Source organism: Dermacentor silvarum, chromosome 10 (genome assembly GCF_013339745.2).
Source record: "Dermacentor silvarum isolate Dsil-2018 chromosome 10, BIME_Dsil_1.4, whole genome shotgun sequence".
NCBI lineage: Eukaryota > Metazoa > Arthropoda > Arachnida > Ixodida > Ixodidae > Dermacentor > Dermacentor silvarum.
In genome coordinates this window covers 15,826,176-15,898,264 of record NC_051163.1, presented here as the reverse complement: position 1 = coordinate 15,898,264, position 72,089 = coordinate 15,826,176, and the positions used below count along the sequence as shown (strand labels likewise).

General features: G+C 45.7%; 2 protein-coding genes across 2 annotated transcripts; both read left to right on the top strand.

Moving 5' to 3' along the window:
* Positions 1 to 24,777: 24,777 nt before the first annotated feature.
* On the top strand, positions 24,778 to 47,246 carry LOC119466617 (neural Wiskott-Aldrich syndrome protein-like). The gene is made up of 12 exons (XM_037727136.2): positions 24,778 to 25,078; positions 30,233 to 30,376; positions 31,290 to 31,376; positions 32,085 to 32,184; positions 32,423 to 32,503; positions 34,353 to 34,470; positions 34,710 to 34,752; positions 35,662 to 35,830; positions 36,880 to 37,277; positions 42,217 to 42,318; positions 43,166 to 43,265; positions 46,099 to 47,246. Exons 1-12 carry the CDS (start codon positions 24,941 to 24,943, stop codon positions 46,155 to 46,157), a joined length of 1,539 nt encoding a protein of 512 aa, XP_037583064.1. The 5' UTR covers positions 24,778 to 24,940; the 3' UTR covers positions 46,158 to 47,246.
* Positions 47,247 to 59,344: 12,098 nt separating this feature from the next.
* Positions 59,345 to 70,621, top strand: LOC119431230 (uncharacterized). Its single transcript, XM_037698708.2, has 3 exons — positions 59,345 to 60,102; positions 69,439 to 69,580; positions 69,861 to 70,621. The coding sequence occupies exons 1-3, from the start codon at positions 59,992 to 59,994 to the stop codon at positions 70,241 to 70,243; spliced, it is 636 nt and encodes a 211-aa protein (XP_037554636.1). The 5' UTR covers positions 59,345 to 59,991; the 3' UTR covers positions 70,244 to 70,621.
* Positions 70,622 to 72,089: the final 1,468 nt, after the last annotated feature.

Sequence of the window (72,089 nt, the reverse complement as noted above, 5' to 3'; positions counted from 1 at the left end):
ATATAGCATAAGGCATACGCTTTCACGGTGCAGCGTTAACCAGCGGAGACAAGCTCTACGCTGCTTCGCATGTTGCTTGTGTGAAAAAAGTGGACGGCGTGGACGTTCACGCGAAGTGCCGTTCGCAACAGGGAAAGCAAGTATACGACGTCATCCGTCACATGAGTAAAGCTTACTGTTATACTAAAATTGAAGTCACTAAACTGGCACCCTGAAAACGTTGTAGTTGACCGATTTTTAATCGACGCCTCACTGTTGGCAATGCATGCCTCATTTCGCTCCGGCGCGTTGTACGCCGCGGCCTATCATTTGATGCCCCTGTCACACTGTTACTTTAGATTGTCATACAGATTGATCTGGAGCGCGTGCAGCTACACGCTCACTCGTAGGCTGTCGTCAGCACAGTCATGTCGAGTGAGCTAAATGATTCGGATTGTTGGATCGTGTGGCAGTGACCATGCTATCCTCGTTGACTCGTTTGGGACCCAGTCGGAGCCACCTGCTGCGCTGATAAACGAGATTTATTAACTAGGCGATCTTAATTTACATGACGCGAATGTTCGTTTTTCATCATGTACAATGATCGAGGCTCATTAGGCCCCTTTCACAAGATACGATTTCGCTTGCGAATTCCTTTCCTTGCATACGCGCTTTGCTTTTACAATGATACACCGCAAATGTATATCACAAGAAAATCGCACCATGTGAAACCGTGCCTCTCAAGCGCCAGCGGCCGAAACGAGGATCGTCGAATTCGTGCTCGCCAGCACAAAATAGGCTTCCTTGGCATAAAATATTGCTCATCGCACATGCCAGTGCTATGCTGATCATAGCGAATGCTAAGACAACGGCAAGCAGTCGTCAAATCAGCAAAGTCGTGACAAAGTTCTTTTAAATGTTCAGCAGCTGGCCATGGCCGCTCGCTTCGCACAACGAGCTGTGAAACGCGCATGTGTAGCACGCTTTACAGAACAAAAACTTCTCACAAATATCAAAAAAAGCTGACTTACTTTACTCTCATCTAAGCTGTGATCCATTTCTTTCGCCGTTCGATCTCATAAGACTTGCCAGGAAACCTGTACAACTTTATCCCGGGCTGGCCTTCGTGGTTGTGACAGCCCTTTACGCAGCAGTATCGCCGGTTCCACTTGCCTTTTTTTTTTTTTTCACCTCCGACGCTTGCCGATGAAGCGCATGCCATTGCACTGTCGCAAGACGTATAAAAAAAAATAAGGAGGCTGGTGAACAAAGCAAAACGGCTTCAACCGCGGCCGAGACGAAATGTAGCGCGCGGGAAAGAATACTCATCGAGCCGGCCGAGCTGCGGCGCCCACTTCCCAACACTGTTGCGTCGCTGCGCCAGATGGCGCCAGAGCAGCCGCAAACTCGACTGTACGGAGCCTATAGCATAAGGCGCGCGGCGACGATTCCATCGCCCTTGGACTTTATACGGAACATCACGGCGACGGCAGAAATGCGCCTGGAGTGTCCATATAATTGCTATCGCAATAAAACAGGTAGTATATGAAAATGAAGCCAGAAAGTTCAGCTGGCGCACTAACATTATTCACACCTGAAGAGATGCTACGGAAATTTGAAAGAGTTGCATGCGCGTCTATGCGGTACGCGAGCAAAGACGTGCATGGAAGCCAGACAAGTCGAAATGCCAGAAGCCGCCATGCAAGAAACTGCTGCGACGCACTGGCGAAGCCCGAGCAAGGAATACGCTGCTGATTTCCATGTGTCAAGGCTGCGCTGTGCATATGCGGCTCTGTCCGTGGCGGTTGACACGTGTGAATGTCAAGGGTGTATATAATGCGCCACGTGCGAGGCTTGTGTTACTCGCATCCACAGTTCGTGCAGAATATATTTGAGTAAAAATTCAAGCATTTATAATTCAACGACTACGAGGTAGAATAAGGGAGATTTTGTGAGGTGAAATAGTATTTGTTTTACACACGCCTGGCAATAACGAATAGCCAAGATACCTCTTACGTTTTGGGCTCCTGTTCTTTTATCACAGCTGTTATCTCTGCCATGCGTCTTTGGCATTTCGTCGGAAGCTTCGTCGAGGTAGTCGTGTCGGTTTCACCATTGGTTATCTGATTATTGCGTCTCAACGTCGCATAGCAACACAATGGCTATGATCGAGGGACGCGGCAGTGGAGGATTTCGGGAATCGAACCCTCCACTACGGAGATTACTGGGCTGTCCGTGTTTGCCGCTACCGTCCGCGAGGTTTACCGGGACGGCGTGTGCGAAACTGGGCAACACGAGGAGAAAATCTGGCGTACCCTTAAGCCAAGACGAGACAAATCATAGACAAATCAACGCTAAATAATGTGGCGCCACCCGGTGGATAGAACTCGGAACACTTCTGCAGCTTGGTGGCATTTTTCTTAGCCTATAACAGCATAAAAAAAACAGCTGATCTCCATTATAACGACATAACATTGCTGATACTTTGTACTCAGCGCAGATGACACTAAGCGATGTCTGATGTTACCAATTACCATACAGTTTTGTTGAATCAAAAAGCTTTAAACGTCCCTGATTTTTTTTCTTTATTTTTTTTTTCTCCCTTTTCAAGAAAAGGCATTTTCGAGGCTTTCGAGAAAGCCTATACGCATACACCCTGCACATCAGTACTTGGCGGTTGCGAACGCGAAAAACTCGATGTAAACGCGAGAAATCGAAGGCACGAAGCTGAAAAATCTTGGCATAACAGATTTCAATCGAAGACGACGAATCAACCAACTCATCGCCGAGACGTAACCAATAAACGTCACGACGCACAAAGATGTACATACCTAGAAAGATGTCATCTCCAGCATATCATTAAAGCTTGTATCTCTTTCTAGAAAGATGCAACAACCAAGGCGTCGCACGCAAAAATGAAAAACACTCAATTCCACCCGGAAGAAAGCTATATTCTCGCACTTAATACATTGATCTTCAATAAAATACAAGTACACATGCTTATACAGCGCGTTTCAACGATGGGGTTGGGGCAGATCAATGGAGACCAATTTTATTTTACAATGCGCTACTCTCGGCAGCGGACCTCGGTCCGAATCGTGTGCATGGCAATCACGAATAAGATAATTACCTAAAACTAGGTGCCGTACGTGCATGCCGCGCAACTACTTAAGTCAGTCGGAGACATGCCCATTAAACAAAAGTAAAGCGCCTAGCTCCAGAGCATCGCGTAATTTTCCTATATAGATGTACACCAGAGTTTCATGCATTATTTTCTTCAACATAATTCGCTGATTGAATAGACATACACACTTTTCTCCCTTTGGTCCCTTGCCTTCGTTCTTGCAAACACATTTCCGTGTTGTAAAAACACACATGATTTCATTTCGATGCTCTTTCGTCGCTTTCTGAGAACTGTTAGCTCGCAGCGCTGTATTTATTGGGACCATTATCATAACCATTTCATGCGTTGAAGAACTTAACGACTACGGAAAGTGGTGAGCTTCACCCGTGGCTCTTTGACTGCTTGGGCACATACAATCAGTGCCCGAATACATTCTGATTTTGTTTCCTGTTGCAATATTTGTCTTGTGAACATCAAGCGGACTTCAATAACACCTCACAGGAAATCAGGAGCTCTGGTGATCACATTTCAACGCTAAGCTATACAGTTGGCGCGCTTCTAAAGAGACACGAAAGAGTTAGCCAAATTATATTGACAGATTAGACGCCTGCATCGCCAACGTAAGCCAGTCTTACCGCCACCAAAGGCTATATTATATAATCCATAACGCTGACAGTTTGGTGTTCGTTTTCAGCGATAATCGATCTTTCTTTCTTTCTTTCTTTCTTTCTTTCTTTCTTTCTTTCTTTCTTTCTTTCTTTCTTTCTTTCTTTTTTTCTTTCTTTTATTTCGATAATGAAATATAAATATAATTTCTAAAAATAATTCCCAAGTCTCACACGATGAAGTCTCCCTCCTAAGTGTCTTTTCTAGAATGACACTGTCACACTAACATCGGTAGTGACCATTATAGTTGCTCAGCGATCAGTGCGGACTTCCTAGACACTTATTGTCTGCCGCGGAATTCTCATCTGCGCCACACTATACATGTATATAGCAACGTGCAAGCTAAAGCGAGGACGACCCGGCTGAAAAAAAAAAAAAAAAAAAAAAAAAATGTGGGAGTCATCGTCCCGTTTACCTCTGATGGGGAATGGCTTGGTGCCGTTGCTGTACTTGCGGGCCGCCGAGATGCTGTTGTTCCGTGGTTTCAGCATAGCAGCAGTGTCGTGCAGGAAAGACAAGGGTAGTGGGCGGGTCTGGTCTCAGCAGCAGGATAAGGCAGTTCTCAGGGAAGGTGCCGTGGTTGGCATGCGGTCCCCCTCTCTCGTTTTCCCCACAACACAGGCGGTTAGTCTGCACAGATACAGGCACGACACGTAAGGGCAGGGTCGTTAGAAGATGGTTGTAAGTACAAGGGAAGTTGGGGCACTTTCAACACAACACAATGCGCTTACTCGTCGCACACCGTGAGCATCACGTAAGTCAGTTTCCTCATAGAGGGCAATTTTTTTTTTGTTTTACTTGCGAGAGCAAGTTATGCTCAGAGTTCGCATTGGCTCGTGAAACCTCGTGTCTGAAGCCTCTTGCACGATCATATGTGCCTCCGAGATATGTGGTCTCGCAAAATCTTAATTTAGATAGAAATTTTTAAACATGAGTCCGCAATCTGCTTCTTCTTTCTGGGGTTTTACGTGCCAAAACCAGTTCTGATTATGAGGCACGCCGTAGTGGAGGGCTCCGGGTTAATTTTGACCACTGGGGTTCTTTAACGTGCACTACAACGCAAGCACACGGGCGTTTTTGCATTTCGCCTCCATCGAAATGCGGCCGTCGCGGCCGGGATATGAGTCCGCAATGATTCGTGTCATACATTGCCCGAAGGCTCCCGCGTGTTACGTGTCCAGTCGAGCAAGAAACAAAAAGAGCGAGAAAACACGTACGCAAGGGTGCGCGCACCAAGACATCGGTGCTAACAAGCGACATTCGCCGACCGCGTGCTACTACGGCCACATTACCGAACCACAACAAACTCGGAGGCATGCACATTTAAATTAAATTCTGGTGCCTTACGTGCCAAAACCCCGACCTCATTATGAGGCACGGAATGAATGTGGGAATTCCGGATCAATTTTTGACCATCTTGGGTTCTTCAGCGTGCATCCAATTCAGGATACCCGAAGGTTTTTTACATTCCGCCCTATCGGAATGCGGCTGCAGGTATCGAACTAGCGACCTCTTGCTCAGCAGCGCAACGCCTGAGTCACTGATCTACCGCGGAGCGTACTAAGACGTGTACTATCTGAGCGGCACAGGGCGCAAAAGACAGCGCAGTTCCTGATGGCAAATAAACAGTCGATGTGCTAAGCTATAGAGAACGTACGTTTACTGGCGGCACAGGGTGCAAAAGACAGCGCAGTTCCTCGTGGCAAATAAACAGTCGCCGTGTTAGTCGCCCAAAGTAAAACAAAGTTAGTGCGAAATGAAAGACACGGATGTGGTATAGGGATACGCACAGAAAGTGTCGCATGCTGCGGGTTACATTGGAACAGGTAAGGCCCCGATCACGCACAATCTTGGGAGCGTTATAGACGGTTGATCACGACGTAAACATCCGGCGCGAACAAGACAAGGACCCGAAGATTGTCGATGAGAGCACCTGCTGGTTCCGCTTTTCTGCGTTATTATTCGCTCCCTTCTCTTGTTTGAGCTCGATGCTTAGTACACTCGTTGTACAACGTCTGACTGCATTCTTGGTCCATCATCTGACATTCACTGTAAAATACTTTACACCCTTTTTCACATTTAAGGGTATAAATTATTTTATGGATGTAAGGGTTTGAGCTATAGACACATTTACACCCTTTTTCACTTTTAAAGGTGTAAATTATTTTACAGTGTTCTCTAGCACTCGCGGTCGGCATCAAGCAGCTTAAAGTTTGCTGGCGTTTCCTTTCCTACAGGAGGAGGGCCCAAGAGCTAAAGGTCAGAAAGTCATATTAAAAAAAAATTTTGCACGTATTTTGGAGCGCCGCACACCGTCTGCCCTCATATACAGACAATAAAATATACTAGTTCAGAGTACGCCCAATAAAACAGACGCAACTACAATACACTAACACATTACACAGCATCAAATGCGCAAAACGTTGGTCGTAACGCACTATGTGCCCTCGACAGCGCTGGGAAGCCCGAAAGAGATCACTGCACCCGAGCTCAAGCGCTGCATTGTTTCTCGTCAGCCTCTGAGGCGAGTACAACGCCGCGCTGGCTCATCGGCCGCAAATTACAGAGGGACGAGAAGCCCCGACAAGTCGAGCCCCACTTGACAGAAAGATGAGGAGGCGACGCGAGGCACCAACCACTCTTTCCAGCTCCCTGCAGATTATGTACCGAATCTTCCGGTCTACAACTTACAGTATACAACATAATTTGTTTTCACGTTTTTTTCTTTTTTTTTTTTTTTTTTTTTTTTTTTTGCCAGATGCAATACGCCTGTGGAACGTTCTTCCCGATAGCACAGCCTCGTTCCGGCAACAAGTGCCCAGCAGCATCGCTTAAAACAACTCATTCGCTGTCATCAGGTAATCGCCAACAACGCCTGGTGTTAGCATACGTCATTGATTCTTTTTACCCTCAATTTTTCTTTTTCAGGACAGCATTTTTGTTATTACTTCACTGCTTCTTTGTTTCAGTACTTATCGAAATTGAATTGAACGGAGAAAAGCCGGAACTAAAAGTGAAAATTACTTCACTTGACAGAGGTTCGGGCCCCTTTTACAAGGCATAAACTATAGGAGGAACCAGAAAGACGTCTCGTAACAATGCAAACATTATGTGAGCACTAAAATCAAATCATTAAAAAAACATGTCAGGATACATTTCACTATCGAAATTAAAGACACAACCTACTCTTTGATACACACTATTTCGGAGGAAGATAAAAAGGGAAATACAAGGAATTACAGGCTTATATATATAAAATGCATACAAGTATTCAGACAAGCACATAAGCGCAAAACAAAATGGTATCGTGGACAAGTCACAAAAGCGTAGATTGCTTTTCTGACAGCGGTTATGTCGATTTCTCTTTCACAGCAATCCAATTAAAATGATAAAGGGGGCCGACAGATGCAAGAGGCACGCTGCGGTAGAGAAGTTACATAAAAACAGGGATAGAGTGCCCCAGAAAGACTGGCCTACGTTTCGACAGGTGGACCTATCTCTGGCAAAAAAAAAAAAAAAAAATAAGAAGAAAGCATCATAAGTCCAAGTATTGTGTATCGAAGCACTTGCTCTGCATTCTTGTTTTGGCGCGTGGTACAGAATGTACAGCAAGCCAAAGCACCTACTTGCCCAAGAGAGAGGGAGAGAGAGAGAAGTTTAATGATGCGAAATGCAGAGAGGTCGGCCTGAGGTAAATTCCTCTAGCCAAACCACTCTTCGTACAATAAGTTTATTCTCCCTCTCTCTCTTCCTCTAGCCAGCTACTCGGCGTTGGGGGAAGGGGAAGAGGGAAAGAAAGAGGGAAGAAAGAGGCGCATGATGGGTGACGATGATGAGAGAGGATGTAACACATATGGCAAGCAATTTGGCATGCTCAAATGCCAAATAAAATTTCGATAAGTACTTGCCCAAGAAGTTATTCTGAAAGCATTTGGTCGACACGTTTCTTTCGACAAAATGCAACTTTCCAATAACCTTTGATGCGTGTATTGTATACCGGCATCTTAATCTTCAAGTGCGATAAAGACGTTAGCATTTCCTCCCTAGTATTCATGCTTACAGGAATCAGATCCTGCTTCGGAAAAAAAATTAAATTATGGGATTTTACGTGCCAAAACCAGTTCTGATTATGAGGCACGCCGTAGTGGGGGACTACGGAAATTTGGACCACCTGGGGTTCTTTAACGTGCACCTAAATCTAAGTACACGGGTGTTTTCGCATTGCGCCCCCATCGAATTGCGGCCGCTATGGCCGGGATTCGATCCCGCGACCTCGTGCTCAGCAGCCCAACACCATAGCCACTGAGCAACCACGGCGGGTATCATGCTTCGGATCGTCATGAGAAAATCTATTTATATATTTTATACTGTTCACGTTCTCTCGTGTGGAAAACGCCAAATTTCGTATCCAATCCGCGTTTCAGGTACACATGCTTGCCCTTCGCAACCTCTTCTGTGATTTATGATTCACTAAAAACGACAAACCTGCCATTCTTTTCAAACACCTCTCAACATTTTTGCAATACCGCAGTTTTTAGGATTCTGCATAAATGCTATATAACCACACTGAAGCCGCTGAAGGTCTATTTCGCAATAATACTTCGTCTGCATCAAAAGGTATATTATTAAAATTGTGACCCCAACAACAAGACTGTGCCCTTGTGCAAGAATATGGTTCTTCTCGCGCGTTCTATATGTTCTGTAATTGCACTCTGTACAAACAGTAAGGGCAAACTTCAATATATACTTTATTTCTGACATCCTATATAGTATATTCATGTAGCACAAACGTACTGCTTTTGTGCTACAGGTGTTTTCTTTCTTGCATGTTGTACTAACGAGTTCCATCCCCCACCTTATGTAATGACTTTCGGGCCTTGGGGCTACAATAAATGAAATGAAATGCACATTCGCACATCGACTGAAATTTCGCGCGGTACGCGCTACATACCCACGGGAACGCTTAGTGACACTGCAGAACGCACTCGGCAGCGATTGTGTTCGGCGGGCATTGGTAGCAATGCTTAAAAGAACATAAAGTGATATTGAAAGCAGATTCACAAGTAATTTTAAACAACGTTTTTCGTGAATGGAAATGTTATAAGCTTATAAAATATGCTATACCTAAAAAAAGATACTGTACTATTCTCGATCTCAGGCTGTTTATGTGTAATGAGCGCGCAATTGTTTATGCCTGTGAATGCCTGTGGCCACCCTAACTGTGCCGTCGTTCCGAGTTTATTGCACGGAAGTACTGCATCAATGATGACGTGGTCGGACGAGGAGACCAAGGCGCTCATACGTGGGGTGACTCGATGGTACCGATTCTCGACCGCCGTTTAGGCTGGCGACGCGTTCGTCGTTGTGGTACAAACGCCGTACAGACGCTATATATCTTTCTTCGAGCGCGGGTGGAACGCTGTCCTTGCTGAGCTGACCAATAAATCGAGCGGAGCATGACAGTCTCCATATAACTTCTTGGTCGTTTTACCGACCAAGAAGTTATAGCGACGCGCAGCCAAGCAGACTGCGCGTCGCTTGCGTCTTTAGCAGACGCGCTTTTACATATGCAGAATTGACGACACTTTCTGTATTGTCTGAGCGCGTGAAAGGTGAGCGGGGTCGCGGAGTGGTCCGTAAGCGGCAAATAAGGGCTGCAATAACACGCTTCAAATGCTCGCGATCCATTATGTGCCATCTGCAATGGAATTTTCCTCTGCTCGCCTTGGATGCGACACTCTCTTGTCCTCGCTTGTGATGATCGATAATATTATTGCGGTTGCAATGAACTCATTCATTTGCACTGAACTTTATTCTAAATGCTCTTTTTAACTATAACAGAGTGGTCTTTTGAAAAACATGCCTAATGTAACAAATATATGTTGTGCCTACTGATTCACCCATTGCCATTGTCATCAATGCCCTCAGTGGCTATGGTGTTGGGCTGCTGAGCACGAGGTCGCGGGATCGAATCCCGGCCACGGCGGCCGCATTTCGATGGGGGCGAAATGCGAAAACACCCGTGTACTTAGATTTAGGTGCACGTTAAAGAACCCCAGGTGGTCAAAATTTCCGGAGTCCCCCACTACGGCGTGCCTCATAATCAGAACTGGTTTTGGCACGTAAAACCCCATAATTTATTATTATGTCATCAATGCCAAAGGACACTTTTCGTTCTGGTGTAGCAGCGCGCCGCCAAAGTACAGTGTACTAGAATTCTAGTACGCTGTAGCCAAAGTGACACTCAGTGCGCTGAAGTGCACTTGCTCGAAGTGACACTAAAATTGCCCGTGTGACACGGGTGTTAAAGCAGCCGCCACATGGGGCGCATTTTCGACGTCTTGCATCTTCCGACGTCTGCGCATTCACGAGTCTCAATGACCGCGCTCTAATGTCGGCTCAAGTGAGTTCGCTACGATCACGCATTAACGGAGGTATTGCGTATAGGACGTGTTCCGACCAAAGAAGAGACGTTATCGCGCAGCATGAAATGGACGCGATGACTTCGCACTACGCCATGCTCAAGATGCGTGGGACATGCCGCAACATGTTGTTGCAGCTTAGAAATTTCAATAACGCCCTTGTTGCGAGATCGCAAACGTCACTCCGTGCTCTTAGAATCTTCTGATCCGAAAGAGGACGATTAATTGATTGACTGATCTGCATTCATGCTGACTGAGCCACATCCACATTAACATTGTCCACTTGGAGTGCTTTAACATGTGCCAAAATCTCCGACCAAAATAGCGACACAAGATCAGTGCAAGACTTGTGTTCCCCCTTTTTCTTTTTTTTTTCTTTATTTTTTTTTTATTCCACTCATATAAATGCGGCCACCGTAATCGAGAATCGAACCCGCTACCTCGATCGTGCTCCCCAGCAAAACGCCACACCCACTGAGCCACTGCGGCGGACCAAAGAGAGCTATCATCCAAAACGTGAAGCAAGGCTAAGAGATTCGAATTTTTTTGGCGTATCAGGTAGGTTGCAGCCTACAGAGCGGAAAACGCGGTACACGACGCGCCTGTCACGCGGCCACACGGCCGTCACACCACCGAATCTCTCTCGCTCCCGTGCTCTGTGTGTCATTGCCAAGGACACGCACAGCGTAAATTTAAATGCCTCGCGCAGGAGATGTGGCACCGCCTCGCTGAAGCAGGCCAAGGCATCCCCCTCGACAAGGATCGTGGCCCTCGGCGATTTGGCATCGCGCACCGCGGCTGGCCTCCCGCCCGCCAGGAAAGACGGCGCCACGAGGGAAAGGGGGTGGCTGAGATATTGTCAGGGGCGCGAGCCCCTCTGGCCCGCAGTTTCTCAACCCCTTCCTCACGTCACAAAGGCGGGACCACATTGCAGAGTGCTTGAGCGGTTCCGCGGAGCCCCTGTATATAGGAATGCTACGGCAACACTGCAAACACCACCCTCCACCCCCCTCCCCCCTTGGCGCCCCAGACTCGCTGAGTCGGTTATTTCATTCTCTCTCCAACGGTTCCAACGACTAGCTGACAACCACAAGTGACAGCCGACGGCGTGACGACAGAAATAAAGTGCATCTGGAGACTTACGTATCAAAGCCGCAATGAGTTTCACGAGAGAGGATACTCGGGAGGGGGGGGGGGGGGGCGGTTCTGATAGGCCCTGGTTTGTTTATCTAGAATGCAAATCAAATGCACCGACTATACAATGCAATAGGCAGTCTGATTTACCTGAGCGACAGTTTGTGCCCGTTGGTAATCCATAAGAGCGACTAAAGATGCGCGAGCTGGACACGCACCTATAAAGGCACATACCGTTCCACGCACACTCTGTATGTCTCACTCTAGGCATGTGTGTGTGTGTGTGTGTGAGAGTGCCCTTATTCGTCTGTGTCCATTTCACGCTACTTCAGTCGTTCTAGTGAATTACCTGCTAGAACGTTAATCACCCTGCTAATTAAGCCTAGTAATTAATCCTGCTAACTAGCCGCCACGCCCTAGACTTGAGAGAAAACTAGGCCGTTAATTTATCTGCTAATTAAGCCTAGTAACTGAGCCTGCTGATTAGCCCCCCCCCCCCCCCCCCCCCTTAGCCTTGAGAAGAAAAAACAATAGAGAAGTGCGCCGTCATCAACCCTTGCAAGTGCACCAATCTTACGTCGCTAAGCGAGCCTGTCTAGTATAGTTCAAAGTGGTGGCCCGGACGCCTTTACTGGCAAGGCTCACAAAGCACATTGCGAATTTCGGGCAACGAACTGTTTCGGAGAACGCACCAGGCAGCGTCTTGTCGGTCGATATTTTCGATACCAACTTCGTAGCCTACAGTGGGCAATGATCGATTCGGTCTGCGAGATTGCAAGATAAGGGCCGCGGTCTTTCCCGTCGTGTGCCCTTTTCATAGAATCTCTGCTCATTTCGGGCTGTTGGCGTCTACATGCGAGCCCATTTCTAAGCCCACCCATATCCCGTTTGCTGAATCTGGCCTATGGGTAATGCTATAAGGCATCACAGAGGCCGCCATAATGCTGTATTGCTTAGGGTTACTGTGTATGCTCCCCAGAGGGAGTATGTACAGTAATCCTCTCAATACCTGAATATCATGGCAAATATCTACAAAGATTCTACAGCTACAGTGGTTCTCCGCAAGAAAAGTTACCTATCAAGAATGGGGTCCAGGCAAGGAGACACAATCTCTCCAATGCTATTAATTGCATGCTTAAAAGAAGTATTCAAGCTATTAGACTGGTAAGGCTTAGGAGTGAGGATCAACGGCGAATATCACAGCAACCTTCGGTTTGCAGATGACATTGTCCTGTTTAGCAACACTGGAGATGAATTGCAACAAACGATAGTGGACCTTAACCGAGAAAGTGTAAGAGTGGGCTTGAAGATTAACTTGCAGAAGACAAAGATAATGTTAAATAGCCTGGCAAAGGTACAAGAATTCAGGATCGCCAGTCAGCCTCTAGAGTATGTAAAGGAGTACGTTTATTTAGGTCAATTACTCACAGGGGACCCTGATCACGAGAAGGAAATTTACAGAAGAACAAAAATGGGTTGGAGTGCATACGGCAGGCATTGCCAAATCCTGACTGGGAGCTTACCACCGTCGTTGAAAAGAAAAGCGTGCAATCATCGCATTCTACCGTTGCTAACATATGGGACAGAAACTTGGAGGTTAACAAAGAAGCTCGAGAACAAGTTAAGGACCGCACAAAGAGCGATGGAACGAAACATGTTAAGCGTAACGTTAAGAGACAGCAAGAGAGCGGTGTGCGTCAGAGAGCAAGCGGGGATAGCCGATATTTTAGTTGACATTAACAGAAAAAAATTGTGCGGATCCCACGCACAGTGGGAATCGATGTAAGCGAAGCTTTCTGTGCTGTTTCCTTCGACTGACGATAATTAGCGGTGATGTTGACGGAGAATGTTTAATTTTTTTCAGCGTTTAGTCCACGAGAGTGGTGAGCTGACGTGAAACGTTACCTTGCGTGCACCACTGCTGTTTGTCTGCGTAGTCCACCGAACACACAGGGAGACGAGTTTGCTTGAGGCGTTGCTGTGCGCCATTGTTCGTAACCTCAAAGAGGGTTGAGCACTGTCATTCCCTCACATGGCACATCGCATCGTGGCAGACGTGTTAAACTTTAACTGAATTATGAGGCTGCACGTGCCAAAACCACGATCGGATTATGAGGCACGCCGGAGTGGAGGACTCCGGATTAATTTTGACACCCTGGTGTTATTTAACGTGCACCTAAATCTAAGTGCACGAACATTTTTTTCATTTGGCCCCCGTCGAAATGTGACTGTCGCGGTCGGGATCGAAACCGCGACCTCGAGCAATGCCACAGCCGCAAAGCTACCGCTGTGGGCACAGCGGCGTGGATTTGACGTGCGACCGCTTCCACAGTGACGCCTAGGTCCTACGATGGTTTAACGCGACTTTGCGTCTGCACGGCCTGCGTCAGTTGTCAGCTTGACAAATTTGCATGGTGTTCATTTTTCAGAAATAGCAGGAACGTACCGTCTCGTACCTTCAGTTTGACCGCAACTGCTGTCACGTCTACAGTAGGAGCGTTTCCTTGCCTTCTCACGTGGCTTTTTCCGTATCCCGCCCCCTACCATGTATGGGAACTACAAGCGAAGAGCCGCAGGGCTGTTATTCACTCGTTTCGCGACTGCGTCGGTGCTACCCATTCTCTACCTCTTCTATCTGCCGCCTCCTACCTCTACCCTGGATTTGCACGTTAGTAGAAGGGTTAGCGCTGCAGTTTCTCAAGTGCTTTTACGGGGGATCCCGGATAATTACAGCTGTCAAGAGGCTAATGTGACGACGCCCAGGGTGCTCCATAGGGCACTGTGCACATGCGACGCGATGGAAAGGTCCAAACGAGCTTCTCGCGTCGCCTGTCTTCTCTACCACGCTCCTTCCATGTATACGCACGCGCTGAACCACCCCTCGAAGCCGCCTGCCAGACAGCAGCAGCAGTGGAAAAGTCGAAGGAAGAGGGAAAGAAAGGTTTGCTTTAAAATGGAGCTGGGGAAGCCATGCAATGCGTAGGATAAATAACCGGTGGACAATTAGATTTACAGAACGGATGCCAAGGGAAGGCAAGCGCAGTCGAGGACGGCAGAAAACTAGGTGGGGTTTGCAGGCGCAAGTTGGAATCAGCTAGCGCAAGGGTAATGGGAGATCACAGGGTTCGTCCTGCATGCAGTGGACATAAATACAGGCTGATGATGACGATATGCTCCCACGAGGGAGTATATACACTAATTCCCTCAATAAGCTACAAAGTTGTATAACTGTCTACCAGTTTCGAAAGGTGTAGAGGCACACACATCATCACGCATTGCGTGTGCTATAGAGCAACGACATCGCATGACGGCGTACCGCTAGTATGACCATGATGATGATGAGCCTTAATTCATACGCCGATACATTAACATTGAATGCCACTGATGGGTTGGTTCACCAAGAAATTTATTTATTTGTGTACGTGATAAGAAAAATAAAAAATGCTGCTGGCTCAGCCAACGGCTGACAGCTGAACATCAGCCAGCAGGTGCAACGGGATCGAAAGGGAAGAACATATATAGAGTCTAGAGAAAGTATATATCGAGAGAAAAAGAACGAGCGCCAAGGAGAAAAGTAAAAAAACGCTATGTACAATCCATCGAGCCTTCGCCGCACCGACCTGAGAGCAAATGCCTTTGAGAAAGTAAGCAATGAAAACAAAGATCGACGACCTGTTTACAGTATAAGCGGCGACAGGTCAGAGCGGCGCAGACAAGCACAGTGTCGCAAGAGGCGCGCCTACACACTCAGGCGTGGAACGCTTCGATGCCTTTGTTCACAACAGCGGTGGCATCCTGCCACGACGGCAACGCCGTCGCCGGGCTATACAGGAAACACGCGGACCGGCAAGCGCGATAGTCATCGCACCGGCGACCTCCTTCCACGACCGCGGCCGGTCGCGTGAGAGAAAGACGACGCGCACGAAACGACCCGAAATAAATTATACCCCACCCCCTTCCTAACCCACCGCTCACCCCTACGGCCTGAATGCAAGCTATACAGGGGCGGCGTTGCTGAAAAGTGAGTGCGCACAGGGCGCATCAATAAATTTAATAATTGATTTACGGAGAAAATAAATTGCGGTTTCGCCCAAAGATTGTCAACGATAATAGCAAAGTATATTAGAGCAAGTAAGACTCGTAGTTTTATGGACAGTATAAAGTGCCGTAAGCATTCGATTACTAATAAAACACCCGCATCGTGCCAAAAATTGGCCGCCATACACAACACATACGCGTATACGGTCGGGCATTGTATTCACGCTGTTCTTCTGGTGTCTTTATAATTTCAGTGGTCTTAGACCCAAGGCAGCCTTAGAATGAACTGAATGAGTTGCTAGACGGATCTCCCTTTTATATATGAAAGCGTGGTGACGTCACTAAGTATATATCATCATCGTCATCAGCCTATATTTATGTCCACTGCAGGACGAAGGCCTCTCCCTGTGATCTCCAATTACCCCTGTCTTGCGCTAGCTGATTCCAACTTGCGCCGGCAAATTTCATAACTTCCTCAAACCACCTAGTTTTCTGCCGTCCTCGACTGCGCTTTCCTTCTCTATAGGTATCCATTTTGTAACTCTAACGGTCCACCGGTTATCCATCCTACGCATTACATGGCCTGCCGAGCTCCATTTTTCCCGCTTAATGTCAACTAGAATGTCGGCTATCCCCGTTTGTTCTCTGATCCACACCGCTCTCTTCCTGTCTTCTCCTTCTTCATTCTACTTTATGTACACTTGCAGGACGAAGGCCTCTCCCGGCGATCTCCAATTACCCCTGTCTTGGGCAGCTGAGCCCATATTATGCCTACGAATTCCTCGACACTTAGAGATATTGTACCATCCTCTTCGACTGAACGTGGCATACACGAACAATTATCGGTACCGCATAGGGCGTACCACTAACCCCTACTGTGATAACTGTGCCAACTTAGAGACAATGGAGCAAATATTACTAGAATGACCCGCGTACCGCGACGAGAGACAATATTTGAGCAACAAATGGACATGATTTGCCACGATCCGTTGACATTACCCAGCATCTTAGGTCCAATGCCCGGCCCTTAAAAACAGCGGCGAGTTTTGGATTTATTGTTCAAATACTTGTCAGAGATTGGTTTAATCGGAACGCTTTAAAGATTGACCATTTCAGATAGGCAGTTTACCCGCCATCTCACCTGTAAATATTAGTATCAGGTTCACTTGTGCATTTCATTTTTTTTTTTTCGCTCTCCTCTGGAATCCTTTAATCCCATTCCCCATCCCTATACAGAGTAGCATGCCAGCGGTTGTATACGCACCGAGAAAAATATTTTTCTAATAAAGAGCCTCTCTCTCTCTCTCCTAATTTCATCACACCCCCTAGTTCTCTGCCGCCCTCGACTGCGCTTTCATAGACTACCGGTTATCTGACTTACGCATTAGATGGCCTGCCCAAAACATACGTTCGCCCAGCGTTTGTATTCTGCATACGGGACATCACACGACACTGCGAGTGTGACTGGAATGTCCGTATAATTGATCGCAAGAAAAAGTTGAAAGTCCAAGAACAAAACGAGTATACTGGAAACACGTGCTAGAATAGAACAGATTGTCCCAAATATGGCTATGTCAAATGAAGTCATGCACATTCAGCGCACCTACGTTTCGAGTTATCGATTAATTAAGCCTCACTCTACAATCTGCTAGCCGCCTGGTTAGCTTGATCAGATGGTAGAGCGATCGCCCAAAATGCCGGCGGTGCCGGGTTCAACCGTCAGACAAGTACGATTTTTTTTTTTTTTTTTTTTTTTTTTTAATGAGCGGCGCTTTTCTCCGTTGGACAAATATGGCTCTACTTGAGAGAACTATCGTAAACCCCGATGGAGAACTCGTAACGGTAAGTGTGTATTAAGTCAGTGACAACATAGAGGGCAGTGGAAAAATACATCGTTATCCAACTAAAAGATGCGCCCACCAATAACGTTTGCCCATTTCCGTGATGTCATGGCGGAGGCGAACTTCTTTCAACGTCGGCGTCTCTATGGAACAATGCTTAGGCGATGGCAGGTGAAGTGTAGTTTTGCGGACGGAGCTTGTACTGAATTCTTACGTCATCACCAAATGTAGTTTCAGGTATGCCTTACATACAAAGCAGCCTCTCTGCAAAATTATACGTTTGACATACAGAGAAAAAAAAATCTGAAAAAAATTGTCATTTTTTTTCTTCTGTTTTTGTTTCAGCAAGTTGGAAACGACGCAGAACCCAGAACACTGATCAGGAACAGCGCCGACTGTTGTCACGACCTCCCCCCGAGATCGGATGGATTTAGTATGTCAACTTGCAAGTGAACACGCCAATACTATATTCCGATGTCATTGACAGGACTTGAAACATGTGACAACTGACGTCCACGAAGTGAGAAAGCGAAGGTGATGTAGCGGTGCCCTGCTGTGCGCGCTCCCCTAGGCAAGACGCAAGGTTCGCCAGGTGACAACAAAAGAAAAAGAAAACAGGCCTAGTGACGTAAGCTCTGGCGTATGCGCGCAACCATTGACCCAGGTGTGACGTCGAGCTAGTGAAACAAATTTCTGAATGAAACTGATGAAATGAAACAAATGAAATGAAATGATGAAATGAAAATGAAACAAAATGAAACGCCCACTTCTGGCGCGCGCGCTTCAGTAATCGTTGGGTCTGTAACCATTGGCAATTACAATATATTCTCGTTTTTGTGGAGAGCTACGGAGTGTGCAAATATTCGAATACGAATCAAGCAGTGTTCATTCCCTTCGTGTTCCATTTAAGACTTCGGTACTCGAAATTAGCGAAATTCGTTTTCTGGTAATAAATCGGACTGAAATGGTTATTGCAGCGCGGAGGGACAAATTGCTTTGCAAGTTCACTTAAACTGTCCGCTGCTAATCGAATTCAACCAGGAATATGTACACATATATGCGTCCGGCTAATAAGTATGCTTCAGAATGCATTGCAGCTACGCAGAGTCACTAGTTCCTGAGCTAAAGTGCTCGATCAGCGAAGTACTTTTGAGTCATATCTTACGGTTACTAATTTTCACGGGGTCTACCCGGGCCTACCTGAATTTTTATCTGTAAAAATCGATTACATTTTATTCCAAGATAGCCAATACTGAACTACGCAAGCTTCAAGAACATTTCGGAGCCACAGCGGCCCAAATGCGAAAAAGTACTTCGAAATCTGTGACGTCAGAGAGAGGTACAAGCACGGGAGTTTCGGCACGAAATTAATATATATATATATATATATATATATATATATATATATATATATATATATATATATCCTTTTACCTTCATTTTCTCTTCTAATAAACGACTGAAAGTAGAGTTATTCAAGAGCACTCTACCAAACTAAACTGAAATTGCGTTTCTCTTTAGGGTCCCTTTGAATCGTGTGAACTCCTGTTATGTATCCTAGGTCGCTTTCTCCGTATTTACATCGCAAGAGTGACGTCCTTGATGTGTTGCTTCTCCGCTATATATGTGGAGACGTTATTCAGCATTCTATTCGATATTAGAAGCCGGTTTCGCTTCGTCCCTCAATATGTGTATTCGATTCGAACATTTCTATACTCCAATACTCCTATTCTGCGGCCGTAGCCAGTGCGAAAAAGAAACGAAATTTGGAACTCCGGCACAAGAAGGGCGTGACGACGACAAAAAGGAACCGTGCGACGAACACGTCAAGCAAAAGTACATGCTATAGGAGCTACTTTACACTACAGGCTCAGAAATATTTATAGGTACGGTATGCGATCATTCTTCGCCCACAATGAACTGAGACGCTGAAGAATTTCAGTCACGCCGACCTCAACTCACAATTCATAGTTTGGTATGACAGGTAAAACGACTCGCAGCTTTTATAAGTATCACTTTACACAGACTGCATATTCACTATAGAGTGCACTTGGACTGCTTACATATCAATCGACTCGGCTTGTCGCCTGCAGAAAGGGCACAGACCGCGTACAGTCAAAAGCCCGCTAACAAGTCTACTTTTTTCGGTCTACCTATGGTCCGTATATTTAAAGCGAGTTGCTTTAAACAGAGAGGGGACCATTTATTTGAGGAAAGGCAGAGAGGTCGGTCAGAAGTAACAGCCATCGTGCTATGTTCATAGTGAAAGGGATGACGAGAAAAAAAGGGGGAGCGATGATGAAGACAGGCGGTAGGATGCGATTACTGTAAAACCTCGCTATAACGAAGTTGTGCGGGAGCCAATATTTGTTATATGAATTATTGCATGTAATTTACTAAGAATTACCGGGAATTTAAGGATAATTTCACCTACTTCGTTAGACCCATTCTTTCGTTATATCCCGTTTCATAATAACGAGGTTTGACTGCATACAGTAAACATGTTCGGGTCCGAAACGCCCGCCCATATCGGACTCCGCCGATATGGGCGGGCGTCGCACGCCTGTGGCTATAGGGCCCGAGACATTCTGATCTATCGCGGATCTAATGGCGGACTTGGAATAAAAATAGAGGGGAATACCTTTACGTTATTCCGGCCAAGATCAGACAGATTAACTAACTTATATATTATACCTAGAAATCTCTGACTTAATTTCCTTGGGGGAAAAATACGGTGATTCAAGGCACAGAAAGTGAAAACCAGTTAAAACTAAACTGTCCTCTTTCGAATATTGCCCCCGAAACCGCCACGTCAATGACGTCAGTCTGACGTCACTGTCTGGCGGTGTTACCACGCATATCTTTCGGTACGAGAGACGCCACAGTGGAGGGCTCCAGGTTATTTTGACGACCTACGGTCTTGCAATAACGTTCACCGAAATTGAACTAGACGATAGTTGTTTTTTTTTTTTTCTTTTTTTTTTTTGCATTCCGTCCCCATTGGAATGCGGCCGATAGTCGAAGACGTTCGTTCCTTAGCGAAACCATACGCACTTTCTGCGCACAATACCCCTTTGGACGTCGCTGCTACACAACTCGCCGCACTCGTAAACGATCACACGAGCTCAGCCAGATGCGCCTCTTTTAAAACACGCCACCGCGTTTTTGTCATAGTCGTGTACACAGCCGCTCCAGCCAAACAAGGAGGGCCAAGCGTGCCTATTATCTGCACGTACAGGGTCGTTAGAGAGGTTTACATGGCTTAAAAGAACATCCGTCAGAGTTGCACAGGGCGCACGCAAACCTGCAGATGGATGACATTAAGCGTATTTCCCTAGCACATAAGCGCTGCCTAAATGAAAATTCGACTGTTGCCGGTTTCTACTACGATTTATTCTGTCGGATTATACATTATCAAACATGAGCGAAAACAGGCGTGAACAAGAACGGCGATTCCGTCAAGCCAGAACAACCTTAATAAAGTGGAATCTCGTTGATACGATTCTGTCTAATACGTTTTTTTCCGGATAATACATTTCTTTTTCCAATGATACCATTTGGTTCTGTAATACGATTTTTGGATGTTGCTGTTTTTTTTTTTTTTTTTTTCCGGTTCCCGTGAAGATCGTATCAACGAGATTCCACTGTACTGATAAATAAACGAACACTCCCCCTCCCCCCTTCCCTCGAACAGATAATAAAGATTATTGGTGAAAAATCCTAAAGCTTGTTTCATTACCGAAGGTTTTCGAATCCTGAAATCGAGTACGTATATTCGGACAATTTAGACCTAGAATATGGAAACAATACCGAATATTTCCTTTGAAAGGAGGGAAATAAAGAGCACGCCACTTCACTGCGAAGAATACGAAGTTCACTAAAGACTACTTAGTCTAAATTGGTGTAAGGAATCTGCTGGCAGCCTATAGGGAAGAAACATTCTTGAACAAGTAACTAACTGCGAGAAAGTGTTCATCCAAGCGTTACTGTCTGAAACCTGTACATCTGAGGATTGACTCAAAAATTTCCAGAGTAGAGACAGATTAAAGCAATGTCTACTTGATGAGGTATCGCAGTGTTCTTTTCTCCTCCGATCCTGTACCACTCAGCCGAATAATAGCAACTTTCGAATATCGAAGTCCCGAATGGAATACGATTAGAATAACAAGGACTACTCTATTCGTATTCGAAATTTCGGCTATTCGCACGCCCTTATTTATTGCTTAAAGTATAGACTATTTATTTATTTATTTATTTATTTATTTATTTATTTATTTATTTATTTATTTATTTATTTATTTATTTATTTATTTATTAAACGCTGCGCAGACTTTGTTCCGAGGAGACGCTGTGAATAACTCTAGCTTATAGCCTCCATTAGAATGATCTGCGCCAGAGACAAACATAAATATTCATTGAGTTTATTCATAAAATATTCATGTAACAGCGGCCGAAATTTCCAGCGCCGTTTAGTTTCTGTGGGGTGGGTAGCGGCGCCGCAGGCAAGCCAGAAATATCTCTGAATAAATCGGTCGGAAACTGTATCTGCATTCGTTCGAAATCAGTTTTGCCCTAAACAATTTAAGACGCAAATAAATCAATAAAAAGGAATGACAGAAAAAAAAAACTAAAACTTCTGGCTGTTATTACAATCCCAAAAAGTACTAAAAATCAGGCATTTTCTATAAATGTTGGCAGGTATATACGCTTACGGAAGAACTAAGAAAAAAAAATCTTATTTATTCCCTTATATACGCTTTTTCCTTCTTGTTTCATTTCATTCATTGGCCAATCCCTTCACAGCGGCTTTCAGTTCAATTGGTTCGGTGAAGACGCGTGCACTCGGCGTGAAAAGTTTACGGACCGGGGTATCTGAGAAAACGTTTCCGAGCAGTCTGTGACAGCAAGCCAGTAAAACCGCAGAAGACTCTGTAGTGCGCATATACTAACTAGTAAAGGCGTGAAATACGAACATCAGACTGCGCAAATATTCAGTGTTTTTTTTTTTTGTTTTTTTTTTTCCCGATACCACGGCCCGTAATATATTTACGCGGACTTTACATACATACTTCCATACTGGGGAATGTCCCTGGGCTAATTTTTAAGAAGGCTGCATGATGACCTGCCAACAAAAGCACTTCAAAAAACGAAACCCTACAGCATGTTTGTGTTTGAGAACAACAATAACGATGACATATCTTCGTGCAAAAGGACAAACAAGAAATATTTGCTATCGGATTCGGGAATTCGCAGCCCTTACTTGCTTAACACTCGAAAACTTACATTGGTGAAATGCAGCGGTCCCCCACGGAGTCGTGCTCTTTTGTAAACGCTGTTTACGCCTGCAAACTTTATAGCCGGTGTCACATGGCCACTTTCGATCGCGATCGAGCCCGGTCCGGATCGAAATTCTCGAACACGATTGGCTTCCTCCCACAGCTTGCACAGGGGTGCCAATCGCGACAGAGAAGACACGAACGAAGGTAAGCCAGAAAATTAAATCTCGCACATCTGCAACGGGAAGCGGCGGGTGGTGAAAGGAGGAGTTGATTACAAAAGTACCGCGTTCACTACGTGAGCAGACTTTACGTAGAGGCGAGAAAGCAGATATATTTTAAAGATGTGTACAGCACTCGACCGGCACCGCAACGCTTCACGTGTTAATCACGTGCGACGCCGGCGAAGTGGGTTTTTCGACGTTTTTTTTCCCATCGAACTCTCCAGTTATCGCGGAAAGGTCATCTTCGCCGGCAATTACGACCGGGCCAACAACGTCAACAGGTGTGTCCGACGACGAACGTCCGAGGCAAGGCGAAGGACAAAGTTCCTGTAGGTGAAAAAAAAAAACGCGTGGTGGAAGTTTCACACATTCCCAAGTGGCTTTTAACAGATAAAGAAACGGCCTCCGGGAGTCAACGTTCCAGCGTTATCTTCCTTCTTTCTTTGACCGCCGTCGGCTTTAGCCGTCGCGTCCCAAACGAAGCAGGGAAGTATCGCGCAGCACGGAAAAAAAAAAAAAAAAAAAAAAAGAGAGAGAGAGAGAGAGAGATTCGGCGTGAACCGAACGTTACCTTTTAATCAACTTTACACGGTCGTAGGTGTATTACAGGCGACGTTTGTAGATCACGCGAAACCGAATGCCCGGCGCTAAAGTCGTCGAGTGAAGACACAAACTCCTGGCCCTGGATGCATGCCCTCCGACGTTTCTGTCGTGGGAGCTCGAACGATTCCCGACGTTCTGCTGCGTTCCGCGTCGTGAAGCGAAACTAGACGTACTGCAAACCTGAAATGTCTGACCGAATTCACGACTGCAAGTATCTCGGACAAACGGGGGCGCTTGAGCCATACGATGCGTGTTAAGTCGTTAAACGTAATCCGAACTGAGTTTCTTTTTTCTGCAGCACGTCTGTGAGTAAATGCTCACGTAATGCACAATGCACCCGTCTTAGCGACGTCGTAGAGTAACCGAAACTAGACACAAAACAAACTCGATACACTCGATCGATTTGTCTTTTTTTTTTTTTTTTACACACATTGGAATCCAGGTTACGAAGAGGAGAAACGACGATATTTTAGGTGATGCCTTTCCGACAACGCAGTCACGCCATACAAAGTTTATTAAGAATTAAGACAAGAATCACGTGAGTGCTTCGGCAAATGGCACGCTATCATCGATCCACCACGGTCCTGGGGAACTTCCACCGGCAACGAACGGTCGTGCGAGAGCTGCCGAATGAGCGGCATTCGCCTTCTCCGCAAACTCCCGCCGCCGGGAGGCGACAATCCGGGACGTATCGTTTTAGACACCGGGCTCGATTATCCTCAGAATTCCCGTCGGCCTGTTGCAAGGTACGACAAATACAGGCCGGGGAGTGCTGCTTCGTTCAAAAGGCCTAAGGTATAACCCGGCCGGCTCTGTCGAGACACTCGAGATGAGGGTCTCCGGTCGTTCTGGCTGCGTAGCGCACGGAGAGTCTGCGTAACGCTGGCGGCAACAGGTGCTGTTGACTTACCTCGGATGGGAAATGGCTTGGGTCCGGTGCTGCAGTACCTGCTCACCATGCCACGGGCGACGATCACTCTATTACTTTCACCGATCTCGTTACGCCGACCCAAGCACAACTTGCAATGAATGAGACGGACACACGCGCCGACGGCCGACGCTGGCTGTAAACTCGAGGCACTGCCGCAGCACCTGGCGGGGAGTTAGGAAACTAAACAAACCAGTATTTTCCTTAGCGCATTTGTTACTCACGTTATACTTTAACTAAACAATACTAGACAAATTAATCGGAAGGAAAGGCAAAATAAGTGCATATTAGTTACTAAAATTAGCAAAGATGGCCTCATTTGTAGCTAAATGTGACAAGCCTTTTACCTAAAGAAAACAGCCGACTTGGGCTAGTAGAGCTAAAGTAAAGCCTGATATTAAAATTTTTCTACGCTTTAATACAGTAATTTTGCAAGAAAAGGCGAGAAAGGAGAAGACACACACCGCGCACGAGTGGATTTGATGCTTGCGCACGCCGCTAGTCTATCAAGCCGCGAAGCCGACGCCGGTCGAGTCAATCCAGTTCCTCAAGTCGTCCAGCGCAAAGTTATTTGCAGCCATCGGGCGCTGGTTGCTGTGTGCGATGTGTGTCGTCGTTTCCGTCAAGCGGCGGTCGCTTCCCCGAACGGAACCGTAAGATGGTCGCGATCCCGCCTTCGTCGCCTTCGCCACCGACGCGGAACTTATGAGAGCCGACATGTCTCACCACCAGCAGCCACTACGCAACGCGTATCGCCCGGGCCCCGAAATGCGGGGCTCGGTTCACTTGACCGCCGAAGAGAATGAGACGGTCGTCTCGGCCTGCAGGGATCGCAGATGGCAGGTAAGGCCCTCGCAACTGCGCCTCGCGGACGTTTCAATGCATCTCAATTGGCTCTTTGTCGCTCCATGAGCGATTCAAGAGGGCTCGCTCGAGGGATGACTGCCTTTTCGGCTGCCATCAGCAGAGCTTCCCGCTGCTACGGCGGCTGCAGCTTCAAGCGGCGTATCCTAGTCATCGGCGGGCCGAACTGGAGAGAGTGTTTGTTTAGTCATCCCCGGTGAAGAGCCGCAGTGATGACAGCGGCTTTGTTTAGCCGACGAGAACAAACCGCGAAGACTCCAGTGAACGCCTGTGTACCTCGTTTCCTTAGCGGCCACGCAGCCAACAAAAGTTTTGGTGACAACCAGCCAAACCACCTTTACGAGGGATAGCCATACGTCGCTCAGTGTCTCCCACGGTTCGCTGCGGTGCGACGATAAGCGCCCGCCGCCGTTTGCGAATGGGCCGCTTGTTTCGAGAGGAACGCAAGTGTTTATCTCGACCAACGTCGTTAAGAGCCCTTCTGTCCGGCAGCAGGCGTGTCTCACCGTAGCGTCTCTCTGATGATAGTGCGCCAGCGGTGCGGTTTCTTTTCCTGTGGCAAATGACAAATCGATGTTCGAATCGGGCCGTTCGAAATAGGAAAAAAGAGAAGAAAAAAAAACAAAAGTAAAGAGGGGGCGTAAAACGGACTCGAGGGCGGCAATTAAACGAACAAACAGGTAGAAAGAAGGCAAACGCCGCGTCGAAAATCGTCAACTAGGTCGCCGCGCCGCCGCGATTTTGTCGGGGGCCCCCTCGCTGACGAAGTGTGGCCGCGCTTCGTTCGCTAGCAGGCAACGGCGCGGAAGGCAGGCAGGCGTCGGAGCGAATATCCGTTCCACTGAGCTGTTGGCTCGGCCCCTTCCCGAGTGATTCTTGCTGGAGTCGCTTCATTCTTTCTTTTCCGCTTGTACGATGCGCAAAGACGTGATTGCTAGATGTATACATACAAGACAAGCGCGCTTACAAAAACCCTCGTGTATAACGGGATCCGGAACGGCCAATCTGTCTTCCATGAGACCTTGGTTTGTTCCTCGTCGCTCAAAAAACAATGTCCTTAGACGTTTGCTCCGCCTAGCGAACCCAGTTTCGCTCTCACGAGCTCTTTTCTGTGCCTTGCTTCGCCTCTGGGCTTTCGTATTTATCGTTTCTCCGCGGTTACTTAGTCCAGCGACGCCGCTTTCCGGGGCCGTCAGCTGGGCGCTGTCGAACCACTAGTGCTCGCTACCGGAGCGGTCACTGCGTCAGCGGGAACAATCTGTCGAGTCTGCGTGTAAGGTATCAACGACGTTCAAGGGGCATTGTGCGAACTCGGCAAAAGTCGTCGGAGCGCTTGCTGACACAGCTGCGCCTGTCACCTGCGGTGTAGATCACTTCGGCACATCCTCATATACACCGCCGCTGTCGTATATACCATTGTGTTTCTGACGGTGCGACTTCACAAGGATGCGCGCCGGTGTTGACACGAAACGGCCGTTTGCATTTCGTTACCGTTGGCTTGTACGAGACAGTATTCGAGAGATTTTAAAATTCTCTCCGACGTTTTCGCGAGTGGTCTAAGTGCCCAGTAATCTGTTTGCAGGAGCACACCCTGCTGGCGGCCCTGTATTAGGGTCGATAAGATAGAGCTGTTAGCTTTGTTGCAGTAATCTTAGGCCTACAAAATTTGCCTTGTATAATTGACATTATGTGAAAGTTGCTCTCATTTAGTGCTCATAGTATTTTGCTCCTGTAAAAGAAAAACACATTACAGAGCTCTTGGTTTGTTTATTCTGCATAAGCTATGCTTACTGCTTGCAGCGCAAAACTAGTACCGCATGCAGTTTGTGTAAACATGCGAAAATTGGTATGTTGTAGCATCATGCACCACAACACAATGTAATTTTGCCTTGGAATGTTAAGTGGTTAATTTAAAGCATGCTTAGTGCTGCATTTACAGCACCTGAAACTGTAATGCATACATTTTAAGGGTTATACTTGAGTCCTTCAATCTGGTAATACTTTGGTCGTCTCTCTGCCTCAGTGCAGTGGATTGTGCCTTTTACATGTTCACAAAATTGCTCTGCAAATGACAATGCAAAGTGCCAATAACAACGTTCACAAAATACAAAGAGATAATTGGTATAACTGACTACTGATATATCCTAACTGACATGAAGGTTGCCACCCATGAGCAATGGGTAATGGCAGTTTTTAACCACAATTTGCTAAGACACGTAGAGTTTCCTACAGTAATTACTAGAGGGAACTCTGGCCATGCAACCGTTCAACCACCATGGGAATGATTGGTAGTACGTGGATTTGTCTGATCTATGGCTTGAGGATTCAGATATTCTCGTGGTTTTGCTTATTATGCTTTATCGGTCTTCATTGTCCTAGATTTCTGAGCAATCTATACATTTCTTCTAAGTGCAGAAGACTGCAAATTCACACAATCACTGCTAAATGCAGCAGTTCAGCCGGTCGAGGTGGCCATATCGAAACATGCCAAGCATCTCAACGCGCTGGCTTGCCCACGAGAAATTCATAAAGGCGTTCATGACACTTTTCGATGCATGCGTCTGTGGCAAAATGGTTTCGATATCGGGCTTCTGTGCTAGAGGTCCCGTGTTCGAATCCTGTCGTCGAACAACTTTAATAATGGATATTTAATTATCTATTAAACAGTACTTTGTTGAAAATGACGAGCTTACAAAGTCACGAAGCCGTTTAAAGCCAAAAGGACGAAGTTTAGGCAAACTCATGTATGACCCATCATTCCTATGCTGGCATGAACCACTATACAGTTCCCATAGACTGCTAAAGCCAGAGTTCTGTCTAGTAATTATTGTAGGAAACCTTATGGTAAGACCACAATGCCAGAGACAACTTAGTCTTACAGCTAGCCCTGTGTACTTATGTTGATGAAGCTACGTAGCTGAAATGAAACTGGAAACAAATGTGCATGTATCAAATCTCCTTGGTTCTGCTTCATGCAAAGCTTGACAAAAACATGTATTTGCATTAACGCACACAAGGTGGCTTGTCTGTGCATTGGTTTGAACTGCGTTATAGTTACCTACAGAGTAATAATGGAAGGGAATAAGTAGGCTACACTCTACGTGGCCCCTTGTGTCGTTCTGTAATCGTAATGCATGCTGCATCCAATCTCGGCTCTCCTTAAGCACGCACTGATGCCTGTCAGAATGGGGACTGTCAGCATGGAAACATTGGTTGACTTTTGACAGACTCTGCTTGTGCATGTTATCATTAAAAAAAAAAAAAAAATGGAACACTCAACCATGAACCCTTGAGCATTGACTGGCCCACCAATTGACAAAGTTGCAGTGATGATTAAAATTGTCACGAAGCTCAACCTCTGAGCGGCAGCTGACTACCACACAAGAGCCCGACTACAAAAGGAGCATTACAGTAAGGCGTATTACGACATCTAGAATACTTTGGTATAAATTGGAAAGCCCCTGGACAGGGGGTCCAAATATTAAAGTAGTTGTTCATCATTTGTGGCCACCTTATGAAAAGACTGGGGCATCTCATCATTAGTCGTTGTCGCCTTAACATTATGGTTTTTATGCAAAATCGCGATCGTTTGCTTGCCATCTGTCACAACTCTAGCTTATACCCCTGTTGTGTGTGTGCTGAAACATAAGTCTAGAACAAATTTTCTGCATAGTTTCTGTGGGAGCTTGCCCAGTGTCATCACATCCATCTTGGACTTCACAGTAATTGCACAGTACTGTCCACTAAAGTGTATTTACTATGTACAACTATTAAAACCGATCGAACATAATGCTCATTTTGGCCGTGATAGCAGCATGACTATAGTGAAATGTAAAATGGACATGTCATAAATGAGTGCTCCTTGACCAAAAATACTTTCCATATAGTTGCCACTACAGGATTTTCACTGCCTAATTTCATTTAATGCACAGTAGTTTTAGAAAACTGCCTTTTCAAATGCAGGTTTTTGTCATGTCCTATGCGTGATGATACCATTGTTCTGTACAGTATATATTCTTGCTGAAATTGATGCAAAAGCTTGCATTGGGGGAATGATTAGGGATGTACTAGCAGTGCCAAAATAAATGAAGAAAAGCAAATCACATGAACACAACACTATGCCTTTGTAATTCACCTGTCGTCATGCCTGTTTACACTGTTAGTATATCCTTAATTTATTAACATTGCCAAGTCCTAATAAACTGACCTATTCCTAGAAAAGGACTGCACTGTCAAAATTTCTGGTTCCATAATTGCCATAACCGTCCATTTCCCAATGGAATTTTTTGCTCACCTAAGCTTCAAACGGAAATGGCTGATAAGCAATTGATAAGCATGTCTGTGATAGCTGCTAAAGAGGATGGAATGACACATACAGTTTCATATTGCCTGTGTGATCATAGTGCTTCACATGTGTTTTTGATATCTACAGTAGCTCTCACTTGTTGCCATGTGAATTTCTGGCATCAAGGCATGGTTGTAAATGCAATTTTCAAAATGAGGATCTTCAATACATTCATGTGCAGCATGGCATGCTTCAGTCAATTCTATAGCATTCTCATAATGAGCACAAGGTCACAAGGGGTTCAATTCCCAGCCATAGTGTCCATATTCTGATTAGGATGGCTTGCAAAAATGCCCTTGTTTTGCATTTGGGGGCATGTTGAAGAACCTCAGCTTGTCAAAATTATTCCACAGCCTTCCACTACAGCATCTCTCATAGCTGTTGTGTTACATTGGAGCATTGAACCCCATCGTGCACCATTGTGACTTGGCGCATATCATGATTGGCGTTGCGCTGCTGCGGTTGCAAGGTGGATTCCCCACTCCCGTGGCTGCATTTCAGTGAAGCCAAAGTGCAAGGACGTTTGTGAACTTAGGTTTAAGCACGCGTTAAAGAACCTCAGGTGGTCATTATTAATCCGAAGCCCTCCACTGTGGCCTCTCTCATTGCCCTAGTGTTGCTCTGAAGTTTGCACTAAGTATCCTCCTTGTCTTCTCTCTCAGTTTCTTCTCTATAATATGCACACGCACAGGGAATGTATCGAGCACTGCTCGGTTAATTTGTTGAGTGAAACCACAATTATACTCAAGTTGGCAGTATGACCAGGAGCGTGGACATGTCCTCCGCAGGTCATTGCAATGGGCATTGCAGAAGTCTACCAGTCGGGACCACCTCCGAGGCATGACCGGTGGCAGCGCTGCTGCTGCGGTGTCGTCTGCTTCATTAAGGACAATGCTGCAAGGGCTTTCTTTATCCGTCTTTTCGACTTTGACGTGAGTGCCGTCACCATTATTTATGAAAGATGTGCTTGACTAACTTGTGGCTCTTAAGAGCGTGTGTGAAAAAATTGCCCACTTCATTAAGCTTGGAAAGTGTCGTTCACAAGTAGACCTCTGGATTAGCATTCTTGCTCTAGAGCTAATATTGCTTGCAATTTCGTTTCAATTTATTTCTTTAGTGACCTGAGGAGACGTGGACAAACTGTCCATGTACAAGCAACTATCCATATATCCAAATGAAAACTGCCCACGTAAACACAAGAATGCTTTATTAATCAGATTAATAATTGGTTTGCATGAAAGTTAATCATGAAAACGAGCAATATACAAAGCATGCTTTAGAAATATGGTTTTCTTACTTACTAAATATTCTTCTGAAACATAGAATGACATAAGGTTGTGCAAGTTCGTAGGGATTCATCGTACAGAAAAGCAGACTTGAAAAACACAGACACAAGGACAAAGATGGCGTTTGTGTTTTCCTTCTCACTCTTGTGCCCTTGTTTTGCACGTCTGCTTGCCTGGAAATACCATGAATATTTTTGAACAGCTTGCTAGTTCTGGATGGTTTTTTTGAACGACATGCTTCTTTGGCAGGCATACAATCTTAACTTTTGGCAATTTATCATCTACTTGCCACAGCGGCTTAGTTGCTATGGCATTCTGCTACTGAGTGGGGAGTTGCAGATTTGATTTACTGCTGCTGTGGCCACATCTCAATGAATGTGGAATTCAAATGTTAGTTTGCCTAGCTTTGAGTGCTTGTCGAAGAACCCCAGGTGGTCAAGATAAACTTGGGCCCCTGCACTAAAACATGTCTTCTACAGTCTTTGTTGCTTCGGCATGTTAAAAACGATCAATCGATCAGCGACTTTTACCGTCCCATCGCTTTTATTTATTCTTGCAGAGGCGTGACTTCACCTGGGAGCAGGAGCTCTTTGTTGAATTTACATACAGGAGTCAGCTTCCGTACTTTCACACATTCGAGGCAGATGTAAGTGTACGCTCTGGTGTTTCATTTTTTTTTCTCTCTTTTTTTTCTCACTTTTAGGACAAACTGTGGCTGTCCATTTGACTTGCAGTCACACATTTCATTAGAGATCTTTAGTGCAGCGTAAGCAGAACCCTTGCATGCTGGATAATATAGTGAGTCCAAAGTGCACATCTTCAGAAGTCAGTGAAAAACTTTGAGGGTTACATAATCATACTAATGTGCTTAACTTGCATAGCTAGCATAATGACATGTCAGCGCCCGGTCCACCCACTTCGATTCAACTGTACTGCTTGCTGTATATCACAACAGCAAAAAAATAAATGGTGAAATCAGTTTTCATTTACTCTAATCTCACTTTGAGGACAATGTATTGGCATTGTATTTTTGTTAGTAAGTTAAGCTGTCTATGTTGTGCTGCTAGGCCTAACAGACGACATTGTTGCCACTAAAGTGGCTCTATTTCTGCCTCGAAGATGACAGCGCATCATTTGCATTGAGCATGCATTGGCCAAGTAAAATGCTCTCCTAAAGGCCTCCTTGCGAATATGCGTGGGATGGGGTCGTAGCCATTTGGTGTGCATCCGCAAAAACAGCTGAAATATTGTGCTGTCTGTTGTCCATTTCATTTCGTGGTTTAATGTTTTTGAAGCATCCCCAGCGCAATTAATCATGTAAAATGTACAGCTAAAGTGCAATGTATTCTTGCAGGACTGCCAAGCGGGTCTTAATTTTGCGTTTGAAGACGAGGCAGCGAACTTCGGCAATGCTATTGAAGAGAAGCTGCGAAGCCGGCGACAGAAACGGGAAGGTGAGAAGTTGATTTACAATGCGGTCAGTAGCAGTGCATACAACTCATGACTGTACCACTAGTAATTAGATGCAGTTATATGTGTAATTAGATCTGTGCAAAGGCTGTCCTTCATAATAGTAAGCTATGGGCATCACTTCCAGTTGCCGCTTCTTTTCTCTTTTGGATTGCTTTATTGCTGGAGTACTGTGCACTGTATCTAACTTTTCTTTACTTTCTATTTTTTTCATGCATATAGAGAGGAATAGGTTACAAATGGCAGCCAACAAGAATGATCGGTCATTTCCAGTACACGATCCCCGAATTCCTACAGGTCCCAGTAAGTACACTCTTTTTTCATCATTGTCGTCGTACCCTTTTTTTTTTTTTACTGATGCACAGTTCATGTAGGACGGTCTTGCTCTCTGTCACTAATAAAGCCTAGCGTACAGACCTGCCAAAGCTGCCACTGCCGGCAGTGTTATGCAACAAGAAAATTGATATGATACTTACTGATGCATATTAACTTATATTACATGCCACAGTGGCACAGCAACTGTGGCATTCTGCTGTAAAATGCAAGGGTACAGGGTCGACCTCCGCTACCGTGGCTGTATTCTAATGGACACAAAATTTACAAACAATTACTGTATTTGCAAGGATATAGAGCAAGTTCTTTTTTATCTAAATTTCCGGTTTCAGAACACACCTGGTGTTACGTTCAGGTTCGTGACAGGAATATAACACGTTTTTCAGGCATTTCCAACTGCAGTGAGCTAAACCACTAAGCACCACTGCAATCGCTAGCACATATAGAGCCGTGTTAGAGCCCACACAATTGAACATGGCAAAGCCATGTTTGATTGTGCTGCGGGCACTTCTGAAGTGTTGCCTGTCCAATAACCTTGGTGCATGAAGGCCGTTCTCGCTGATAGTGACAAAGAGGTCAGCAGTGACTTTGAGTAAATTGTACATGCACTCATCCTTCGTCTGCATTTTGCAATGGCAGTTCGTAGTAACGATGAATAAAGCGCCCTGCAAGCATCCAATTTTATGCGTCGTTTCCCGTTTCTTTGCCGCATCACTTTGCGTTGTAATCGTAATATATATACCTTTTCCTTTTTCTGAGAGAATGAAAGTCCCCTCCTCCCATTATTTTCATGGTCGCATTATTTACGTTCAAATATGGCGCATATATGCCACAGTTTAGGAGTGTATTAAAAATCCTCAGGTGGCTAAGATATAACCTGGAGGATGCATTTCTTTGCTCAAGTTGCACAACAAGACTGAATGCATCGCTGATAAAGCACTTGGCATCACTGTTCACTAGGCTTTATTACTGACAGAGCAAGACCAGCCTACATCTGGGCAGCAAATCGTTTCTATGATACGTTTTTTTTTCTTTTTTTTCCCTGATGAAGCAGGCAAGCAATGAAGCTAAGTGTTTTACTGAAAGTGTGAACCAAAAGAAGTGCGTTCTCGTTGCCACATTTTAGTGAAAACAAAGCAGTGATAAGTGCAAAAGCTTCTTTGAAGTTAGAATGAAAATGCAGGTCCCTCTACTTAACAGCAACGAAAGCTTGTGATGCAAGATAAATGTCAAATCATCACCATAACCTGCTGCAGTTGCGTGTGGCTGTGATATTGTGCTGCTGGGCACAGGTCGATGGTTAATAAAAGAACCCCAGGGGGTGCAAATTAATCTGCAGTTCTCTAACATGGTGTCTTTCTTAGTCCATGTGTACCGTTTCGAGACGTTAAATCCTAAAATCCTAGTTAGCACTGTACATTTTGTAGCTGTCATTCCAATTCTGCATTCTTATTGCTTCATGTTCCGAAAAATGGTTTAAGCATCTAGTGGATAGGACTCGACCACCGAAGTGTCGGGCATCTGTGGTTCATGGTTTGAAAAGGCGGGCATACCAAAATAGAGCAAAAAATGCCTAAGCAAGTTGGTAAGAGTTCGTGGTTTGAAAAAAGCAGGGGCATACAAAACAAGGACACAATCGGAACCAATACAGGCAACACTTCAGGACAACAGGCATTCATGTTGTCCTTCTCGGTCTTCTCCTGTCCTGTAAGCCTGCCTTTTCAAACCTTGAATCTCTATCGACTTGCCCCCACTTTCTGTCGCACCTGTGGTCACTGGCAGTAAACAAGTAATCATGGCAATCTGATGCTTTCTGCAGGTACAAATGGCATATTAAGCCAGCACAATAAGAAATCAAAGTCAAGCAACAAGAAGGGCAAGAAGCAGAAGGAGAGGAAGTACACAAAGGCTGACATCAGCAACCCAACTGACTTCAAGTGAGTGCATTTGCCATGCCTCGTCTTGCAGCAATAGCCTGGCGGCATATCTACGCCGAAAGGTGTCGCAATGCTTGCTCATTTGAATGAGGAAAGCAGCCTCTGTCGTCTGGATGTTGTGTCGTACACTTGGCCTGATGCCAGGTGACACGGCCGACCAGCGCGGCCTTTTCTATGCGGTGTCAGCAACATTTCGCCACTTCTTGTTAAACTTTTCTCTCTTTATTTTCTCATTTCAGGCACATTCAGCATGTTGGCTGGGATCCTGACAAGGGATTTGACGTAAGTACAATTAATGAAATGTTAAGCACTTTTCAAACTTTGAATTTCACATCTGGTTTTGCTTGCACCACTCTTACTGGCATTTCTGCGTAGGAGGCAGATCTTCTGAACTTTTGTTAATATCCTGTCTACCGTTTTTTTTGTGGCTTAGTTCAGTGGGCAAATCAGTGAAGCTTGGTTAAGCTCTGAGTAAAGTGGCATTAACACAGCCACTTCCTTTCTCTTGCTGCTGTTGTTGTTGTGTTGTTGTTACACTTATGACACTGGGCTTCTATTGGGGAAGTTTTTTGCTTATCCATCCTAGGAAACTGTAGTAGTTTACTCTAAGACTACCTAGAGGGAAACTTTATTTAAATTTTTTTTTTTTTTTTTTGGGGGGGGGGGGGGGTCGTCCAAAAGTTGGTTAAGTGCTCGGCATCAGCCTGGCCTGCAGGCATACCGCTTTTTGTGCGCAGCATTAGAACGAGACCGCACAATTCTACATATCTCAAAAGTGTATGATATGGCTCTCACATTTACGCGCCAGGATGTTTGATGTATGTGAATGGCACGAATCTGCTCAGTGCACTACACCACACTGCCTTACCTGTTTTTTGCCAACCACAGGAAATGCACTTGTGCTGCTACCTTGTCACTTTGCTAGTGCCATGTGACGTAGCTATAGAGAGGTCTAATCACAGTCAGGATAAGCATATCACTTATTGTTTCAGCACAGTGGTATCCTCATTTCTGCTACTCTAAACACAGACTGTCGCCATCCTTTTGCCCAATCGGAAAAATCCCCATACATTCCTGGCTTAGAAGCGTTGAAATAGAGTAAACTAATATGCTTGGACAACCAATTCAATCATAAGTAATAATGATAAACAACCAATTCACCTTGTCGTCCCATCTTTCTTTTTTTGGCAGTTGGAGAACTATGTGGACAGCAAGGAGCTCAACACTCTGTTTGAGATGGCGATGGTCACAGAAAAGGACCTCAAGGAGCCTGGAACGCGGCAGTTCATTTACGAGTTCATTGCAAAGAATGGCGGAGCTGACATGATCAAGGGAACAGCTGCCAAGGCAGGCCATGCAGGTAAGAGACCAGGTGCCAACAGTAATAAATAAGTCTTCATTCCATTTTTCTCGTAATAAGTAAAATCATGAGTTGATCAGATGAACCTGCTGAAGTGCAATTTCCTTATTATTATTTTTTCTTTCCTAATCAAACATTCTTTATATAAAGGCCATCAATACCTCTGAAAATAGTTTCAGTTGCAGTCTACCCATAGGTGGGAGCTCATTTTCTTCAGTACTAGGTAGCTCTTCTGAATATTCATATTTTATGACAGCAGCATTCAATTGAGCAGTAGCACGCAGACATGGAAGATTGGGCTAATTTGTTCTGCGTGATCCAAAATCTAATGCTTTTCCTTGATTGCTCTTCATTTTGTCCGTGACCCAATTTTGGTTTTATATTGTGGAGTAGCGTGGAGTTTTGCTGTCGCAATTGCTGCACATGTTTGTCGAAATATTGCCAGTTCAACCTCGTAAGGGATTGTGGAATTCATACGAATGATCTTCTTGTTTTTCCTCTTGCACAGATGTGATTCGGTAAGAATTGCTCAAAGGTAGGTTCCTGTCGTGGAGGTGTCAAAAACAGTAAAAGCTTGTTAATGCAGCTGTCAGGAAGAAGAATAGATAATTCTGACTTGCCATGCACTCTTATGAATCGTGCATTATTCAGTGCTGTCAGACACTCATTATTTCAGAAATATTTGGGTTTAGTTTCACACTTGTTTTATCTCATTCTTGTTTTGGTTTGTTTACCTCACATTCAGATATGCACCAAGACACTAAGCTCTTTCTCAACTCTCTTAAAACTGAAGGATGCCAACTCATGAGCAAGGTGTCCACAAGCTCTCATCAGTAATGCTCCTTTACAACTCCCGAGCCAAATTTCACAACAAAGCAGTCACTATCTACACAAGGCATGTTTTGAAACATGCATTGATGCATGTTTCTCAAACAAACCCTTATTACAGGAACAGGATGTGTGTTCACATCCATGTTTTGGTAGCCATAAAATGCTGATTACCCAGCAAGGAGCTTTCCTGATTTAATTTCATGCGGTCTTCTATTCAGCAACACCTGCTGCACCTCCCGCGGTGCCTTCAAGGGAGCACACAAGCGGGCCTCCAAGTCGACCTCCGCCCCACCCTCACGCCCCGCCCCCACCAAACGGGGCTGTTCCACGGTCGGTCCCACCCCCACCGCCAGCCCGGACGGGGCAGACGCGTGCACCGCCAACTCCGCTCAGCAACGGCAGGATGGCGCGCTCCACAGCCTCCCCTCAGGCGGCCCCGCCCCCGCCTCCGCCCCCTCCTCCACCCCCCAGCATGGGAGGTGGAGCACCGCCTCCTCCGCCCCCAATTCCAGCAGCTGCAACTGCCAACGGGATTGGAGGGGGAGGAGCGGGCGGAGCTGGTCCGGACGTTCGAGGAGCACTGCTGGAGCAAATTCGCAAGGGCAAGCCGCTTAATGTGAGTGAATAAATATTCATATGATCATCATCACCAACCTATTTACATCCACTGCAGGATGAAGGCCTTTTCCAGCTATCTCTAATTACCCTTGTCTTGCATCAGCTGAGCCCATCTTATGCCTGCAAGTTTCCTAATTTCGTTACACTACCTAATTCTCTGCTGTCCTCAACTGCACTTCCCTTCTCTTGACACTAATTCAGTAACTCTAATAGAGTACCGGTTATCTGCCCTGCGCATTACATGGCCTGCACAGCTCCATTTTCTTCTCTTAATGTAAACTAGAATATCGATTATCCGTGTTTGCTGTCTATAATGCACACTGCTGTCTTCCTGTCTCGTAACGTTACACCTAATATTTTTCATTCCATCACTCGTTGCACGGTCCTAGACTTCTTCTCAAGCTTCTTTGTTAAACTCCCAGATTCTGCCCCACAAGCTAGCACCTCTAGAATGCAGTGATTTTACACTTTTCTTTTCAAGGATAGCAGTAAACTGCCAGCTATGAGTTGGAAATGCCTGCCATGTGCGTCCCAACCCATTTTTATTCTTCTTTAAGTTTCTTTCTCATGTCGCAGCTCATGACAGATTTAGTGTGGACAAGTGATTAGGCAATGTTGCGAAGTCCGATGGTCCGAGCGGCCACGAAGGTCCCATGGCTGGTGTCGTGCCAAGTGCCGGGAGAAGGAGATATCCTGAGTTGGGGGGGGGGGGGGGGGGAGAAAAGCGTTTTATATACATATGTACATATTTTAAAACAAGGGTTCCATGGTGATCAGAGCTTACTACATGATAAATCATTGCATGTCCTAGCGTTTACATCTTCGAGCATCTACATGGTCGAGCGTCTCCACAACACTCAAGCTCCGCTTTTTATGCAGTTAATTTCCCCCTTTCACTCGATAGGGGAATTCACTGCAGTTCTTCGCCGATCACAAACTTTGACCAGTTGGTAATATCCCGCCCATGATGTGTCTCCGTTCCGCCGGGCTCCACCTCCAATGTTGCCTGATCGCCTCTGCACACCAGGCAACGAGTGGCAACTTGGGAATCAAACGTCAATGTGGTTCCCACAGGAAAGCTCAACGTTGGCCCCATTCAAGTATTAGTAGCCTCTCCGTGACAGTCAGTTTGACAGGGTCCGGATACTGGCCTTCACTGAAGCCACCGTTTCCATGGAAGGCCGCGGCCGCTGTCGTCTCGGAAGGGGTCTCCTGGCTTGCGCGTCACAGTCGGCGCCGAGCCCCGTCTTAGTTAGTCCAGGCAGGCGCCGGTGCTTCCAGGAAACACCCCAAAAGCGACGTTGTCGTGTTAAGCCCAGACCACACGTACGCTTGCAAACGCGCGCGAGCTCGCGTCCGCGCGCCCACGCATGCGCAGACGGTGCGGCACGGCTCGTACGCGTCGAAACGCGGCGCGATCTCGCTGATCAGCTCCTCTCAGTTATCGCGCGCCTGGGCTGCCTCGCGTCGGCGCGCCTGGCTACGCAGCGACGGCGCGGTACATTCAACTCTCAATTAAGCAGAATTATACCATGCAAGAAAGTGCTTCTTCTTCACTTTTTGGGCTGATCTAACAGCTCCAAAAAGATAAAAATTACGTTTATAAATATCGAAGCATTTTGAAGCACTGCCAACAACGAAATACGAAGTGGCGTCTGCCAAGGTGTAAACAAGTGAGGCCAGTGAGCGCGCGCTGTCGCGCGTATTTGTGGATGCAAACCGCCATTCCTCGCTAGGCGCGGCAACCGCAAGGCGCGTAGACGCGAGCTTACGCGCGTCCGCAAGCGTACGTGTGGTCTGGGCTTTACTAAGTGCCGCACGAGGCCGATGGCTCATTGCAGCCTGGGGTCCCATAACTCGTCTCGCCCATCAGCTCCGGGCAGTCGAACGGCCAAAGATGCAAGACATAATTGCTCGTTCATTCGCCCCACGTGATGCTGAATTAGTCGCAAGCTCCTTGGCCTCGAGAAAAACAACAAAGCGTGAACAGCACTCCACAGCTGCATCTCTGCCAGTGAAGCATTTTTTGTCTCGAGTGACCGTCGGGCATGCCAGCTAGCATTGACATGTTTCTGGCATAGAGCAGTGCCTTCAGGTCGACGATTGCAAGGGGGAATGCATATATATATGCCAGACTGTTTCTGAAGTTATTGAACATCATGGTGTACCAGTTCACTCCAGAAGTATCGTTAGATTCTTGCATGAAATAATAGGCTCTAACTTTAACACAAAACAGTAAGGCAGACAAAGGACAGGCGCTAGTTTGTCTGCCTCACGTTCCCGTCTAAAGCTTACGCATATTGTTCCATGCAAGAACGAACCAACTAGCCCAGCAACATATTCTATTAAGTACTGTTAGAAAAGCCATTGGAGCAGTCTCGCTAAATAGAAAGCACGAAATGCCACTCAAAATCTGCTATTGGAATTCGCGATCAGTGTTTCTTAAACTAAGGCATGTTTGAAGATTTGCAACTGATTTACTACTTGTGCATTGCGAAGTAGGCCAGCTCTGAAGCACTACTGCATTGCAAACTCACACCACAGATTGTTCACTAGAGACTCTTCGTCATGAACTTAGCAAGGCAAACTGCATCAAAATTGCTGTAAATGGACCTGCTTGCTTGCTGCATGCATCAAAGTCTGACTAAAACTGTTGTGCCGTGCCATCTAAACCAGAGGCTGTCATGAAACTTTGTACTCACCTAAAGAAACTGATCAACAATCGACTTAGTTATTATGAATGAGCAGCAAAGAAAATGCACCGCTGAGAAGAGAGACGCACGCACCATTTCCACCTTCTTTAATGCTTTTTGTTCATAAGGAGCACACATTAGTCAAACCTCGATATAACGAAGTTGTACTTCCATCGAAAAACTTTGTTATATTGAGAATTTTGTTATATCAAGCTTTCGTTAATTCAATAGAACTGAGATGGGGAAATAAAAATAGTTCATTACATCGCAGTTTCGTTAAATTGAGGTTCGTTATATCGAGGTTTGACTGTATACCAAATTGTCTAACCTAATCCACTCCTTTATCTTACTTCTAATCGTACAGGGAATGGTCATCCCTGCTGGGCATGAGTTTTTATAAAGCTTTGAGGAGAGGTTATCAAAAATTACCAGCTTGAGTTATTCCTTAGTATAGAACACACTGTAATCATTTTTTTTTTTATTGGGAAACTGGAACCTAAAGACACTGCCAAGAACTGTAACATCAGACTGCCATTGCAGAAATTCTCTTGTTTTTTGCTTTTCTCTCTTAGTGAGCCTTGAAATTAACAGAACTGAATCTAGGTGCACTTGCCTAATATCTCCCATTATGTCCTTTAACGGGGGACCTGTGTCTTGGAGACAAGAGTATCACTAAAAAAAATGAAATTTTCATTGCTGTTTTTTTTTTTTTTTAATTTACATATCATGGCACTCCTGCTGGAAAAAGAAAGGGGTGGGGAAGGAAAAAAAATTTGCTTTAAACGACTGGTCATTGAGGGAACGCGATAGCATTCAAGGATCCCTGACTGCTTCTCACGCTTCCAAGCAACTGCAGCTTATGTAACCATAATGTTCACCGGGAAACACTGGCGGTGAACGCTATGCACGAAGTTGCGCTTTCTGGTAGAAATGCGGCCCCTTGCGTGGGCCGATCTTCAGTTATTGTTTCGCACTTGAGAAGATTTAACATAAAAGGTATGCACTGTCGGTGTTTTGTTTCATGACATTTGTTTGTGGGCTGTCATTCTCAAAATTCCAAGGCATTACTTTGTCGAGAATTTAAGACAAGGTATGAGCATTAGAGTTGCAGAATTGATACCAAGTGAAGGGAAGCGCAGTCGAGAATGGCAGAAAACTAGGTGGGGTGATGATGTTAGGAAATTTGCAGGCACAAGTTGGAATCAGCTAGCGCAAGACAGGGATAATTGGAGATTGCAGGGAGAGGCCTTCATTCTGCAGTGGACATAAATATAGGCTGATGATGATCAGCAACTTTATTGGTAAAAGAAGTATTTAGTGTCTACAGAGGGCCTGCGTGGTTGCGATTTGGAATTATTTTTTTCCAAACGACGGTTGGCGCCAACACTGGATTTTTTGCGACACGAGACCCTTAACGTTATCGCATTAAACACTGTTTTTATCCTACGAAATGCTTAGTCTTGCCCATGAAACCGCTGAAAATTACCTATTTTGTTGTTCACCATTCCAAAATCGCTTATCAGAGCCAGGTCATATATGTCTCGTTTGAAATAGCATCTTTTCTGGCTTTCTTTCCTGCTACGTTTCCTGCATCTGGGAGAATAAAATGCCTTTCTCAGATGGTGATTAGTTTTTCCCACTTTTATACAGTAACTCTTTTTGGCCATCAGCATAGTTACTCTCCTAATCATCTAATTTTAATAACTTTCTTTTTATCTGATAGCTAGGCCTCCAAGGAGTGCAGCAAGTCTATAATACCATGTTACTGCACCCTGAAACATTTTCATATTTGAGGAATTAAAAAAAAAGGAAAATAATTCATATGTCAAGTTACAACTTCAACCTTCGGTTACAGCGTAATTTTGGATACAATTGAAGTAGAAACATGAAACAATGCTTATTGCACTCCATGATTATTCAGAAATATATTCACATAACTTTTAGCTTGCTTACTGTAAAACATTTTTAACCAGTCATCCCAAAAAGTGGGAATGGAAAAAATTGTGTAGAACATTCTTTTGTTATGTTGAGAAAGACTAGCTGCATGTTTGCAACTAGCACAAAAAATTGCCTGTTACCTGTAAATTTAATTCTTCTAGTAGCAATAGCAATAAAAATTTCGCTCAAGGCCCAGGTCCCCCGTTAAAGAAATTTCTGTGTACATGCCATTGTAAGTGCTTTGTAATTTGCGATGCAGTTCTTATGAAACATGAAAATTTTTTTTCTCTTTCTCTCATTCTGTAGCATGTTGACCCAGAGACCGAGTCCACGCATAGCACGAATAGCAACCCGGATGCACGTGGAGCATTGCTGGACCAAATCCGTGGGGGCGTAACACTTAAGTCTGTGAGTACAATGCGCTGTTCATCATGCGCCTCTTTCTTTCCCTCTTCCCCTTCCCCCAACGCCGAGTAGCTGGCTAGAGGAATTTACCTCAGGCCGACCTCTCTGCATTTCGCATCATTAAACTTCTCTCTCTCTCCGTGACTAAAGTGCTCTTAGTGTGATCCCTACTATTTCCCTGCAAGACAGCATGCTAGGCATTGCTTCATGCATTGTCGCTTTATGTCATGTACAAGGCAGGTAAATGATTGGCAAATGACAACAAAAAAAAGAATGATCCTTTTCCACTTAGCAATACAGTAGAACCCTGTTGATATGTTTTTCAAGGGACCGCATAAGAAAACTGTAACAGTGAGGAAGGCGCCAAATCACCACTGAAATGTCAGAAACAGCTCTGAATGGCTGCTAGTGCAGTTATTAGACGTCTCGGCACGTGTACCTGGCACATGGTGTGTACCCAGCCAGTGCTTTGTAGCCACCTTGTAAATGTCATTTTCTCCGTTACCAGTTACCTGTGGACACAATGCAGCTGTATAAAGTTTCAAACTGCATGCACATAAGTCAGCACAAGTAAATGAGCACTTGTCTATTAAGAGGTGGTGCGTGAAAAGCCTTAGTTGATGCCTAGTCCTAGTTGTTCCTCGAAGTGAGAACTGCGGGAGTGCCTTTAAATTCGAATTCCACGGTGGGAGTTGCATTTGATAAAATGGACTTTGCATTTACACTGTGCGAGAACTTCACCTAGGATACATTTGGCATTTCTCCCATTTTATTGTTTGCGAGTTCCAAACCGCGAGGTGTGCGCGCCCCACAGCGTTTGCAAATCCAATCGTCATCCTTGTTCCCCCAGGTACCAGACTCTGCCAGAACTTCACCATCCGAAACTAAGTTGGAAGGCTTGGCTGGAGCTTTGGCCAGAGCGCTACAAGAACGGGCAAAAGCGTGCATGCGTAAGTAGATCAGACGTCCTTCACTCCTCTTCAAATACAGTAGATTGGTTCACGTTAATTCGAACTCCAAGAAAATGTAGAATTTGTTCGAATGAAGCAGGATTTTAACTGATGTGTGTCCTTCTGATGCACAACTATGACACGCTAGTGCTGTGCATTACTGTACATCAACCACATCAAGCACAGTTGACTGCGAGCTGTTGCAATGAAGTTACGTTTATTGCCACAAGTTGCTGCAGTGTCATTATGGTGTGGCTGCTAGGTAAAAGAATCTACCTCTCTATTCACAAATGCACTTCGAATCAACTGTTCCACCAAGTGTTCTCATGGCTGCTGTGGTGGCCACACATCGAACACTTTTACTGATGAACAAACGCCAGCTCTGTTTAGATGAGCAAGCTTAGTACAGTAGAAACTTGTTACGTTTTTCAAGCGACCACAGAAAAAGAAACTTAATAGCCAGGAAAACCTAGGTGTACGATGTACGTAACACAACACATACGATGTTCCGTGACAGCGGCCCCTTTCTGCTCTTAATCTGCTTCACTGCATAACATGGCTCTATTGCGGTGAAGCTGACTAAAGAGAACCAGCAATTATGCACCCTTGCCGGCCCCAAAATAAATGTAGCCCTGCACTCGGTTCCCGGTAGGTTTTAACAGGTGAATGCTCCTTCGGATGCTTCGCCAAGTCTTCGCGATCTTCACCAACTGCTCTGCGCAACCTTGGCCACTTATTGCTAGCTTTGGTTGCTTGTTGTGCAAGAGAAAATTTCCCTCTGTGCCACTAAATTTATGCGAATGCCACGTTGAAACACAGCATAAGGTGCGGGAATATTACAGAAAGGTGACGTATCAAAGGAGAACATAATACATGGGTGTCAATAGAATTTAGGTCGGGAATGTGAAAATGTGACGTAGCAGCCGGGAGAACACAAACCAAGAAACATATGCAGTAGAACCCCGCTGACACGTTTTTCATGGTACCGTAATAAAAAAAACTAAGAGCTGGGAAACGCAAGAGCCAAGAAGTGGGAAAAATTCTGAAATGAGAGTAGTGGTGAACTTCACACAATTTTATTTTAATTCTTACATTTGAAAAAAAAAAAAACACAGTTTCGCCCGAAAGTCGAAGCATCGATTGTAATAGCAAATTAGTGCACAGCTGTACAAAGTAAGGATAGCAGTTTTATCGTCCGTATAGACTTGAAAACATTTGCTTATTAACTATATTAACAAGCATGGTGTCAGCACGCACAGACAACCATCAACACATCACACTCGATGAGCGCGGACACTCTCTATCAAAACACTGGCATGAGGAAGCGCAGCAGCAGCGAGCGATGTGATCTTCATGCTGTCTATCGCTTCAACGCAAACTGAGCACCGAAAACACACAGCACGCACAACGTGCCTACACTGCCTAGACTCTGCCCCCAACGCAGATCACTTTCAAGATACGGCCCGCGTGGCCACGCAGTACGCAGTTGATGATGCCAGAGTACAACCCCTCCCCCCCGGTGCCTTGAGCGCAACCGAAGAAGGCACGCTTCCTCCCCGCTTTTCTTTCTCGCGCGCACGGGGTTTAGCTGCAGTTGTCGGCTCCCCTCGAACGCTTTCACTCACACATACAGCATACGCATGCGCAGCGACGGCGTTATTGCCCTTGCACTTTATACGGAACATCGATACGCCAAAACCAATTTTAGGGCTCCAACGCATCATAGACACCATGTTTAGATAGCAAATACAGATGTCAAAAGCCATGCTTTCGCTGGCGGAAACCAAAAATACGTCATAGGTGACGCCCCTGGCACTTTGGGTGGCCAATCCTATCGTCAAGCCACGACATGGAAAGTCAACATGGCCGCTCAGGCCGGCGCGTAGTGGCAGTTCGCAACGCATGACGCGGGAACTGGTCCCAGAGTTGCGATGCAACAACGGGGTTAATAATGCATTGGGTTCTATGGGAGTTATGCCGGTACCGGCCGAAAACGACATAACAGCCAGAATGCGGCCAATGACGCATTCTGGCTGCCAAAGTGGACGTCAAAGTGGATGTCATATCCGCTAACCATTCGCTGCACGCATTGTCTGCTTAGGTGCTATTTAAAGGCTTCTAAAAAGAAAATTGGACAATTACCAGCCCTGCAGATTTGCTGTGATTGCTGCTATAGTTTAGCCAAAGTGAAGTTTCCTTGCAGTTAGCGTTTAATGGAAGCATGCTGAGTCTATGAGCGGCTAAACAAGAGCCCTCAAACTCATCTTCACAAGAAAAATACTCTCACAGTGTTCATCTTGAACAGAATCACAGTTGTCGAACAAGGAAAGTGACTGGAGCCAATGTTGACAAATCCCCTTGTCAATACATTGGCTTTAGCAACTTTCCTTGTTTGGCCACCATGATTCACTTCAAGCTTCTATCTTCCTGTGAACTTCTATCTTGTTTAGATTTCATCTTGAAGGGGCCTACATCGTCTAATATTACGAAAATGTTCATTTTGTTCAACACATGATAAGATCCCATGTTGTCACCTTTTAGAAATAACTTTACCATAAATTTTAGTTTGTGAATGCGATATTTCACATTCTCCGTCCAGTCTTCAGTTTTACAGCAGCGCTCTCGCTAAATTTCACTGTATAGAAAAACTGGGTGTGTATCGTGACAGAAGTGCTGATTGTTCTTCTTTGTTATGTTTTTTCTAATTGTAGGCCTTAGTGAGAATTCAATTGTTTGCAGTTACAGCTTTCTCCCCGATTCTTATTGTTGCTACATATTTAGATTAGATAATGTTTGGGATGACATTTCATTTGTTGCTCCCTCCATCTTACAGCTGACGACAGTGATTCCAGTGATGATTCAGACTCTGAGGAAGATGACTGGGACGACTGAGCTGCTGTCAGTGCTTCGCTGTAGTATCCTTGGAAAGCTCCAAGAAAGAGTGGCAGGCACCCTACACATTTGCCAATTGTATGTGGCGGCCGAAATCATGTTGCCAGCGCCGTCATCAAGATCAGTTTCGGCTACTGCTTATCAGATGTGAAATAGCCAAGTGTTCTTCTGCCACATCTCTTTATCTGCTGCCTTTCCCAATGTAGCAGACGATAATGCCGTCTGCCACTATGCAACTGGGAGCTGTGCTGTGGACCCACGCGATGGTGACCTCAAGGACGGAGATTGCGACTACTGCTTGTGGACACAACGAGAATTACCGTGGAGTTACAGCAGTCTGCGACGTACGAGCACCATATTCAAGAGCACTAGCACCCACCACTTGTGTCTCCCGCGAGTGAGGATAACTATGCTCGGCATTGAAAACTGCTAGATGAACTGATGATGTTTTTGCTCACTAAAGGGGAGAGGACAGCCCGCTGAAGCGCAGGCCATTGACTACTGCACGACTATCATTTCTGTGAACATGGACGTGACATGTACGTACCCAGTATGCACCTGGATTCGACAAGTGCACTTGTGCGAAGGCATCAGCGGCAGCATACGGAGAGTGTGGTGAAACGTATTGGCTTGTGGCCTCGATTGGAGATTGCAACGTCATAGCTGCAAATGGGAAAAGGATGTTGCTGCTGCTGCCTCTGGCGCTGTTGTTGTTGTGTGGAGGACGTTTGAAACTCCACCTGTTGTTTGTTCTGCCGTATAACCCAACTGGCTGTTCACTGATCAGGTTTTGCATGTTTCGTTCTTCTAACTTATGTTTTTTTGAAGAGACTGATTTACTACTCCCTCTTGTGGCAAGTTCGGGGAAAATTGCAAAGTAGATAGTGCGCACAAAAGTGTAGAAGTGATGATCGATAATTTTGCAAATGCTTTTATGCCTCTTGTCAACATTTTTGTTATCATTTATCCTTGAGAAAGCCTGGAACTTGGGTCTAAGAAGGGTACCTTGTTGACCAGATACATCAATTATGGTGGTTGTACATAATTGTCGCGTGTAATAAATTAAAATTGTTTTCTTTCGTATAGAAATGTGTTTTGTAACACTTGTCAGTGCTTCTTTTCAATCTCACTGTTGGTCTTTTTGAAAGCAAAAGTTGGAATCCTCATGAAAGTGTCTTGAAGCTGCAATCAAGATGAGGCTTTGCGACCAAAAAAAAAATTTTGTCGCGTTCTGGCAATCATATCCAGCGCCACTTCCTTTACAGGACAGTTCTTGCACTAATTAAGCTAGCCAGGAGGCGAGCAGATAGCAGTACAGAGGCACGTTTAACACCTCTGAAGTGCTTGAACATCGAGTCTTGTGGGCACCCATTAAGCGCACCTTATCAGTGTCATCATGCATGACATTTCCAGTTTTTCATACGAAGCCAAGCAAAGCATAGATTAATTTACTTGTTTTAATTTATATGTAGAAATGATAAAAGTAAAGCATAATGTGAAGCTGTGGGTTCTGATACCACCTGCAGCAAGTTTTTTGTTCACTTTCATTTCCCATTACTTCATCATTTCAACATGCGAATTAAAACAAATAAATTAACCTGTGCTTTCCTATGCTTTCGTTGGTTTCATTGTCTGTTGGTTTCATATGAATGTGACTAACAAAAATTTGGCCCTTTAGTTGAGCAAGATGCTTTGCGGGCTAGTTGGTGTGTAGACATGATGGAAAGTAGCACAAAAAAAATGAGGAAAAAAAATATTGGCTATGGCTTAACTCAGTTGCGCCTGGGTGTGCGTAGCGAGTGGTACGGTTAATCTTGTTGTTTAGCTTGGTTCTCTCTACAGTTACATCGTTATCGTTTAGCTTCGTACGTCAGAGTGTTTAGGTTTGGTTGTTACCTCTCGTTAAGTTATGGTTACATTAAAGACTAGACATTTTTAAAGTAGTAACGCATTCATTTTGAAAGTCTTCATCTTGTTGCTTCTCAATTGCCACAAAGACGGCCCGATGGTCGGTGAGGAGGGGTTGTCGTCCAGTGACTTGAACACGTTTCGGGTGCTACCCTCATCTGAATCCACTCGCCTGGCCGCTTCGTACTTACGACGCTTCTCGAGGCGTGCGGCTCGTTCTTCCTCTGTCTCCTCGGCTCGTTGCCTCCTCTCGGTTTTGTTCCGACGACGAAGCCTCGCTTCTTTCAGTCTCTCCGACTCAATTTCCATATCTGCCAACGAATCCCACCGAGCCGTCCCTTCTACATATACGATGCAACGCTGGCTCCTCCTCTGTTGCAATGCGGTTTCACCGGCTCCTCCTCTGACATCATGCCAGATGCAAGCAGCGAACGCTTGCAACACAACTGCGGCGATGACGGTGCCGCGCCGTGTTAACTCAAGCAGACTCCAGATAGCGCGGCGAGCTGCGGCGGTTGCTAGGCAACGGCTCAGCTTGCGGTGCGGCCACCGGCCACAGCGAAACGGCGAGAATGCGGCCAATGTAGCTCTCGCTACAAAATCCATTTTCTTTTTCTCACTTTATGCACTACTTTCCATCATAACCTTTGGCTCCCCTTCTCGTTTGTTTCTAGTTCTTGTGACACTTGCAACACTGATCAGGACAGCAGCCGTTTGAGCTGCATCTCGTGTGACTGCTAGCAGGTGCCTACTGATAGTGTTTGTATAAAGCATCAGTCATTGGTGACTGGTAGTGCTGTGTGAAGAGAGAGCGAGAAACAAAGTAGAGGCAGCGAAGTTCGGCAGAAAAAGTCCGGTTTGCTACCCTGCATGTGGGAAAAGGGAGGGATGATTTAAAGAGATAGTAGTAAAAGAGAAAGGTAAGTACAGAAATGGTAATCTGTACACAAGATTAAAATGGCACGTGGAATACATCACCATTACACTGGCCTGTAGGCTGCAGGAAGCGAACTAGCTCCCTGGCTTCCTTGAGCGCGTGTTCGTTGTGAACACCATCCTAGTATCTTTTGTTCTGACACCAGGAAGGTGCTTTGTCAGTACAATACTCGGCGAATTTCGATGTTTGCTGCTAGGTTGTGCCACACTGAGCAGGCCCCCTAAACCACTCTTACCTCAAAGTGAAGCGAGCGGTTTCACTCTCACCTTCGCTGCCCTCACCCACGGATGCTTTCTCTTCCTCGCCACGTACATATATGGAATTTAGTTGCACATACCCAGTGGCCCATCTTGTCTAGTTCAGGCATGGAAACAGCAGCACATACCCTACCTGCCATGGTGGCTTTGTGGCTATGGCATTGCTGCTGCCAAGCACAAGGTTGCGAGTCTGTTCCCAGCTGCAGCTGCCACATTTCGATGTAGGCGAAATGCAAGAATGCTCGTTTACTTTGATTTAGGGACTTTAACCCCAGGTAGTCCAAATTAATCGATAGTCCACAACTACGACATGCCTGAAAACCAGACCGTGGTTTTGCCACGTAAAAGCCCAGAAAGCCCATACACAGTTACCCAAGTTGTCTGCTTGGCAAGACAGCAGCCAATCATGGAGCACTCGCAAGGTGGAGGGAGAATGCAAAGGAAAAAAAAAAAAAAAGCTGACAGTCACTTTAGCATATGCTAAAGAGGGTGAAGGCAAAAGCCTGCACACTCAAGAGCTCTTCAGTGTGCAGGCTTTTGCCTTCACCCTCTCTTTTGCCTTCACCCTCGTTCATCAGATTGCTTGACATTCTCATTCGAATGCGTTGTTACTTATCTCTTGTTTTTTCCGACCAATGGTCGCGCGCTCGAGTGCCTTAATTGACGCCACCTCAATTAACTGTACCTTAATTAACCTCGCCCTGATTAACACAAATTATCATGGGTTCGACTCCCAACAAAGGTCGTGGGTTGGAGTGCCTTAATTAACTATATTAACTGTGCCTTAATTAACTTCGCCTTGACGCCAAAGATGGTGAGTTCGACTCCCACCGAAGGTCGTGGGTTCGAGCGCCTGAATTAACTCTATCCTAATTACCACGATGACGACGGTGACCCGTGCACCATCAAAATTGTTGCGTGAACGTTGCTTGCTTGACCCGCGCACCATCAGAATTGCCGGGTCGGTGTGGTAAGTGAATTACTACACCGAGTCGTCAGCGTGTACGATTTCACTTCGACGACACGGTTTTCGCACAAGGACGTTGGAAGGTCGCCAGAACAATGAGACATATAAGGCTTTCGCCTTAATAATGGTTTGGCAAAGTTCCCTAATTGTCCTCCCTCTTGTCGACTCGTCGCACATTGCATTGCTACCTACTTGTCCACATGTACACTTTTTGTCAGGATGCAGAGATGGACTCCCTGATATACGGGAGACAGCGATGTAGTTGTTTCTACATGAATATCAATTAACAAAATTTAATGTTATATAACTATCATCATCAACATCATCATCATCATGTTAAAGAAATTTACGTAAACTACTCTCAAACGAGTAGCGTACCCAGGATCTCTGCCAGGGGGGGTTGACAGTTTGCCAATACCATCTAAATAGCACTAATTTCAATTTCTTCACGGGAAATTGTCAAAAAATGCGCTTTTTGTGAGTGTGCAGACGATTTCGCGTCTTACATCTTAGTTGCAGTACTCAAATGCGCAAGGAAAGAAAAGGGGTTAAACAAAAGAAGGGGGTTAAGTCGGCCTCAGGGGGGGGGGGGGGGGGATACAACCCCGAGCCCCCCCCCCCCCCCCCCCGTCGGTGCGCCACCACTGTCTCAAACATACACCTTATTTATTTTTTAACATAGTCTTTCTTAAACATTCAAAAGTCCAATGCATCATATTCCTTCATTATGTTCATTAGTACACTGCTGATATCCCTTTAATATCTCTTTTAAAAAATAATTTCTCATTTTGTTTCCATTACCGCCCATTCCTTGAATTATCCCCCGTAGTGGGTTGTGCCAGCCCATGTAGGACCAACCAATCTAGCTACTCACTCCTCTATACTGTTTTTTAGCTGACGCAGTGCAGCATGCAAGTCAAGTTTGACCTGTTAGATTCTGCGTATAAGAAAGCCCCAAATAAGACGATGCCTCTATAGATACGATTTACGAGAGCACTGCAGAAAGTTAGGCTCACCTCGCCGTCCTCCAAGAGCCGCTGAGTATTTCAAATGTGCAGTAAATGGCGCTCGCTCCGCAGAAACACAGGAGTGCCACACAAGATACAAATTGTCACAAGCATAGGTGCGCAGCACGGCCAAGGCACGTATATATCTTAACGCTCCATTTCATTTTTCCGTTCTTATCACGCGGCGCGCCAAGTGACCGATCAGCCAGGTATCGTTTCTCCGAGCTTATAGGAAAGGACGTCTCCATGCGCTTGGCGGCTGGGCCTGATTTTTCAAAACTAAGTTTATGTTTTCTTAAAGTTAGGCACGGGAGGCACGGAAGACCACCTGTGCAAATAACTTATATGCTAGGGGGCAAAAGTGAGATGATAATTATCCGATCCCAGTAAGTGGGTATTTTGTATTGAAAACTTATAGAGGCAGTCGTGTTTCTAAACAGTATCAGCGGAAGAATTATTCAGCGTGTCCGTGCTCCGAGATATCCGCTCCAAATTTCAATTGTCGTACTGTCATGACGCGAGAGCGGTTTATGCTTTGCGTTGCTGTGGAGGGAGGCATTTTGGACATTTTTGGGCATGACATCTTGAAAACGGGAGATTTGTGCGAAAAATTAAAGTATGAAATATTCATTAGAAGCTACGGCCCCAGTGTGGAGCCATGACATGGGCATTTGCTGTCAGTTGCGATAGGCGCCAACACCGCAGCTGCACGAAAGCAACAGCGTCGACGCTCAGTCCATGCATGCGCTTTCGCTTGCTCAGCGCACGCTTGAAACACTCCCATATCTCGACTTGCTTATTTGTAAATTGAACTGACCAAACTCGGCAGTCGCCGTTCGTCTCGCAGATGCATCACGCGCTTCTAGAGAGATTCTTGGTTGTGTGTGTGTGTGTGTGTGTGGGGGGGGGGGGGGGGGGGGGGGGGGGGGGGGTAAATGAATGACAAATAGGCAGTCGCCGTTCGTCTCGCAGATGCATCGCGCGCTTGTAGAGATCTTGGTTGTGTGTGTGTGGTGTGGGGGGGGGGGGGGGGGGGGGGGGGGGAGTTGCAGCGCAGTAACTGTCTCCGCGAAGGACACCTCAACCGCGCTTTACTGGGGAGTGGGGAAAGAAAGGTGGGAGCGAAGCAGCGGCCGCAGCATGAGCGTCGTGGACGCAGAAAGGAGAGAGGTTAGAGGCGATCGGCAAGACCGCAGCGTCATAAGTAAAGCGCTGAAGAGCACTCTGTGATTGAACTTTCAGCCTGATGGGTGCAGGATGTGATCCACCGCTGAAGAGGGGAGGTTTTGCCCGCGGTAGACTCTTGCTAGAGCCGCTCTTGCTGGGGAAGAGGCTGAGCATTCGCGCTTTAAGCTCGCGCTGCCCTCGGCGCCGTAGGGCCTGGAAAGGGAACACTGCACTAGTGCACCGCATGGCCCTTCGAGCTAGGCTTCCCTGTCAGCCTTCCTTCAGTGTGCCGCAGAGGCACGAAGAGAGAAACGCAGTTTCAGGAGGAAAACCTGGAGTAACTGAGGAACGGGGATGTGTAAGGAGGGGTACTGTGTCGCGTTACTCAAGTTATGTTCACATGTTCCAAGTTACTCCGTTTGTCAAGCCGTTGTCAGAGCGTAATTAGCACCCGTTATAGTTTTCGTAAGCATTGTCACAGCAGCGTCTGTGAACAATTACTGAAATGGATTTGTAGGCTTCGAGCGAATTGTCATGGTGCACTGCTTTCTCGCGTGTATACTCCCTACCTCAACCAAAATGGTTGGCGACAATGCTAAGCAAGGAGAAAAGGCACCGCATACCACGGCCGAACGGGAATGCTATTCAGGACACTCAAATCCCTTAGTGGTTGTGTTTCGAACAAATCGGTAAGGGCGCATAGGCCGCCTGTCAGCCAATCAGAGCTGGCATTGGCACAATCAATCTGGGGAATGGAGGACGAACCCCCTTATAATTTGGCGGGCTTTGTCTCGCCTTGAACCCCGCCTCTCCGCAAGTATGCGGTAACGCTCAGATCTTAAACCGAAGCCGATGTAGCAGCCCGCCGCACATCGTCAGCGGAGCGCTACGAGCCTTTTCGCACAACGGTCGTCGCAGGACGCGAACAGCTGACGCTTCTACATAACAACCATAGCCGCCTATAGATCGGGCGGCGCGCTAGGCCAATAACAAAACTGCTTACACTGCCGTCCACCAAGAGCGTTGATGATTGAAGCATTAATTAAGCAAGATTAAATTGTTGGGACGTTTTCAGCAGCACACACAGGTGCAAGGAAATGTTGGACATTCTATACAGCAAATGCTCAAGCGTTTCGTTGCAGTGTCCATCATCACCATCATCATCAGCCTATATTTATGTCCACTGCAGGACGAAGGCTTCTCCATGCGATCTGCAATTACCCCTGTCTTGCGCTAGCTGATTCCAACTTGCGCCTGCAAATTTCCTAACTTCATCACCCCACCTAGTTTTCTGCCGTCCGCGACTGCGCTTCCCTTCTCTTGGTATCCATTCTGTAACTCTAATGGTCCACCGGTTATCCATCCTACGCATTACATGGGCTGCCCAGCTCCATTTTTTTTTTTTCTCTTAATGCCAATTTGAATATCGGCTATCCCCATTTGCTCTCTGATCCACACCGCTCTCTTCCTGTCTCTTAACGTTCGGCCTAACATTTTTCGTTCTTGGCTCTTTGTGCGGTTCTTAACTTGTTCTCGAGCTTCTTTATTAACCTCCAAGTTTCTCCCCATATGTTAGCACCGGTAGAATGCAATGATTGTACACTTTCCTTTTCAGCGACAGTGGTAAGCTCCCAGTCATGATTTGGCAGTGCCTGTCCGTATGCACTCCAACCCAATTTTATTTTTCTGTGAATTTCCTTCTCATGATCAGGGTTCCCTGTGAGTAATTGACCAAGATAAACGTACTTCCTTTACAGGACTCTAGAGGCTGACTGGACGATCCTGAATTCTTGTTCCCTTACCAGGCTACTGAATACTATATTTGTCTTCTGCATATTAATCTTCAACCCCACTACTTACACTTTCTCGGCTAAGGTCCTCAATCATTTGCTGTAATTCGTCCCCATTGTTGCTGAATAGGACAATGTCATCTGCAAACCGGAGGTTGCTGAGATATTCGCCTATTGATCCTCACTCTAAAGCCTTCCCAGTCTAAGAGCTTGAATAATTCTTCTTAGCATGCAGTGAATAGCATTGGAGAGATTGTGTCTCCTTGCCTGACCCCTTTCTTGATAGGTAACTTTCTACTTTTCTCGTGGAGAACCAAGGTAGCTGTGGAATCTTTGTAGATATTTGCCAAGATATTCACGTATGCCTCCTGTACTCCTTGATTACGCAATGCCTCTATGACTGCTGGTATCTCTACTGAATCAAATGCCTTTTCATAATCAATGAAAGCCATATAGAGAGGTTGATTGTACTCCACAGATTTCTCGATTACCTGATTGATGACATGGATATGATCCATCGCAGAATAACCCTTCCTGAAGCCAGCCTGTTCTCTTGGTTGACTGAAGTCAAGTGTCGCGCTGAGTCTATTCGAAATTGTCTTGGTGAATATTTTATACAATACTGAAAGCAAGCTAATGGGTCTATAATCCTTTAATTCTGTAACGTCTCCCTTCTTATGGATCAGTATAATGTTGGCGTTCTTCCAGCTCTTCTGGTACACTTGAAGTCGTGAAGCATTGCGTATAAAGGCCGCAAGCTTTTCAAGCATGATATCTCCGCCATCTTTGATTAAATCGACTGTTATTCCATTTTGCCCAGCAGCTTTTCTCTGGTCATATCCTGCAAGGCCTTTCCAACTTTATCGCTAGTTATAGAAGGAACCTATAACCGTGCAGTGGAGCCGTGCAATGGAAGGAACCGTGTAGTGTCCGCAAGCACGGTACAAAGAGCTTGGTGCACGTGCTTGTCGGTAAAGGCGAGGAACGACATTAACACACGCAATTCGTAGCTTGAGCAGCAAAGGGCTACTGCGACGAGTTAAAGCACGGCCAGAAATTGGTGCAGGAGCCGCGAAGGATGGTGGCTTGGTGCGGCGGCGTCTTCTCGAGCGCGCAAGGGAGGAAGGAATAAGGCGGGGAGATGTGGGCGCGCTAGGAGGGGGGGGGGGGGGGGGGGGGGGGCAGGGTAGCGGGCGTCTCGGCTTCGACAGCGGCCGCGGCTGTGCGTGTCGCGGCTCAGTGCGGCCGCACGCGCCTTATCTTGCACGTAATCTGCGGTGGGTTCGATAGCTATAGCCAAACAGAGATGGCTGATGGCTTCGTTTGCGCTATGTTCTCGCGCGCCTAGTTCGAGTTGAAGCGAGAGGCAGCACGAAGGGGAATTCGCTCGCCGCTGCTGCCGCTCTTCGTCACGCCAGCGTTCTGACAGCGAGTGTTCGTAATCATCGAGCGAGAAGGGTTCATGTTCGCCCGTGCGCGCGTGCGCGCGTGACGCCGTGCTTGTTAAGTTAGTTCGTAAGCGAATGTTTACACTAAGCGAAGTGGAAGTTTATACAGCTCATAAAACTGCTAGCGCTACTGCGTACGTCTGTCCAATAATAAGTTATCGCAGTAATGCTTTGCCCGCCCTCGGGCGAAACTGCTACATTTTTTAAATACTTACCTATTTTCGGCGATTTTTATAAAAGCGTTCAGACCTTAAATATAAATTTTGATTTCAACAGTGACTAGAATTTAACTTTCTCGCTCAAATGCAATAAATCTCATAAAGATCGGCCCAGGGGTCATCTCAGAAAAGCATTTCTGTGCTTTACATGTTCTTGAATAGGCAGCATCGGAGTCTGCGTTGGCGATGGACAACCGGCTGAGACACTTAATTTCTCCAATGCTTTCCTTGGCTTCATTGTCTGTTGGCTTTATGGGGTCATGACTAACAAAATCGACCCCCTCGTTTCCCATTCTTCTCTTGTTTATATATGGAGGTTGTAGACCACGCAAAGTGTCATAGTACTCCCTGGACAAGAATGCTGTATCAACGAGGATGCACGTCTCTGCGTTGCAGAAACGGCACTTCGCTTAACTTCTGACAAAAGTATTTCATTGCTAAAGCCCTTTCATTGTCCCTACCAAACAGTAGTTTATCAATGACATAAGTAAGCAGTCAAAGTGATTAACCCCCGTATTCATAAATGCATCTTAAGTGATTAGAAATAGAACAGAATACAGCACACGGTCACCTGAACACTGGCATGTACCACGTCCTCGCACTAATTATGCTTTTCAAATGTTACATCATCGCTTACCACGCTTGTTAAACACACTCATGCGCAATAACATTGATGTCATTTCTTGTCCTGTTTCGCGTTTGTATGAGTTTTTCAGTGATATTTGATCATGATCAATTTTTTTCCACCGTTTTTGTTTGCTCATGTATAAAACTGCTATTTTCTGTTTGTAGTGTTTTTCTTATATTGATTTTTTTATGGCATAAGTTTAAGCCAACATTGCATTGTATTGAAATGTATTTTTGTTGTCAGTCCTGAATTAGCGCCTGTGCCTGCCGCTGCTGCCCTCAGACTGGGTTTTAAGGCCAGTCAAGTTGCTGTGCGCAACTTTTTCCTTAAATCCCCCATAAATTGTACATTTATGGAAATAAAGGCAAATTCAATTCAAATTCAAGTTGAAGCCCTTGCTTGGCTTGATTTAAATGACGCCTGTCGTGAACGTGCCGGAGGAAGTGCAATGCGCGTCGTGGGCACGTTCACGCCAGGCGTCACTTAGATCAGATCAAGCACTGGGCTTCAACTCACATTGAATTTCGGAATACGGGGGTAAATGTACGGCACAGTCCTCCATTCCATCCTATATATGCAGTATAGTTGAATTGAATTCTACAGTTTTACGTGCCAAAACTACGATATGACTATGAAAAAGGCCGTAGTGGGGGGGGGACTCCGGATTAATTTTGACCACCTGGGGTTCTTTGAAGTGCACCCACTGCACGTTACACATGTGTTGTTGCATTACGCCCCCATCGAAATGCGGCCGCCGTGGCCGGGATTTGATCCGAACTTCAAAGCCACTAAGCCACCACGGCGGGTTGCACAAAAAGTATAGTTAACGAAATGTTTCCAAGAACAAAGTCAGGCCACGAAAATAGATAGAAAACGCAATCCTCCATTCTGTTCTTACACTATGAGAGGAAGTGGGGTGACGACCAATAGTACGATGACTAATTTTACTGTATGCTAGACGACGGCATAGCGAAAAGGATGGGCGGACATATGGACTGGGGAAAACCCACTATCGAGCGAATGGCTTTCTTTAGGAGCCGGACGAGTTTATCCATATCCGGCCGAATGCGCGCTCCCTTGGTAATCCCCGCTTGTGTTTGCGTGTGTGTTGGGGGAGGGGGGGACTGGCACGCTACCTTAGAGCGTGGCTTTAAGCCCCTCATTCGCTTCTTCTTTACTTATTGTTTTTTTTATCTGCCACCTTCTTCCTGCCTCCCCCTCTTTACCCCCCCCCCCCCTTCCCCCGTGCAGTGCTGTAGAGGTGACCTCCTAGCGACGGCAATGCACTTATATCTTCATTCATTCCCCTTCTAAATGCGCATACTACTACCACCTTCACGGAGGGCCTGTAAGGAAGCATCGCTCGCTGGCTGAGGCTCTCTCCGATTGGTTGGCGCGCCTCAAATGGTTCGTCACCGGGTGACGAGGACGACAGTGTTCCTCCTCGCGTCCGGTCTGCAACGCTGTCAGGGCTCGCCTCGCATCAGGTCAATCAATGAATTCTGGGGTGTTACGTGCCAGAAACACGATTTGATTATGAGGCACGCCGTGATAGGGGACTGCGGATTAATTTTTACCACCCGGGGATCTTTACCGTGCTCCCAATGCACGGGACGCGGGCGTTTTTGCGTTTCGCCCCATCGAAACGCGGCCGGGATTTGATCCCGCGACCTCGTGCTCAGCAGCGCAACACCATAGCCCCTAAGCCACCACCTCGCATCAGGTATCGAGAGAGGCGATATGTGGTTTCTGCAAGAGTGAAAAAAAAAAAAAAAAAAAAAAAGAGAGAGAGATAACGAAAAGTTTCTGGTTAAAACAAAATGAAATTTTTGATTGGCCCGGCAGAAATCTTCGCCTCACTCGTCCAAAAGCATTACACACCACAGAATTATGCTTTAACCATGAAAACATGTGCACCATTAAAGTATGCCATGTCCATAGTATTTATGGTTCACTCGATCATTTCAACTATTCACAAAGTTGCACGGGTGATTCAGCGTGGTAAGAAAGCTATTCGTTTACTTATATAATCAGTTTCGATTGTTTCTGCATAATATTTATTTGATGTCGCAGTAAAACTCAAGTTGTTTTGTTATAAGTTCAATTCCGGTTCTATCACGTTTATGCCGCCTTCTAATTTGTTGTCGTAGCATTGGGATCGTCGACTTCATCGTCGCAGTTGCCATGATCGATGTGGCATCGTTACCCCGCGTAAATGGTCCAATCCCTTCTGGTGGATTGTAGGTATAGCGGTTTCCAGTCTTCGTGGTCAACAGACATAAATCTCTTGATTTATTCCTCGACAGCTTTATTCAGGGTATTACACAAAATATCTCAAGCTAATTTTGTAAAAATATTGCCGCACAGTTTAAGAAAATTTTGTTATGCGGAAGCACGATTGCGTGCTTGATTCGCTTCCCACAAACAACGCGTTGGCGAGAGGAGGTTATTATGACATACGTGACGTCACAAATGACGTCTGTTTCTGGAGAGTGCCCAGCGAATGGCAACGCTGTGTGAGTAAAGAGGCGCGCGCATCGCGTTGGGTAACTTGCCCGGGTGCAGCAGACGCACAAGGTGCAACTTCTAAAAGAATTTATAAAGCAAGCAAGCCCTCTGACAAAACACGTCACAGAGGAACGCAAAGTGCCACCGAATGTCATTCGTGTTGTTCGCCTGCTTGAGTCCTCCTCTCTCACTACATCAAGCCAAATGTGACGCGCGAGTTCTAAAAATACGGTCGCGCCGCGCGAGAGCTCAGGTGTGTACCTCGATTCGCTACACGTCCCCTTCTCATTTCTTACCCTCCCCAGCATCTTGCATTCTCTTGCTCAGGTGACCTCCTGAGACAAAAGCAAGAACCCGTTCCAGCCCATCGCAAACGGGAGGTAGATAGCGTCGCGTTAGAAACTAAAGTGCCAGGAGCTGAAGACGAAGAAACCGTTAGAAGGGGCTTAGTGAGCCTGCGGTTCAGTACCAGACGACAACCTCCGGGTGTTCAGACTGTGGGCTGTGACTCCGTATAAATTGCCAATTGGTGCTGTGTGTTGACGATACTTCAAGCTGTGTCCCTGACGCTTCCTGCGACCTCGGAGAAGTCCGCAAGCGACACAGGTCTTGAAAGAACACGGATTACCAACCGGGAAGCAGAGGACCTCGTACATCTGACTAATAACCTGCACGAACTATCTTACAAGCGCCACAGCTACTTCTGCGAAACACCTCGAACTTCTGAGTTACGCATATTCGGAAAGCGCGTCTTGAAAGTTCGCCGGAGCGCTAGCGCGAATGTTCGCGCGTTAAACCTCCGAGATTTGCGCGCGCCGGCTTACGCTGGTTGATTCGGCATGACCGAAACCTGACAACGGTTTCGCATCCGCCCAGCGGGCTGAATCATACGCACGCACTGCCGATGAGGCGAAGGTGCAGAGATAGAGACACAAAATACCCCCACGTGACGCCGTAACCGGCGCTTCGGACGACGGACAGCCGATAGCCGTTATCGATATGCCGTTCGAATCGCTTCACCACCAGTCCGCCGGCGTCAGAAGAAAGCGGTTGCTCCAACGCCCAACGCTTCGTCTCGGCCAACCGAGGGAAGATATGTCTACGGCAAAGGCACGTATATACAAACACCTTTACCCCTATACCTTGTTTCGTGAATAACGGGCGTCGTTTGAATGTAATGCCAAATGACGACTATATGCATGATGTTACCCTTGGACCTAATTTTAGAGCGGCAGGTTACTGCGTACAACGAGCGCGACGAGGTGACCCAGAAATTGTCTGTAGTCTGTTTTGTCTACGTGCACCTGTCTTATATGCCGTATTGATCACGATTATATGCAGTATATGCAGTCACCATCGTTTTCAACTAACATTTAAAAGATCTTGCGCTTACCACTGCGTTGTTCTCACTAAAATTCCACACGCAATTTGTTTCTCTTTTTTTTTTTTTTTTCTTTTTTGGTATGCGTCATTCAATGAAACACTTGACATCGACCCCCCCGCTCCCCCTTTCCTTCTTTACCTGGTCCGTGCGAAATATTAGTTACTGATAGAAGTCAATCGTGTCAAACCGTCAAACATCTACGCAGTAGCTCGCCTTTCAGCTGTCGAAGTGCGCATATGAAGGCGGTTTTTCAACCTCTTCCGGACGAATCAGGCAACCAAATATCATCAAGTGCATTATTTAACAAATAGGACCTAAAAATGCGACCTTGTTGTGAAACTTGAGCGAAAACACAGCAGCGTTAAGAGCAAAATCTCTTAAGGTTGTTAGACTACAAACGCAGCTCACTGCAGATTTTTGTCCAAACGTAACAACAATCCCAACAAAATGAGCCGATGACGCTGGCTTACACGCGGCATTGTAAAACTAGAATCTTTCGGTAAAACTCGTCACGTTATTCTATGGTGTCAGGTCTATCCTCTAGGCTTCGCTGGCAACTGTACTGTTAGGGGTTGCATCATTTCTATTTTTTCGACAGTTTCAGAACATTAAATGTTAGATAAAGCGATACCACGAGCACGTGCAAACTGGGAATACTTGAAGTTTGCTTTCTCAATACCAAACACCCACTACTCGCAACATTCGTATTTAGCAGATTATATGCACGTCAGAAACAAGACCGCGCGTACTGCATACTGTGCTAGCATACTGCTTACGGGCTCGCGAAGGCGATATGTTAACTACATACGTGCAAGGACGTATCGACGCTCCGGCAACCGGAATTGGAAATTTGCATATCTGCGTGCGTGACAATTATCAGAATCTGTCTGTCTGTCTGCATTTTTTTAAAATCTTTCATTTGCAATGTCTAGACGATCGATGCCATTTGGCCTTTTCTTGTCCTGGCGAGTTTAATCGTGCGGTATAGGAAACGCCGCTGTATCAGCTTATCACAGCTTCTGACTCAGGTGATATTTTTCCCTCCTTGTTTCCCCGTATATGTCCTGGATATATAAAGCTCTGCGTAGTTAGCAGAACGGCTATTAAGTGTTATCAGAGGCTATGATTATGCATATGAATATCTGTAAAAGCATGAGTCAGATAGCATTCTTAACTTGTAAAAACCCAAGTTGCACACTTTTTGCATACCGTTTTAGCAGCGCACTCTCTCTCTCTCTCTCTCTCTCTCTCTCTATATATATATATATATATATATATATATATATATATATATATATTGCGTGTCTGTCTGTCGAGTCGGTTCTACCATTCCTCCGAACGGGCAAGATACGTGCGTGTGTACATTAGCGTTTCGGAGTTTGAGCTTTACGATTATATTTATCTGGAGGCCTCGCCACCATGATAAGAGATATTTTTCTCGGATAAAGAAGAATGTATGATAGCCCCACAGACATCCTTGCAGTTTAAGCAACATACTCCACAATGAAGAATACAAACAAACAAACATACAAACACACAAACAAACACACAAACGATAACAAAAAAGAAAAACGAGGTTTGATGAGCACTAGCTCCTTGTGACGTCATGACAAATGGACATCACCATCTCGGGAGTATCATAATCATCACCATCAGCCTATACTTAATCATCATCAGCATCAGCCATCATCAGCGTAATCAAAGAGTACAGGAGGCATACGTGAATATCATGGAAAATATTTATAAGGATTGCACAGCTACCTTGGTTCTCTACAAGAAAAGTAGAAAGTTACCTATCAAGAAAGGGGTCAGGCAAGGAGACACAATCTCTCCAATGCTATTCACTGCATGCTTAGAAGAAGTATTCAAGCTCTTAGACTGGGAAAACTTAGGAGTGAGGATCAACGGCGAATATCTAAGCAACCTCCGGTTTGCAGATGACATTGTCCTGTTCAGCAACAAACGATTGAGGACCTTAACCGAGAAAGTGTAAGAGTGGGGTTGAAGATTAATATGCAGAAGACAAAGATAATGTTCTATAGCACGGCAAGGGAACAAGAATTCAGGATCGCCAGTCAGCCTCTAGAGTCTGTAAAGGAGTACGTTTATCTAGGTTAGTTACTCACAGGGATCCGCAATCATGAGAAGGTAATTTACAGAAGAATAAAATTGTGTTGGAGTACATACGACAGGCATTGCCAAATCCTGACTGGGAGCTTACCACTGTCGCTGAAAAGGAAAGTGTACAATCGTTGCATTCTACCGGTGCTAACATATGGGAAGAAACTTGGAGGTTAATAAAGAAGCTCGAGAACAAGTTAAGAACCGCACAAAGAGCCAAGAACGAGAAATGTTAGGCTTAACGTTAAGAGACAGGGAGAGAGCGGTGTAGATCAGAGAGCAAACGGGTATAGCCGATATTCTAGTTGACATTAAGAGGGAAAAATTGATCTGGGCAGGCCATGTAATGCGTAGGATGGATCACCGGTGGTCCATTAGAGTTACAGAATGGATACCAAGAGAAGGGAAGCTCAGTCGAGGACGGCAGAAAACTAGGTGGGGTGACGAAGTTAGGAAATTTGCAGGCGCAAGTTGGAATACGCTAGCGCAAGACAGGGGTAATTGGAGGTCACGGCGTCCTGCAGTGGACATAGATATAGGCTCGGGACTATAGTTAACGTTTATTGATCAACAAAAAAGTACATTGCATTGTAAAGGAACCGAAGACTCAAGCTAGTGACGAATCGGCCAAACAAGCTAGCGATGCTGAACTCCGTGACGTCATCATAACGTACCAACGTTAGGGTTCAGACGCAAAATTAAAAAAAAAAAACTGACCTTTATTTTTTAGGTTATATTAACAAACTATTTCCGCCAAACCAATGCGAATCAAACTATGAAGAAAAAAAAACAGCAATTCAGTAATATAATCTAATTTGGTGTTGGTAGTTCGTGCGCCTTTAGGTGGGAAAAATCGGCAGCACAGACGTTGTGGTACCGTGTGCATATCTTTTAACAACGGGTGCTTAATGGCGTCCTTCATCGCCACCTCACTGTCATTGAGAAAAAAGTAATTTTCAGCAAAGAGCGATTTTCATATCCATGTCTAAATCCACGTAAAACGCAGGAACGTGCTCATAGACAACCACGCTGAATGTAATTCGTTGCATTGCAACATCAAAGTTCAGTTTCAGTGACTGTTGAGAGCAGGTATTTCATGTATAGGCCTTCAGGTGGCTACCGAAAATTGGTGTATTGGTGCGAAAAATTTGCAAATCCACAGCTCCACAACAAAAACAAGTATTGCAGCTCCGTAAGCGCTACTAATTGGAGTGCCTGAAGAAGACAAATGCATTATACATGTTTGCAGCTTAAGCGATGTCTTTTTTTTTTAACCTGGCTTTCGCAAAGTCATTATCGCGAATTGCTGGTTAACTCATAACATAACAAATACGTTCGCTCTAGACGACATATCAGATGCGTTTTACAAAACTACGATATCTCCTTTCATTCAGAAGCTAGGAAATATTAAAGCGAAACCTGCAGGAACTAATAATTGGTTGGAGTGCGTTTCGTAGGTGTTCCCAAGCCACGAACAGCAGCAGCTTGCCAATGGCCTCGCAAAATATAGTAATCACCAGAGACCAGATTTTAGGCAAATGCCTTTTTTGTTCCTTGCGCTCCTATCGCCCCACTTTGATATATGAGCATGAATTAGAGGTTAAGAAGGGCTCTTAAAGTGTTTTTATAGTGACTATAAATGCCTATTTTGGCGTTTGTGCCTACATGCCTATAAATGCCTATTTTCAATATCGGTGCCTATATACATGAACACTATTTAGCCTCAAGTTTCGCTTTCGAGTGCAGTTAGAGGCCGTTATTCAGGTTACCGGGCAACATTGACTGTTCGGAACTCTATGGGGTTCAACCTAGTCCTCTAGTTCAACCAACTCCCGGAAAACAACCGCTAGCGGCAGTGAAATGGGACGCGCCGGCCAGCATACGCCGCCGCGCTGACATGGCGCAAGCGGTTGGCGGGTCCGAAACCGTGGAGAGCCCGTCAGAGGTGAATGGAGAGTGAAGATCAACACAAGAAAGAAAAATGTGATGTGCACGTGGCTTTTGTTTTCTTTGTAATTTACTAATACCCCACCATCGAGCGTTCCTTCTCAGCGTACAAGCTCATTCTCACTGACAAATGCACAATTTTGAATCCAAAAATCTGGAGATGGTGCTAGTTTGCTATTGTTTCCACAACCGTCAGCTCTGATTCTTAGACTACGTCCGCGTGCTCTCCAAACACATTTCTTCAAACATGTGCACTTCAAATGGGCGGAAGTGTATTTGGCAGTGTTGGGACGTCTTGCCTGTACAATTCGGATAATATCATTGTATATGAGAAACTTGCCAGAGTTGTACCTAACAGTCCTTATGTAAGAATATGTTATTTCTTAATAAATCGTAGTCTCTCTTGCATTTATTATTTGTCTGTTTTTGTTGTGTCTTAATTTAATGGCGTCCGGCAGACGTAAGGTAGCGCTTTTTTAATTAGTATTCGCAGCTTTCAAGTATTCTTTTCATAGCCTGTTTCACTATATGCGACGCTCGAGTACAGTGGCCATTGAACATGAATATGAGCAGTGTGCTTGTTGAATTAAGCCAATTGATCGTCATTAGTCCAGGAGTTTTATGGGACAATTGCACGACTATGTTCAACTGTTGGCGCCTTTGTGCCATCATACGCAATAACATTTCTTTCTTTTTTTTTTGTCGTAGATACAGGTCACGCACGTCTTCGTTTGAAATAATTGGCATTTATGTAAAGATTTATTATGCCTATATTTACGACGTTGGAGGCCTAAAACGTTGTTTTCCCTCCCTATTTTTGGCGCCTAAAACGCGCTTTTTTAATGCCTAAAGATCAGGCCTCTAGTAATCACTGTGTTCAAATAAATAAATAAATAAATAAATAAATAAATAAATAAATAAATAAATAAATAATAATAAATAAATAAATAAATAAATAAATAAATAAATAAACCTGTAGGCTAACAAGTAAATGTTAAACAAAGTTCAGGCCTACAGGAGCAGACGATGTGCTTACCTCACAAAGATAAATGGAAATGGTAGGCGTGAGCTCACTCCATAGAATGCCATGGCTCAAGGATGGAACGCGAACAGGTGATATTCCAGGGGGCGACAACTGTGTTAGGAGTGTTGAGTTGTGCAAATTCAGGTACATGACTTTGCAGAAACCAGTTTATGAACTGTGTAGATTGTCTCTACAACCATCGTTGTCTGCTTTGGCTTCTTTAGACTTTTTTTTTTCTTTTTTTTTTGTTATATAAAGTCTCTGCTCTGTTTGTAGGGAAACGTCCTTAATGAGGTTCTTTCCTTTTCTCTACTACGGTCCATACAACCTTCTGGACGGGTTTGTGGAAACACTATGCGTAATAACACAAAGCAATAATGTCATTAATCCATTGGTTGTCTATAGAGAACCTATACACTTCTCCACTTCTCACAAGAACCTACGGAGATTATCAATCTATTTTTTATATGTTTTCTATATGAAGTTGAATTACTACAACCGTCGATTAGAAGTCTGATGATTACCAATACGCTGTCTATAAAGTTTGTATAGAAGGCTTAAGTACAAGACCTATCGAGAAAAATTAAGATGCCTTAAGTACACAGGCTGTTTGTTGACAATCAGCAGACTTCACAGGAAAAAAAATGTACATGTTTAATTTATATGGGCTACGCAAATATATTTCTAAGAGTGCAGGCTGTGCTTAGCTGATGCACGACACGGCTAGCTGGAAGCACCCAAGCAGTTGAGACTTCTGTCCTTCATTAAACTAAATTAGCCTGGCGGTGATAACGAGCATGCGCCGAGTCTTGGCATTGTCACTGATGCAATGTCTTTTTCGCACCATCATTTGTTCCCGTGAACGCTACATGATCAAGGTACTCGTTGAGAATTTGCAAAAGCGGCACTTGTTTCCGAGATAAGCGAGGCCAAGCGAGACTTGTGCTATCGTCGGGTTTCAAAATACATTTCATACATTGCGCATTCCTTGGTGCGGGGGTCAGGCTCGCAGCTACCGCTGAATATGTCACGCTATCATGGAAAGTGCTTGGGCAGAGATTGCGGAGCATAAGTGCCAAGATTGTCCAATTGTGCAGGCTCACGTGTTCAGGCTGTGAGAGACACACGTCGCCCGGGTGTATTATTTTTTTTGTGTGTGTGTGCTTAAATGGGGAATCTGTTTTCGCTGACAGGCTGGTATTACCAAATAAACGAAAAAATAATTATAGTTGCACGACCACGCAAACATCTGGGCTGTTCTCATGTCGGAGATAACTGGCTCTAACGGGTTCGTTGTCGGCAGGCTGCTCTCCTCGACGTTATTTTATCATCGCAGTTATATTTTACGCCAACTGCAGGACGAAGTCCGCTCCCAGTGATTAGAATTACTTCTTTCTTGTGTCAGCCGACTTGATCATCGTATGCCTGAAAAAGTAATTTTCTAATTTTATCGCTCTTATCTAATCATCTGTCATCTCCGAGTGCGTTTTCATTCCCCTCGCATTTATTCTGTTGCTCCGATGGACGACCGCTTATCTCGTTTAGGCATTCTGCTATAGGTTATCTGCCCAATGCCATTTCTGCTTGTCACTCTCAACTAGAATATTAACTGCACCCGTCCGCGCTCAAACGCACAACGGTGCCTTTTTCTGTCTTAACGTTACGCCTATTATTTTTCGTTCTATCGCTCATTGGTCTGTTCGTCGTTGTGAATACCTTCTCATGATTCGAGTCCTTTGAGACTACACTGGCCTCGATTATTGTACTCTTATTTCACAGTTTTAAGAGGCTGACTAATAATATAATAGTTAACTATACTGCGTTCTGTATCTCTGCACACTATTTATTTTACCTATATAGCTTTCATGTAAGTAATCTCCAGCTGCAATGGCGGCGTCACGGTCGCCCGTTGCTCTAGTATCTTCCACGCAGTTACACGTCATCATCGCACTGATATGTTTGTGGAAGATTGGGGAACGCGATTTAGCCTGAGTCGAACTCAAATTTTGTAGTTTCGAAAATAGACGCTCGAACCAAATGCGCGCCACCAAATTAAGCAGAGCGTGCCCATTCGAAAAAAAAAAATCTCGTTCGTTGAATATCTGGTGTTTCAGCTGGCATTCTTGCGCACCAAAAAAGAAAAGAAAAAAAGAAAGAAAAAGCAGTACTGAAACATTTTTGCTGGAACAGCGCAGCGTTTGGCCACATATTTTCGAGGCGTATATAGTTCTCAGAGCTGGTTCACATGCAATCGCACGATTTACAGCAAATTATCATTACCAATGTCGAAGGATTGTCATCGTCACAAAGAAGATATGCAGGAGCAAGGGCAGGGCGGTGGACACGGAACGCTGTGATACTGTGAAGCGCACGCAGCCCCCCCCCCCCCTACACACACACACACACACACACACACACACACACACACACACACACACACACACACACACACACACACACACACACACACACACACACACACACACACACACACACACACACACACACACACACACACACACACACACACACACACACACACACACTAACAGCGTGCACAACGCCGTAACTGTTCTTGAGTTGAAGTGATAGAGAATTGAGTTGAGAGACATATCTGCCCCATTCTCTTCACTTTTGTCCTCATCTTGTTTTCGCGATGTGTTTTTTCAAGTAATTGTTTTTGTTTCATTCCCTATCTCTCCTAGCTCTGCAGTTTACATTTGCTTTGTCCATTGTACCACCTGTTAATTTTCTTTCGTTTTAAAAAAGATATATAGTGCACTTCTGCACGACCAACGAAGCAAACATCACGTCTGCTTCCTAGTAACCTTCAATTTTTTCAAGAACTCGTGTTATTCTTCGTGTTCTTCCCTTATAAACGCCAATTTAAAGGGTCTTTAGATTTCCCACAAATATCAAATACACTGCTGTGCTTCCTTATACATTTATCCTGTTGTTCTATAAACGATACATACAGTCGCCTTTCTGCTAGACAAAAGTCGTTAACAAGTTCATCTCCTTCGGTGTATTGTAGTCCACAAACTTCCGATCGGGTTGTCTGCGAGTCTGTAGACAACGTCTGACAAAAAATGTGAGGCCACCTGTGGCCTCACACGGGTGGCCACGGTTGGTGCGGCGACGATGGCTACGAGATGGCGCCAGAGTAGCTTGCGTGGTCTGGTAGATATTTCGGCGGCGGCTGCTATTAGTCGTGCCGACGCGTCACCCACGCGCTGGATCCCGCGATCTCCAGATTAGTGAGGCAGTCGCACCACATTTCGCTCCGTTTGCAACGTGCAACACGAGAGAGTGTCCGCGCCAGCCAATAATATATGGCGAAATGAAAACACGTATTCAGCTGCGCTCAAATTTCGCATTAGGGAGTATCGTAATCGTAGGTGAATGTTTTGTAGCGTTATTGTAGCGTTAGCTACACTGGCCTAGCCAAGCCCGTTTCGCGCGGCACATCAAGAGCCGTGCTGCGCATGCGCAAGGATCAGTGATGTCACACGGCTTGCGCACCGGAGCCACCGGAGCCGGCACCTCTCGCGCACTCCGCCGCCGGTCTGCGCATTCCAGAGGAGTGACGTCGTAGCCGTGGTAGACGCACTGGCGCCGGCGCGCGCTCGCTGTGCAGTCGCCGTCTGACACTGCGCTGGAGCCGCTGCGCTTCTGACTGGCGTTTGCCAGTGTGGTATAGCCATGGAGAAGGAGAGCGCAAATGCTGCTCAACAGCGCAGAAGAACGGAGAAGCTTGACTCATCGGATCCCGAAGTAGTTGCCTGGCAATTAGCGGTTGAGCGTAGGAGACAACCAGGAAAGCTAAGAATAATCAGCTGAACCTTTGCTAACGCTACGTATATCCTGGCATAGCCGAGCTAAGCCACTGCAACTTTTTTTCCGATTTCACTCGTACTCAAACATTTATTACATCGATCTTTCACGTTTTTCGCCCCTCTCTGTCTTTCAGACCAGGAGAACGAGGCCGGCAACGTCGCCTGCCTGCGACATCACACCGCCGAGCTTCATGAGATGGAACAGCGGCTACAGCAACTGGTTCGACCGAGCGCAGCCGGGCTCACCAGAGAAGTCACTCTCTTCCTTCGAAATAGGTTCGTTGTCCTCGGTTTTATAGATGCGCGCACGAAATCAACCGGTTTCTGAGATCGCCTTTCACTACAGGACACTTTCCGTGTGCACGCGCATATGTTGAAGGAACCTTCTCTCTTTTTGCTGTCTTACATAAGGTAGACGATCGGACGCTTTACGGTTGTTTAAAAAAAGAAAAAAAAAAGAAAAGATATGTATGCACCTTATTTCAACGCACCACTTAACATCCCTCGGTTTGATGTGTGCATCGTGAACAGGAGCACCCTCTCACTTCCCTTGCAGACGACGCGACATTCCTGGAGTGCCTTGTCAACGACGTGGGCAGCCCCGACGACAGCCTTCGGCGACCATTTCTGGCCAGGACGCCACCTAGGCCTGAAGTGGTGGTCTCTGCCGCCCTGACGTCGACGCCGGCCTCCCAAAGGTCCAAGAAGAAAGTAACGTTCGCCTCCTCCAGCGAAGCGGCGAAGTCCAAGGCGGACTCGATGCCAGACCTGTTGGAACCACCGCTCGAAGCTTCGTGTGCGAAAGAGTTGAACGCACCGGAGTCCAAGCCGAGGGCCAGGAACTCGTTCGTGTTCGCGGCGTTTAGCAAGATGCCGTTCTCTACGAAGCGCAGCGGTTCTTTCACGGGAATCGAGCCGTCGTCTGTCGACCAGCGATGAACGTCGACCTTGTGGCCGTACAGTGCCTGCCTATGTACATAATATCAATGTGTGACCCGTGAGACTTCTTTATCCGTGAACAATTTTCGTTATAAGGCTGTACAAATAAGCGGCACACGGGGTGTTTTTTTCTTCGCGCACCTTACAGAACGTGGGGACCCTTGGTCAACTTGAAAGGGTAATGCCAAGACCAGTGTTGCGATTCGTTCTGCTGTTTGCAACGATATTGACACGTGAGCACACAAAGTGAGATGCTTGTCGGAAACTATGAAAGCCTATCTGCTTCTATTTGACGCATGCTGTGCTCCTAATTTACTCTTAATGCGAAGCATTTTTTGCCCTTGAGGACCCTTCGATAATAAAAAAAGAGACGTGTGTCCGATGGTGGGTTTTGAACTTCGGTCCACCAGCACAACAGCCTATATATATGTTCTACCCATTAGGCCACAGATGCATGCAGCAAGAAAAGAATAACAATCGTACCAATAATTTCCTTAAGATACAGTCAGCACTTTGCGACGCTATGTCACTCTCCACCGCCTTCAAGAGAGATATAAATTTATTTACAGAAAGGCAGAGACGTCGGCCTGAGCTATAACTTGCTCTGGCCTGCTACTCAAGAAAAGGGACGGAGAGGAAAAGGTCTGATGAATGATGATGATGATATGAGGAGGAGGTGCGTATATACAAGTCCACAACGTTGTGGCATCTCTAAGGCCGTGCGTCCAGCCCAGTGGCTTGTAGAAAGGCTATGGCGGCACTTGTTATCAGGGCTGCGCTGGTTGCGTTAAGCCAAGGACCTAAGAGAAACTAGTCTGGACTTCCTCTTCTTCTCCTAATCTTTCCCTCCCATTTTCCCTTCCCCCGTGTAGGGTAGCAAGCCGGGATCAGTCCTGGTTAACCTCCCCGCCTTTAATTTATCATTTTCTCTCTCTCGTGTAATAGCGGCCTCTTATCGACATGTGCAATGGAAGAGACCACTTTCTGTCGTTCTTGCGCGTATGCGGGACAAACGCAAATATATGATCAAGTGTTTCTGGTACCTGACCGCCTTCGGTATCGGCCCAGGCCTGCGGCGTCCAGCGTTGCGTCCAGCGTTGCGTCCAGCGTTGCGCATTGTCTAATACGACACAAGCGAAACACACGCTTGCGTTTAAGTTCGCGCACAGCAGTGCGTCTCGCAATCATGCCTGCTTTGTACTGCGAGGTACATCCGCGTAACGTCCCCACAAAAGGACATCGCTTCAACTACACAAGAAAGGAACATATAAACAAGCACAGCTATTGTTAGGTCCAAAAGAATAGTAAGCTTCGCTTACTTTGCCAATCACCTTTGATATGGTTTCAGCACATTAAAAAAATTTTCCCCAGCAGTGAGTCAGTAATACTGGCGACGAAAAACAAAAGCAATATGCATTATCTTTCATTACACGCTGCCGCCTCTACATGCGTCTACTTAATGAAAGTATATTTTCGTCAAAAATTTCTCCAGCAGAATAAAGCAAGAAAAAGAAAAAGAAAGATGGAGATCCGATGCACTGTGGGATTCAATGTTATGTGAAGCATTTTGCAGCTAGCTGGCTATCTATCATCATTTGGGTTCCTGCAGTGTGCTACCAAATGGTGCAACGTGTACATGTAAGACGAGCAATTTGTGTGTGTGTGTGTGTGTGTGTGTGACGACGAACAACGGCTTAACAGCGGTGAAGATTGTATTTCGAGGACGATGGCGTGTTGTATTCCGTTGTATCTGTTGTATTCCGGCGAAGAAACGTAACAACCTGTTCTATTACGACATGGGCCGATTCCGAAGGTGGTGAAATGTCACATTCTCACCCGCATGATG

Excerpts from the sequence above, each read along its gene's own strand:
- LOC119466617 (XM_037727136.2), top strand. The coding sequence starts at position 24,941 with ATGAGAGCCGACATGTCTCACCACCAGCAGCCACTACGCAACGCGTAT. Across the intron at positions 35,831-36,879 it reads TGCCAAGGCAGGCCATGCAG|CAACACCTGCTGCACCTCCC; the intron begins GTAAGAGACCAG and ends TCTTCTATTCAG. Across the intron at positions 42,319-43,165 it reads GGGGCGTAACACTTAAGTCT|GTACCAGACTCTGCCAGAAC; the intron begins GTGAGTACAATG and ends TTGTTCCCCCAG.
- LOC119431230 (XM_037698708.2), top strand. The coding sequence starts at position 59,992 with ATGCCGTTCGAATCGCTTCACCACCAGTCCGCCGGCGTCAGAAGAAAG. Across the intron at positions 60,103-69,438 it reads AAGATATGTCTACGGCAAAG|ACCAGGAGAACGAGGCCGGC; the intron begins GCACGTATATAC and ends TCTGTCTTTCAG. Across the intron at positions 69,581-69,860 it reads ACTCTCTTCCTTCGAAATAG|ACGACGCGACATTCCTGGAG; the intron begins GTTCGTTGTCCT and ends CTTCCCTTGCAG.